Raw genomic sequence first — 72,089 nt, forward strand, 5'->3', positions numbered from 1 at the left:
GCCAGTCCCGCGTTCAGTATTTTACAATAAAATGGATTGCATTACGGCTGCAACTTGAAGTGAAAATAGTGCTATGGATTGAATCAGATTCATTAGTTAGTGGAATTTATTTGTGTGTTGTCACGTGTTTTTAATGTTTCATAAAGTAATGGACTGAAACCTTCAGACACTGCAGTAGTGGCGAAATGCTTTTTTGTTAAGCATACGTCAAGTAATGTATTAAAGTTTTTTGTTTAAATATGTTCTTGTATCAGTCTTACATACGCTTAAGTAGCTCCCTGGATTGAATGGGAAACAGTTATGCAAGCATCAGTGGTCAATATTAAGGCCTATGTCGTTTCTGAAAGTATTTGTATGGAGTGTAGCCATGTATGGAAGTGAAACATGAACAATAAATAGTTTGGACAAGAAGAGAATAGAAGCTTTCGAAATGTGGTGCTACAGAAGATTGTTGCAGATTAGGTGGGTAGATCACGTAACTAATGAGGAGGTATTGAATAGGATTGGGGAGAAGAGAAGTTTGTGGCCCAACTTGACTAGGAGAAGGGATCGGTTGGTAGGACATGTCCTGAGGCATCAAGGGAACACAAATTTAGCATTGGAGGGCAGCGTGGAGGGTAAAAATCGTAGAGGGAGACCAAGAGATGAATACACTAAGCAGATTCAGAAGGATGTAGGTTGCAGTAGGTACTGGGAGATGAAGAAGCATGCACAGGATAGAGTGGCATGGAGAGCTGCATCAAACCAGTCTCAGGACTGAAGACCACAACAACAACAACATGTGATTTCATTAGCCAACCTCAGTACAAATAAGACCTTTGAACTATTAAAAGCCAAATTCAAGACGTGAAGGAAACCTGTAGATCTTCAAGGGAAGGGTATACGCAGGGGTAACCAACCCTTTCGGCAGTCGGGCCAAATTTTTGAGAAGGGATTTCCCTGTAGGCCGCAGTACCAATTTTTGTTTCGTGAACCAAAACAAGCAAGAAATGTTAATTTATTTTTTAAAAAAATAAAGCAAGTCTGAGGAAAGACCGTTTATTATACTATCTAATTAACTACAATATTAGTGGCATGTATAGCTTTGTTTGACGTAACTAAGTGATTCAACTGAAGTTATTGCTACACGCAAAGAGTTTTTCAGATGAACATCAGTAATTCGTGTTCTCATTTGTGATTTGATGTAAGTCATCCGAGTAAAAAGCGGTTACACAGGTGTTTCCAAATAATGAAGTCATTTTTATAGAATGTTTGTAAAACGCTGAATATTTCATCTTGTCCAAATATGTTTTCTTTTTAAGTAGTTTATCCGATCTTGTTGTAATTGTCCTTTGTACTTGTTAAACATAACTGCTTGTTTAGTCTCGTAATGCACTTCCTTGTTATATTCTTTTGGAACCGAGACAAATTCATACCATATCAGACATATGGGTTTTGTCTTACAGTCCACAAAAACATAGTTTACAGCCCAGTTGTCTTGAAAAGTTGTCAACTCCTCTACAGCTTTCCTCTTTTAGGTCTTATTTGTTTACTAGTTGACGCCAGACCAAGTTAGTCTTGAACTGAAACAGTCATTTTTTTACCGTAAGTCGGAAACTGACAAAGAGGCCACACGGTAATCGGAGTTTCGTAATATTTTATGTATATGGTATATGAAGTTAGAATCATATATCAGTTACCTAAAGTAGTTCGATGCACAAAATCGACATTAAAGTTCCCCGAAGTTGTTTAACACCATAAAGCAAACTGACTGTTTTGATGGGTATGTGGCTCTGTGGTAGGACACCCAACTGCACGTTGGTGGCCTTCGATTTCCAGTTGTGGTAACTTTTTAAACAAAGGTTCATGTTTCACGGGCAATCCGTGAAGTGTAGGGTACATGAAGACGGAAAAAAATTAATTTGAAATGTTTTTCTTTTTTTAAACAAACTTATATACATACACAGGATCGGTGATTAAGGATTTATATCACACAACTGGATTTTTGTGTGTTGTATGTAATTAGAAATAAGAAGACGCTCATTTTTCGTAAAAATAAAAATTAAATAGTGCTAATTAGCATAATTTACATGACGTTGGTGCTCGGACTGACCGGAAAAAAACTAAAAACGTTATGACCGAAACCAGACTCGAACCAGCAGTCCAGCAGTTACCAGTCTCGAGCACTGTTTTTTTTTTCAATCTTTATGGTTTTCACGATTCACGGAAATGCTTTTAGAGCATGCAACTATGTTTAAAAATGTATATCATCTATGCACCTGTGTTTAAAAATACAACCCGCCTGGGAATCGAACCCTGGTCCTTCACAGGGAAGGCTAGTAGCATTGTCGAGTTACCTGTTACCATTTGACTATTATGCGCACTTGGGAAAATTCGTAGTCTGTTCTCTCGAGGATTTTTGAGAGTAGTATTCAACTGCTTTATGGAACTGATATGTACCATGAATATAAAAAATTACATAAGCTTCACCTAACCTAGCAGCCTTACTTTAAAATTTCGATCCCCATTTTTACTTCTTTTGTTATGATTGCTTCTTAAAACTATTCTACTTTTCAAGTCTATATCATTATTAGTTTTTGTAAATAAGAGAGAATGACAAGTGGATGAAGTTGCACTGCCGGCCGTGTGGCCGAGCGGTTCCAGGCGCTTAAGTCTGGAACCGCGCGACCGCTACGGTCGCATGTTCGAATCCTGCCTCGGGCATGGATGTGTGTGATGTCCTTAGGTTAGTTAGGCTTAAGTAGTTCTAAGTTCTAGGGGACTGCTGACCTCCGATGTTAAGTCCCATAGTGCTCAGAGCCATTTGAATTTTTTGAAGTTGCACTAGTTGGGTCCCTTTTCTGCCTTTGTAATACGGAATCCTTAAGCGTCGTCAGTAAAAACATATTATTGTAATTAAATATTTATTTATTTTGTACTACCAAAATTAAAAGAAAGTACTGATGCAGAAACCATTGCTAATGTTGACTGGCGTACCTGCTCACCATAACTGAATACATAAAATAAATGCAAGCCTACGAAAATTAAAGAGAATTATCACAGATTAATTGTAAGAAGATTAAAGCTGCTTTGATTACTTGTGGTTACGAGAGGTCTATGGTGAACCAATGTGCACCACGAGGGTCCGTAACTTTATGGCCGATTGTGTTGTGAGTTTGCAGTAAAATTAAACGTGGAATGTATTGGTTGACTCTGGCACTTGCCTCACCCGCGCGGCGCAACAGACGTATCCGGTTGCGCAATCCATATTACTTCTGATTGTTAGTTGCGTATCTCCGAGGCGAACTATACGTCGCGCGGGCCTTTCAAAATAAATCCAACATAGTTTTTTTTTTTTTTTTAACAGGAATGTACCTGAGAATCTAACGGTAGTTGAATCAGTGAACTGAGACATTCTTATTGTAATTGGATATGATACGAAAGACGCTTGATGGAATGCTCTTTTTGGGGTTTTACGTGAAATAAATGTTAAATTTTTGTTTCATATGAAACAGCTCCTTGGGCCAAAACATAGCTACGCCCGTGGTATAGAGGGAGATATGACTATCGCATAAAACTGCCTATTAGCTTCTGTTCGGGTTCTTTCTGACGTTTGTTTGATGTTTTTTTTCTGGCGTTTCGCCAACTTGAGTGGCTGGAATTGTCAAAGCTTCACCCTCCATTGCTGGTGGTGGACTGGAGTCGAGCTCGCGGACGTAGATTGTATGTACCTGGTGTGCCAACGCCGTGCGTGTCTCCTCTTGCACATCTAGTGCACCACTAGCAATGCAGGGTGAACATTTGAGAATGCCAGCCACTCGTGTTGGCGAAACGTCAAAAAAATCGTCATACAAACGTCGGCCGAAGTACCTGAGACAGAAGCCAACAAGCAGTTTGTCAACAAGTGACCACGAAACCCTTAACAATTTTGTACTGCGTAAAAATTTGCACTGGACTGGCAGCTTAATCTTAAATAAATTAATTTTTCACAGGCTGTGATGGTATCCCGTAAAAATGTATTCCTTTAACAATTCTGTGTGCAGTTTGCCACAACAAATGAAGAAAAACTCTTGTTTTGATTACGGTATATTTATAATTTTTACTTATATACCGTCTGACAGCAACTAAGTAAAACACAATTTTAGAGCCATACGCGTTTTACCTTTATTTTCTGCAAGGCATCATCAGTGGCCTGGAATATGTACATAAGTTTGCTATTTAATTTACATTTTTGTCACTGTACCTGTAGGTTATAAACAGTTCTGGTGGTTGGTATTTCCTATTAAGTAATAATGTTTTGGACTGTACTTACAAGTTGCGTGGACAATTTCTTACATATTACGCTCCTATTGCATTTTACTGTATGATTAAATGATGATGGCGTCCTCTTGGGTAAAATATTCCGGAGGTAAAATAGTCCCCCATTCGGATCCACGGGCGGGGACTACTCAAGAGGATAGCGTTATCAGGAGAAAGGAAAATGGCGTTCTACGGATCGGAGCGTGGAATGTCCGATCCCTTAATCGGGCAGTTAGGTTAGAAAATTTAAAAAGGGAAATGGATAGGTTAAAGTTAGATATAGTGGGAATTAGTGAAGTTCGGTGGCAGGAGGAACAAGACTTCTGGTTAGGTGACTACAGGGCTATAAACACAAAATCAAATAGGGGTAATGCAAGAGTAGGTTTAATAATGAATAGGAAAATAGGAATGCGGGTAAGCTACTACAAACAGCATAGTGAACGCATTATTGTGGACAAGATAGATACGAAGCCCACACCTACTACAGTAGTACAACTTTATATGCCAACTAGGTCTGCAGATGACGAAGAAAGTGAAGAAATGTATGACGAAATAAAAGAAATTATTCAGATAGTGAAGGGAGAGGAAAATTTAATAGTCATGGGTGACTGGAATTCGAGTGTAGGAAAAGGGAGAGAAGGAAACGTAGTAGGTGAATATGGATTGGGGCTAAGAAATGAAAGAGGAAGCCGCCTGGTAGAATTTTGCACAGAGCACAACTTAATCATAGCTAACACTTGGTTCAAGAATCATGAAAGAAGGTTGTATACATGGAAGAACCCTGGAGATACTAAAAGGTATCAGATAGATTATATAATGGTAAGACAGAGATTTAGGAACCAGGTTTTAAATTGTAAGACATTTCCAGGGGCAGATGTGGACTCTGACCACAATCTATTGCTTATGACCTGTAGATTAAAACTGAAGAAACTGCAAAAAGGTGGGAATTTAAGGAGATGGGACCTGGATAAACTGAAAGAACCAGAGGTTGTACAGAGTTTCAGGGACAGCATAAGGGAACAATTGACAGGAATGGGGGAAAGAAATACAGTAGAAGAAGAATGGGTAGCTTTGAGGGATGAAGTAGTGAAGGCAGCAGAGGATCAAGTAGGTAAAAAGACGAGGGCTAGTAGAAATCCTTGGGTAACAGAAGAAATATCGAATTTAATTGATGAAAGGAGAAAATATAAAAATGCAGTAAATGAAGCAGGCAAAAAGGAATACAAACGTCTCAAAAATGAGATCGACAGGAAGTGCAAAATGGCTAAGCAGGGATGGCTGGAGGACAAATGTAAGGATGTAGAGGCTTACTAGGGGTAAGATAGATACTGCCTACAAGAAAATTAAAGAGACCTTTGGAGATAAGAGAACCACTTGTATGAACATCAAGAGCTCAGATGGAAACCCAGTTCTAAGCAAAGAAGGGAAAGCAGAAAGGTGGAAGGAGTATATAGAGGGTCTATACAAGGGCGATCTACTTGAGAACAATACTATGGAAATGGAAGAGGATGTAGATGAAGATGAAATGGGAGATACGATACTGCGTGAAGAGTGTGACAGAGCACTGAAAGACCTGAGTCGAAACAAGGCCTCCGGAGTATACAACATTCCCTTGGAACTACTGACGGCCTTGGGAGAGCCAGTCCTGACAAAACTCTACCATCTGGTGAGCAAGATGTATGAAACAGGCGAAATACCCTCAGACTTCAAGAAGAATATAATAATTCCAATCCCAAAGAAAGCAGGTGTTGACAGATGTGAAAATTACCGAACAATTAGTTTAATAAGCCACAGCTGCAAAATACTAACACGAATTCTTTACAGACGAATGGAAAAACTAGTAGAAGCCGACCTCGGGGAAGATCAGTTTGGATTCCGTAGAAATACTGGAACACGTGAGGCAATACTGACCTTACGTCTTATCTTAGAAGCTAGATTAAGGAAAGGCAAACCTACTTTTCTAGCATTTGTAGACTTGGAGAAAGCTTTTGAGAATGTTGACTGGAACGAATGAATGAATGAAGTCCCATGCTTCTTTACAGAGCTTAGGGGAACGATGCGGGAGACCCGCACCGCCTTACTAGGCAAGGTCCTAATGGAGGTGGTTTGCCGTTGCCTTCCTCCGACCGTAATGGGGATGAATGATGATGATGAAGACGACACAACAACACCCAGTCATTTCGAGGCAGGAAAAATCCCTGACCCCGCCGGGAATCGAACCCGGGACCCCGTGCTCGGGACGCGAGAACGCTACCGCGAGACCACGAGGGGCGGACGTTGACTGGAATACTCTCTTTCAAATTCTAAAGGTGGCAGGGGTAAAATACAGGGAGCGAATGGCTATTTACAATTTGTACAGAAACCAGATGGCAGTAATAAAGAGTCGAGGGACATGAAAGGGAAGCAGTGGTTGGGAAGGGAGTGAGACAGGGTTGTAGCCTCTCCCCGATGTTATTCAATCTGTATATTGAGCAAGCAGTAAAGGAAGCAAAAGAAAAATTCGGAGTAGGTATTAAAATCCATGGCGAAGAAATAAAAACTTTGAGGTTCGCCGATGACATTGTAATTCTGTCAGAGACAGCAAAGGACTTGGAAGAGCAGTTGAATGGAATGGACAGTGTCTTGAAAGGAGGATATAAGATGAACATCAACAAAAGCAAAACGAGGATAATGGAATGTAGTCGAATTAAGTCGCGTGATGCTGAGGGAATTAGATTAGGAAATGAGACACTTAAAGTAGTAAAGGAGTTTTGCTATTTGGGGAGCAAAATAACTGATGATGGTCGAAGTAGAGAGGATATAAAATGTAGACTGGCAATGGCAAGGAAAGCGTTTCTGAAGAAGAGAAATTTGTTAACATCGAGTATAGATTTAAGTGTCAGGAAGTCGTTTCTGAAAGTATTTGTATGGAGTGTAGCCATGTATGGAAGAGAAACATGGACGGTAAATAGTTTGGACAAGAAGAGAATAGAAGCTTTCGAAATGTGGTGCTACAGAAGAATGCTGAAGATTAGATGGGTAGATCACATAACTAATGAGGAAGTATTGAACAGGATTGGGGAGAAGAGAAGTTTGTGGCACAACTTGACCAGAAGAAGGGATCGGTTGGTAGGACATGTTCTGAGGCATCAAGGGATCACCAATTTAGTATTGGAGGCAGCGTGGAGGGTAAAAATCGTAAGGGGAGACCAAGAGATGAATACACTAAGCAGATTCAGAAGGATGTAGGTTGCAGTAGGTACTGGGAGATGAAGAAGCTTGCACAGGATAGAGTGGCGTGGAGAGCTGCATCAAACCAGTCTCAGGACTGAAGACCACAACAACAACATTGCATTTTTGGTGTTGTTCTTCTTCTTATGAATGCCAATTTGCGGTTTTTTTTCCCCATTCCACAGCACTATGAACTGAACGCTTGTTTCAGTGCAATGTTTTGGTTTCTGTTGCCGACTGTCAAATGTTTATGCCAAAGATCGAATGTTATTCCCAAACTTTCGAGCGTAATTATTAAAGTATCTGTGATCTGTTCGTGTACGCATTTGTGTGTGTGGTTTTTTTGGTGTGAAATAACTGTGTGTGTGTGTATTTTGGTGTGATGCCTTGCTGAAAATAAAGGCGAAACGGGTATGGCACTTAAATTGTGTTTTATTCTGTTGCTGTCAGACGGTCCATAATTAAAAATTATCAATATACCGTAATATTACACGCAACCGAGGAAGACAGGACTACCAAAGTTAAAGATGCAATACACCTCTTGCTTTGACTTCGTAAAATACATATAAAATGCAGTTCCTCTTCCTCGAGCTCTTTGTATAGAATGTGAAATTCCTCTTCTGTGCCACATAACGACGTTTTTCAGACCCACATTCTTTTTTGCGTTGTTTTGCACTTGTATCTTGCTTTTCCAATATGCGAGCCATCTTTGCAAACTGCAAACCGTGTGAGTAAAAAAAAGGGCCTTTACGTACAAATGTGGACTCCAGCGTCCACGTATATATAAGCCACCGCGTTGTGTATGTGCACTTCACGAGCAGAGGGCAGTGAGCGACAGGCGCTGTGTGTGGGTTGTTGACTAGCTCTGGCGTCGGCTGGGTAGCTCGGCTCGCGACACCTGAGCGCCTGCTGACCTCGCAGTTCGGGGGTGTTATGCGCGGTTGGGGCCGCCCCGTTCCCAGCCTGTGCTGGCTGGCCCCAGCGCGCCACTGTCCACAGCGGGTGGCTGTTTGTGTCTGTCCAGGGTACGCGGCGGCCCGTCCTGCGCCGACAGTTGCCCACCGCCGGCCATGAGGGGTGCGACGCGGTTCGAGACGTTTCCTGTCATCAAAGTCGAGCCGGGGCTCGCTCAGACAGAGGTAAGCAAGCACATCTCTGGCAACGCTAGCCTAGGCCGTGGAACTGGCCCGCGGAGCTGCTTTATGGTCCACTCAGGCTGGACGTCAAAGGAAACCTCGTGCAGACCCGCCAAGTACAGAAGTGTGAAGGTGAAGTGGTGAAACCTCCCGTCTGGCAAAATTGCGCAACTAATATCAGTATTAAGACCAGCAACGGTAGCAGAATTTATTAATACCAGAAACCAACTTTATCATATTTGAAGAAATAAACTTCAGAACCAATATCGCATGTAAATGTTTATTTTGAATTGATGACCGGTTTCAGTAGTATTTTGCTGTCATCTTTGGATCTCATCTTTTTCAAAGATCCGAAGAAGGCAGCAAAGTCGTGTGGAAACCGGTCAGCAATTCAAAATAAATATTTACGTGCAATCTTGGCTGTGAAATAGTTCTTCGAGTATAACAATCTGCAGGTCGTCCTCTGATCAGAATGCCTGTAATACATAGCAGAATCTATTATGGATGTTTAGGTGCTTGATCGTTATCGTTATGAACATGAATTGAAACACCAGTCACAATTTATTATTATTACCAATACGCGTTCCGGAGGGCTAGATCCCCGTCATTAGGCAGATTGTCAGTTAACAGGACATGGACACGGAGGGTTGCAATTAAACTTTCTGTACTTCAGCCAGTGTAGAAGGAAAACTATTTACCGGAAGGGTTCCCAACTTTAGAGGCGTGATGTTCGGACTGTGCGGTACAGGATTTGCGTAGTTCGTAGTGTTCGTGTTATGACTTGCCGTTAGGCGCCGGTACGATTATGGCGACACAGGGTTGAAACACGAGCGTCATCGTGCACTGCAGCCGACATGGGTCTGGACAAGGTGAGCAGTGCTTTACTCGTAAAGCTGTTTTATCACAAAAACAGCAACAGTGCTGCTGCTCTTGTTGACTGATGACGCTTTGAAGGATTACGGAGAGGCCCCTTTTCTGCACCGGGGTCGAAGACGATGACTCGGAAGTTCGAATTAACAGGCGAGTTAGGAATTCGGTCTTGGGAGAGCAGTTGTGCCACAAATTGTTGACGTTAACTATTGCCATGGTTGAAAATGCTGGAGGCAGTGTGCGACCTTCAAGCACTGCACGAGTTGTCACGACAGCATTCCATGGCCCACTCTTGTTTTACGTAGCAATAAAGCACTCTGGTGCGGTTCCAGGCTGCCGGGAATGGAGATTTTATTCACACTGAGTAATGTGTGTAACCTGGAACGTAAACATGGTACGCTATTAACAAATGTTACCCTCTTATTTGGGCATTAAAATCTTTTTCTTTCCATTCGTTATTTCCCTTCCGAATCCGCTTACAAATGTTACGACGAAGTTTCATTATCCCATGGCCACCCGTTAGTCATCGGGGCCCGCCAAAGCAGCGAAAATTTAAGTATAAACACCTTGTGTAAATAGCATGTACGACTTTTGGGAAAACTTGTGGCACTGTGTTTCAGTGGCCATAGGTTTCATCAGCGGTCGTATTTACATCTCATACTGTTCAGTGGACAGTATGTGTAGTAAATAAGACCGGAAAATGAGCATATGGCCACTGCAAGATCGTGTCACAGGTTACCGAACAGTCGTACATACATGGTTATGATTACATACTATATTGGCATAAACCCACGTGATGGTGGAGGTATAGTCCTTCGAAACACGTAGCAGAAATAATGAAAAACTTGTGACTGGTTATAGTAAAACGGTGTTTTAATTCCATTGATGGATTTACTTGACATGAGCCGAATGATAATTCCATCAGTACAAGAATAGGAAAAATATTGTACAAACTTTTCAAAAAACGTGCATTTATTAACTGTATTAAAAAAGCAATGAGCAGTATTTAGAAGACAGTGCATGTCGCCTTGTGCTTCAGCCATAGCGTCGGTTTTTTCTTCCATATTGCCAAATAGCGACAAAAACTGACTCACTCTCTCCCTCCTTCCCTCCCTCCCTCCCTCCCTCCCACAATGGAACTGATTGTTTTAATGTCGAAACTATTTACGTTTTAAAACATCTTTATTTAAGCTCATATTTATGTACAATGCAGGTTTACCCTTTGTACGGGCATCGTGAAAACTAAAGCTGTCAGATACACTGTGTGATCAGAAGTATCCGGCCACCCCCTAAAAACATACATTTTACGTATAAGGTGCATTGTGCTGTCACCTACTGCCAGATACTCCATATCAGCGACCTCAGTAGTCATTAGACATTGTGAGAGAGCAGAATGGGGCGCTCCGTGGAACTCACAGATTTCGAACATGGTCAGGTGATAGGGTGTAACTCGTCATACGTCTGTACGCGAGATTTCCACACTCATAAACATCCCAAAATCCACTGTTTCCGATGTGTTAGTGAAGTGGAAACGTGAAGGGACAGGTACAGCGCAAAAGCGTACAGGTCGACCTCGTCTGTTGCCTGACAGAGACCGCTGACAGTTGAAGAGCGCCGTAATGTGTAATAGCCAGACAAAAAAATGGTTCAAATGGCTCTGAGCACTATGGGACTTACCATCTGTGGTCATCAGTCCCCTAGAACGTAGAACTACTTTAACCTAACTAAGGACATCACACACATCCATGCCCGAGGCACGATTCGAACCTGCGAAGGTGGCGGTCACGCGGTTTCAGACTGATGCGCCTAGAACCGCAAGGTCCACACTGGCCGGCAATAGGCAGACATCTATCCAGACCATCACACAGTAATTCCAAACTGGTTCAGGATCCACTGCAAGTACTATGACAGTTAGGCGGGAGGTGAGGAAACTTTGATTTCATTGTCGAGCCACACATCACGCCGGTAAATACCAAACGACGCCGCGCTTGGTGTAAGGAGCGTAAACATTGGACGATTGAACAGTGGAAAAACGTTGTGAGGAGTGCCGAATCAAGCTAGACAATGTGGCGATCCGATGGCAGGGTGTGGGTCTGACGAATGCCCGGTGAACGTCGTCTGCCAGCGTGTGTAGTGCCAACAGTAAATTTCTGAGGCGGTGGTGTTTTTCATGCAGAGGGCTTGCACCCCTTGTTTTGCGTGGCGCTATCACAGCACAGGCCTACACTGACGTTTGAAGCACCCTCTTGCTTTCCGTTATTTAAGGGCAATTCGAGAATGGCGATTGCATCTTTCAACACTATGGAGCATCCCTGTAATTGAGTGGCCTGCACAGGATCCTGACCTGAATCCTATATTCTATAGAACACCTTTGTGTTGTTTTGGAACGTCGACTTAGTCGTGTGAAGTTAGCACCCCCTTTACGAGAAATCTGCAATTTTTTCATAGTTATTGATAGATGTGCCATAGTTCTAGAGTTCTTTATAGAAAATTTGCATAGTTCTGCAGAATTTAACGAAGAAAACAACAATACTCGAAAAACTTTTCGTATCGAAAACATTCTTTGCCAATTTCCACAAAATGTAAATAAGTACAAGAGTTCTGAGCACTGTTTTGAACAGAGCTCCAAGAGTTCTATCGAAAATCGAAGTAACATTTTTTTGTGCAGCTGATAGTTTACTAGATAATTGCAATGTAAGGAGAAAATCTTTTCAGTTACTGTGAAGTTGGCACCCTTTTTTTTCGGAAATGTGTATTTTTTCAGAGTTCTTGATAGATATGCCATACTTCTAGAGTTCTTCGTACAAAATTTCAATAGTTCTGCAGAATTTAGCGAAGAAAACAACAATACTCGAAAAAAATTTCGTATCGAAGACATTCTTTGTCAATTTCCGCAAAAATTAAACTCGTGCAACAGTTCTGAGGACAGTTCTGAACAGAACCCCAAAAGCTCTATCGAAAATCCCAATAACATTTTTCTATGGCGATAATATTTTATGAGATAAATTGATTTAATGTGGTACACACTTTATCTACAGAAAATACAAATATATTCATACAACAGCTCTGATGACAGTTCTGGACACCACATGAAGAGTTCTATCGAACATCCTAGTAGCAATTTTTTGTGCAGGTAATAGTTTAAGAGGTAACTGCAACTTAATTAAGAACTCCATAAGAGCTCCTACTGTGGCACCCTTTTTTCAGAAATATATATTTTTTTCAGAGTTCTTGATAGATAAGCCATAGTTCTAGAGTTCTTTGTAACAAATTTGTATAGTTCTGCAGAATTTAACGAAGAAAACAAGAATACGCGAAAAAATTTTCGTATCTAAAACATTCTTTGGCATTTTTCGCAAATAGTAAATTCGTATAACAGTTCTGAACAGAACACCAAGGGCTCTATCGAAAATCCTAGTAACATCTTTTTGTGGCGATTATAGTTTATATGGTAACTGCTTTGATGTTAGACCCACTGTCTCCACAGAAATAAATTCATACAACAGTTTTGATGGACAGTTCTAGATAACACCCCAAGACTTCTATCGATAACCATAATATTTTTGTAGTTATAATAGAGAAGGAAACATAGTAGGTGAATATGGATTGGGGGGAAGAAATGAAAGAGGAAGCCGCCTTGTAGAATTTTGCACAGAACATAACTTAATCATAGCTAACACTTGGTTCAAGAATCATAAAAGAAGGTTGTATACCTGGAAGAATCCTGGAGATACCAAAAGGTATCAGATAGATTATATAATGGTAAGACAGAGATTTAGGAACCAGGTTTTAAATTGTAAGACATTTCCAGGGGCAGATGTGGATTCTGACCACAATCTATTGGTTATGAACTGCAGATTGAAACTGAAGAAACTGCAAAAAGGTGGGAATTTAAGGAGATGGGACCTGGATAAACTGAAAGAACCAGAGGTTGTAGAGAGTTTCAGGGAGAGCATAAGGGAACAATTGACAGGAATGGGGGAAAGAAATACAGTAGAAGAAGAATGGGTAGCTCTGAGGAATGAAGTAGTGAAGGCAGCAGAGGATCAAGTAGGTAAAAAGACGAGGGCTAATAGAAATCCTTGGGTAACAGAAGAAATATTGAATTTAATTGATGAAAGGAGAAAATATAAAAATGCAGTAAATGAAGCAGGCAAAAAGGAATACAAACGTCTCAAAAATGAGATCGACAGGAAGTGCAAAATGGCTAAGCAGGGATGGCTAGAGGACAAATGTAAGGATGTAGAGGCTTGTCTCACTAGGGGTAAGATAGATACTGCCTACAGGAAAATTAAAGAGACCTTTGGAGAGAAGAGAACCACTTGTATGAATATCAAGAGCTCAGATGGCAACCCAGTTCTAAGCAAAGAAGGGAAGGCAGAAAGGTGGGAGGAGTATATAGAGGGTTTATACAAGGGCGATGTACTTGAGGACAATATTATGGAAATGGAAGAGGATGTAGATGAAGATGAAATGGGAGATAAGATACTGCGTGAAGAGTTTGACAGAGCACTGAAAGACCTGAGTCGAAACAAGGCCCCGGGAGTAGACAACATTCCATTAGAACTACTGATGGCCTTGGGAGAGCCAGTCATGACAAAACTCTACCATCCGGTGAGCAAGATGTATGAGACAGGCGAAATACCCACAGACTTCAAGAAGAATATAATAATTCCAATCCCAAAGAAAGCAGGTGTTGACAGATGTGAAAATTACCGAACTATCAGTTTAATTAGTCACAGCTGCAAAATACTAACGCGAATTCTTTACAGACGAATGGAAAAACTGGTAGAAACGGACCTCGGGGAAGATCAGTTTGGATTCCGTAGAAATGTTGGAACACGTGAGGCAATACTAACCTTACGACTTATCTTAGAAGAAAGGTTAAGAAAAGGCAAACCTACGTTTCTAGCATTTGTAGACTTAGAGAAAGCTTTTGACAACGTTAACTGGAATACTCTCTTTCAAATTCTGAAGGTGGCAGGGGTAAAATACAGGGAGCGAAAGGCTATTTACAATTTGTACAGAAACCAGATGGCAGTTATAAGAGTCGAGGGGCATGAAAGGGAAGCAGTGGTTGGGAAAGGAGTGAGACAGGGTTGTAGCCTCTCCCCGATGTTATTCAATCTGTATATTGAGCAAGCAGTAAAGGAAACAAAAGAAAAATTCGGAGTAGGTATTAAAATTCATGGAGAAGAAGTAAAAACTTTGAGGTTCGCCGATGACATTGTAATTCTGTCAGAGACAGCAAAGGACTTGGAAGATCAGTTGAACGGAATGGGCAGTGTCTTGAAAGGAGGATATAAGATGAACATCAACAAAAGCAAAACGAGGATAATGGAATGTAGTCAAATTAAATCGGGTGATGCTGAGGGGATTAGATTAGGAAATGAGACACTTAAAGTAGTAAAGGAGTTTTGCTATTTAGGGAGCAAAATAACTGATGATGGTCGAAGTAGAGAGGATATAAAATGTAGACTGGCAATGGCAAAGAAATCGTTTCTGAAGAAGAGAAATTTGTTAACATCGAGTATAAATTTAAGTGTCAGGAAGTCATTTCTGAAAGTATTTGTATGGAGTGTAGCCATGTATGGAAGTGAAACATGGACGATAACCAGTTTGGACAAGAAGAGAATAGAAGCTTTCGAAATGTGGTGCTACAGAAGAATGCTGAAGATAAGGTGGGTAGATCACGTAACTAATGAGGAGGTATTGAATAGGATTGGGGAGAAGAGAAGTTTGTGGCACAACTTGACTAGAAGAAGGGATCTGTTGGTAGGACATGTTTTGAGGCATCAAGGGATCACAAATTTAGCATTGGAGGGCAGCGTGGAGGGTAAAAATCGTAGAGGGAGACCAAGAGATGAATACACTAAGCAGATTCAGAAGGATATAGGTTGCAGTGGGTACTGGGAGATGAAGAAGGTTGCACAGGATAGAGTAGCATGGAGAGCTGCATCAAACCAGTCTCAGGACTGAAGACCACAACAACAACATAATAGATTGTAAGATAACTGATTAATTGTGGGGCTCACTTACTCTACAAACAAATTATGTCCAGTCGTACGTTCTGATGACAGCTCTGGATAGCATTGTAAGAGTTCTATCGAAAATACTAGTAACATATTCTGTGCAGGTAATTGTTTACGTAGTAACTGAATTTAATAAGGAATGCTTATGAGCATTTCCCGTGAAGTTTGCACCCTTTTTACGATAAATATACATTTTTTCATAGTTCTTGATATTTATGCAATAGTTCTAGAATTCCCTGCTCGAAACACGAATATTTCTGCAGAATTTCGGGAAGAAAACAACAACTCGGCAAAATTTTGGTATAGTAAAAAATTATTTGTCAGTTTGGAAAAATAAATTTGTATAACAGTTCTGTTGGCAGTTCTGGATAGCACCCGAAGAGTTGTATTGAAAATGATAAGAAAATTTTTGTGGCGATAATAGTTTATACGATAATTTTTTTAATCTGATACTCACTTTCTGTACGAAAACGAAATTCATAGAATAGTTCTGATGACAGTTCTGAATAGCACCCACAGAGTTCTACCAAAAACCATAATAACATTTTTTGTGACGATGACATTATATGAGATAATTAATGTGGGACTCACTATTGTCATGTAAAAGTAATAAATTCGTACATAAGGCCTGATGGTATTTCTTAATAGGACCCTAAGAGTTCTACCGAAAACTGTAATAACATTTTTTGTGGGGATAACAGTTAATGAGATATCATTTACGAGAGACCCACTTGGTCTACATTATAATAAACTGGCACAACTCTTTTGCTGACAGTTCTGGATAGCATCGAAAGAGTTCTTCTAAAAACCCTCATAACAATTTTATGGTGCCAATAGATTATGAAATAGATTGTGTGTTCACTCTGCAGTGGGTGTGCGCCGATGTGAAATTTACTGGCAGATAAAAACAGTGTGCCGGACCGGGTCCCTAACCCCAGGCTGTGACGAAGAAATATCGTCACAATATCCTATCTTCCAGGAGTGCTACTTCTACAATTTTCGTAGGACAACTTCTGCGAAATTGGGGACGCAGGAGAGGCGGTACTGCTGAAAGCACAGCTATGAGTACGGATCGTAAATTCTCACTTTTATTTTGGAATTTTGTGAGACATAAACAATGTTATAATCTGCAGTGCAGTACACAAGAAGCTCTTTTATCCGGACTAGGTGGGGCCGGAAGCAATCCGGATAACCGAAAATCTCGATATATATTCTCATAAATATAAAAAGTTTAAATGTTCAGCACTGTACAAATGCCGATACACCTTCTGAAGACTGACTGTAGTAACTGTAGGTGGAAGCGTGGGATGTGCACGCTTAGATGATTCAAAGAGAGAAGGCTCGTCAGTGCAGAACAAACAGACGGCTGAGAGGAGCAGATACATTCACACACGCCACTAACCAGATGGTGGCACACCTGTCGAGAAGCGCACCAGAGGTACAATGAGCTGTGACGGAGTGCTGTTGGCATGGTTACTATTCAACTTACTTGATGGGCACCAATACACCTTTATATTAATGTACAATACTTGAGAAACAATGTCATTCACACACTCTGAGCTCCTTAATCACTCAGTACTAGACTAAATTACCGGCCTAGTGATAAACAATCTATGTACCTCACCGACTACATATCTTCGTGTTATAAGAAAAAAAGAGAAAAATACCAAGGGACACAAAATATGAATCTGGATAAACCGGAAATCCGGATTAGTGAGGACCAAATAAACGAGGTTCTTGTTCACAAATTTCGAACTCCTTATTAACGTTAATACTGTATCCCCTCAACATAATAGCATTTCTATCAGTCATGTACTGAATTAGGATTTAAACATACTACTTAGTTCATTTGTACAATATATTCATTTAAATATACTTACATTTCTATACATTGTAAAGACTTTAGACTCCCACCGTAGTGTAACTCATCAAACTACCACGCTTCCTTTCTAACTAGAACAAATGTTTGCAACAATATTAATGATTGCAATTTCAAATTTATCCGTTACAGACAGCACATGTTTTTACGTGTCCTAGCGTCTGGTGTTGTTACCACTTAACTTTCATCCATGAGGGTCTTGGGCATATTTTTAGCTGTTATTGGGTCCTGGATGTCATGAGAGCTCAAAACAATTACAGTTTTACGTAATAAAATTCTTCTGGTTCTTACTGATTCTAAAAATATACTCTTCATGTACAGTAGACTACCTCGTCATTCTCCTGCTTAAATGTAATTTCGTTTAATTTGGGCGCCGCAGTTTCCGTAGAACCTCGTTTATGTAATATCTTTGAAGTACCTGTCGACTGTCGTATGTGCAGGAAAAATGTTTACATGGCATAAAATAAAATCAGAATGCGTTTCAGCATTTGCAATATGTTTTAATGATGGAGTAAAAATGGTTCAAATGGCTCTGAACACTATCGGACTTAACTTCTGAGGTCATAAGTCCCCCAGAATTTAGAACTACTTAAACCTAACCAACCTAAGGACATCACACTCATTCATGCCCGAGGCAGGATTCGAATCTGCGACCGGAGCGGTCGCGCGGTTCCAGACTGTGGCGCCTAGAACCGCTCACAAGGGAACATCCCCATCGCACCCCCCTCAGATTTAGTTATAAGTTGGCACAGTGGATAGGCATTGAAAAACTGAACACAGATCAATCGAGAAAACAGGAAGAAGTTGTGTGGAACTATGAAAAAATAGCTACCTGTTATCTTCTCGTGCCACGAAGATGTCTTCTTTCCAGGTGATTACTATCGTTGTCCTTTTTTGGCTTCTTCAGAGCAATCCCTTGGAAAGTGGCTCCGCATTCTGTACATCTTCCTTTGATCTTCAAGAAGTACTTTGAAAATGAACTTCCACACCTTTCGCGTATTTGAAAGAAAAGGCACATGGAATTTTGTGATGTTCATAAATTTTATCAGCCATCAAATCGGTCCATTTCCCTATTTCCAGTCTTGAAGGCTTTCCAACTTTCCTCTTGTTGGTTTTATGGTAGACCACCTTTCAGCTGACAGTAGTTAGTCAAATTGCTTTATCATGTCCTTGTTGCACGAAGAACCAAAAACATTACACGACTCATCTTTGCTGTCGTCGCCTCTTTCTTCAACGAAACATTCCAGCCTGAAGGTGTTTCTAACAAAAGTAAGCAGATCATGACGATCTTCTTTAATTGTTGTTTAAATATGTTTTGAAGACATTTTCGAGCCGATGTCGGTCATGGCATCGGACCGTTTTTTGGAAGACCGGATGAGACGGAGTGAATTGAATGCCTCTATCATCGATTACTTTAAATTCCTCCATGCTGAGAAGACGTTTCAATTCTGGTAGATTTTACATTTTTATGGGTATTATGGTCAATAAACATCACTTACGCAACAGCACCGACTGCACAACAGGCACCGACTGCAGAAGAGCTTTGACTTAACGAGCATAATGATTATTCGCATGAGAGTGAGTAGTACTGTTACGTTTAGTCATTAGGGGCAGATCAATGAGCGAAATGCAGCGCTGGCTGGCGCCTTCACACGACGCGGCACGCACCACCCAAAAAGTGCAGCTGTTGTTGTCATTAGCTTTGATGCTACCATTATCGTAACTGCTATGCTGACGTTACTTGCCGATTGTTTAGAAGACGCAGTTCACGTATTCATTGTTTCCAGATGTAGTGCCACGACTTTTGCATTGTTGCTGTGCTTTGCTTATTATTTTTTGGTCTTGAGAGGTCTCAGGGACGTATCGCAGTTTTTATTATCCTTCCATCGGGCGCAGCTGTTCAGATTGATACATGTCGAGATTTTCTGTAAATTACTTTTCAACAATTTGCAGTACTGGCGCCTTCTCGTTAATAGCTTCCCTTCTCCGTATGTTTTTCATTGTTGTGTGATTGTGTAAATTACTTGCCAACAATTGGCAGCACTGGCGCCTTCTCGTTGTAGCTTCCTTTCTGTGTATGCCTCTCATTGTTGTATTATTCAATATCGACGCTAATGCTGTCTTAATGAGATATGAGCCGATTGCTCGTTATTATCTACTGTGCCCATTCGTATTTCATTTCAGCAGTTAATTTATTTGTTTATCAACGTAGTAAGTAGTACAAAGCTAATCCAGAAAGTAAAATGCTCTTAAATTCTGTTTGATCTGTTTAATCGTCAGTGTCCGCTGCCTGAACGTCAAATATCAAATTAATACACTGCACCTAGTTGCGTTATTTTATAGGAATTTTATTATTTTAAGTGGGATGTACTAGATCATTTTGAAGAAATCCAAAGCATATTGTTCGAAGAGGATAATATTATTCGAAATTTACTTGGACCAATAGGCTGTAATTGCCTCATAGATAACGATATTTGCCTATTGTAGTTTTGTATTCCAATCAGCATTTTGAGAGCGTCAAAGCTTCATTTCAGCGTGAGAGAGGGGTAAAATCAATAGATGTTATTGAATTGAAAGCCTTCATCAGTCTCTTGTTTTTAATTGTTGTTAACAAAAGTAGCAGATAAAGCCTGGAAGATCTGTGTGGAACTGATGGGGATGGCATTGAAAAATTTCACCTCGAAAATGAACATAAAACGTGTCAAATTTATTGTGGAGTGCCTTATATTTTACAGTCGCGCTGTTCGTGATGAAAGGAGACAATTAGACAAGCTAATAGCAATTCGAGAAATATTTACTGTGTTTGTACGCAAATAGCAGAAATCTTATACCCTCGGTGAAAATGTTACAGTAGACAAGAAGCTGGAAGGATTCTGTGGAAGGTGCAGTTTTTGCCAATATGTACGTATCAAAACAAACAAGTATGGATTTAAAATTTATGCTTTTGCTGATTCTTAAGTATTTTACCTGTACAATTTGGAAATATACGCTGTGTTGCAACCAGAAGGATTTACTAACAGAGCAATAAACATTTTGATGTTGTTCTGTGACTGTGTAAACCTATACAGCAGTCAAGTCGAAATGTGAAAGCGGACAACTGGTTTGCTAGTACTGGAATGATAATAGAGCTATGAAGGAAGAATTTTTATTTTGTTGGCACGATGAAGAAAAACAAGCGTGAGATTTCTCTGGAGTTTCCTATCAGTAAAAGAAGGGCTGCCCACAGTTCCTGTTTTGGCTTCCACAAGACTGAACTCTAATTTCCTCCGTACCTACAAAGGGGAAGTGTGGGATTCTGGCATCACGTTTGCATGAAGATAATTCGATAAATGCTGACACTAGAAAACTGAAGCCATCCATCGTAAATTTTACAATAGCATTAAATGTGGTTTCATTTTCACATCGGATAGGCTGAATGCTTTGTACAACGCTGCAAGAAATGTGCGCCATTGGTCAATGGTTATATTTTTGTTATGATCAATACGGTTGGAATATATGTACAAGTGATATATTGTGGCAACAGTAAGAATTGTATCAGAAGGAAAGGGTTCCTGAATCAGCTATGTTATATGCTGTTTTCTTCGCTATATTCTGCAGAACTATTGAAATTTTGTACAAAGAACTCTAGAACTATGGCTTATCTATCAAGAACTCTGAAAAAAATATATATTTCTGAAAAAAGGGTGCCAGCTTCACAGTAGGAGCTCTTATGGAGTTCTTAATTAAGTTGCAATTACCTCTTAAACTATTACCTGCACAAAAAAATGCGACTAGGATTTTCGAGAGAACTCTTCACGTGGTGTCCAGAACTATCATCAGAAGTGTTGTACGAATATATTTATATTTTCTGTAGAGAGAGTGTGTCCCACATGAAATCAATTTATCTCATAAAATATTATTGCCATAGAAAAATGTTATTGGGATTTTCGATAGAGCTCTTGGGGTTCTGTTCAGAACTGTCCTCAGAACTGTTGTACGAGTTTAATTTTTTGCGAAAATTGACAAAGAATATTTTCGATACGAAAATTTTTTTGAGTATTGTTGTTTTCTTCGCTAAATTCTGCAGAACTATTGAAATTTTGTACAAAGAACTCTAGAACTATTTCATATCTATCAAAAACTCTGAAAAAATATACATTTCTGAAAAAAGGGTACCAACTTCACAGTAATTGAAAAGATTTTCTCCTTAAATTGCAATTATCTCGTAAACTATTAGCTGCAAAAGAAAATGTTACTGGGATTTTCGATAGAACTCTTGGAGTTCTGTCCTCAGAACTCTTGTACTTATTTACATTATGCGGAAACTGACAAAGAATGTTTTCGATATGAAAATTTTTTCCAGTATTGTTTTCTTCGTTACATTCTGCAAAACTATTGAAATTTTGTGCAAAGAACTCTAGAACTATGGCACATCTAACCAGAACTGTGAAAAAAATGTACATTTCTCTAAAAAGGGGTGCTAACTTCACACGACTCGAAGTGGCCGTGCGTTTAAAGGCGCTGCAGTCTGGAACCGCAAGACCGCTACGGTCGCAGGTTCGAATCCTGCCTCGGGCATGGATGTTTGTGATGTCCTTCGGTTAGTTAGGTTTAACTAGTTCTAAGTTCTGGGGGACTAATGACCTCATCAGTTGAGTCCCATAGTGCTCAGAGCCATTTGAACCATTTTTTCACACGACTCGTCGACTTCGTGCCAGGCCTCACCGACCGACATCGATACCTCTCCTCAGTGCAGCATTCCGTGAAGAATGGGCTGCTATTCCCCAAGAAACCTTCCAGAACCTTAGTGAACGCATGCTTGCGAAAGCATGAACCTGTCATCAAGGCTAAGGATGGGCCAACACCATGTTGAATTTCAGCATTACCGATGGAGGGCACCACGAACTTGTCATTTTCGGCCAGGTGTCTGGGTACTTTTGATCACATAATGTGTGTCTTTCATAAAGCACCCAAAGCAGTGAGCAATATCCTGCGAAAGCAAATCAGGTAATAAAAATACAGATAAAAAGATCCAACATCCAATACCTTTATCGCGAGCATGCGCGGCGAGAATATAGTAGGTTCCATTCCGTGTAACGCGTGCATGCGCATTGTGAGTTGGTTAACTTCCGCTGCTTGGAGATGACGCCACAGTCAAATCTTTCTTGCTGAGAATCTTTGAAGTAACGTTCTGTTCAGTTTCGTTGACGATCTACATTGAAGCCGGCACATGACATTCGTTACGGAGTGTTTGGACGTTTGATTCCGTACCACCATTGTGAATCGATCTTTGTGCTCATCATTTCCGGGTAACGGCAAGATCTCATTTTCTGACATGCCTCAAGATAGCTGTTATCAGAAAACAGCGCACTTATTCCTTTGGGGTGTAGAAAATAGTTACTGAACTAATAACATCGTTTGTGGAACTATTTAACTGGTACTATTTTAATTTAATTTTGTTGGATTTTTGCCGAAAGCAGTATAGCTCTGACAGGTGCACATTAAGGTTAATGACGACAGTCAAATTTTAAGTGTGTATCTATTTTCACGTAAATATAATTAAATTGCAGTATTTGACACTTCAGAGATTCGTACCCTCTTCTTTTGGTAACGTGTTATTAAACAGTTAATTTCGTGTTTGATTTCATTCATTAGTGTTTTAAAATTTGGTGGCAAGGGAAACTTCATTTTTGCGAAATTTTCCCACATTTCATTTTGCTGTGGAGGATATTTAGAATATTCCAAAATTGTGTGTTTAAGATCCGCTTTTGTGATGCTGTTTTTTTGCAAGGCGCTGTACTACGTCACCTGAGTGCCCATTTAGCCACATTACATGAACGGTTTTTTTTTTTTTTTGCTCGCTTTCGTTAGCAATACCACTACATTGTTAATAACACTATGTTATAAATACAGCTGTTATCATTTCATGCTCCAATTGATCCAAAGCACTTCTATAGTCGGTTAGAATTAATGTTTCGTTCTCTTTTTTAATTGTTCCAAACTTTATTGCTTCTTTAACTGTGATTGTCTATAAATAAACATAATTAAATTGTGGTAAGGAAGATTTTTTCGCTAAGTGCAACCTAGGTCAGTAGTATGTGCAACCAACTTTGTTGTGTTTCGTATCGAGAAAATCTGAACATACGCTTTTCGGGTCATTTATTACATCACTGTTAGCACGAAAACTGTTGAACCAGGTAAAAGTGCACTTACCGGTGTCGGTGTCGGTGTCTTGCTGGCCGTGTGCTGCATCCCGAAGAATGGCGAGTTGGACTTAGGTAGCCAGTGAGATTCTCTTTGGTAAAGTTCTATGTTTAGTAAATTATGTTAGGCGGTATTTTGTTCTTCTTCCGAATAATTCATTTGGAGAGTACGATGAATCAACTTTGGCTACTCTTCATTGTATAGGATTTCCGTAGTTTCCAAATTTCCTTCATCCTTTAAGAGTCTTGTTCCCTTTCTTCTAGAGTCCACTTTCGCCTAGTTGTTTTTTCTCTCCTGAAATTCTGCCTTTTGAACTGCCTTTCTGAAATGTGTTCTGTTTTCTATTGTCTATTGTAGTTCCAGCGTTTTCCATGCCCTTTTCAGTCTCTGTGAACCATGGAGGCTTGGATTTGTAGCTATTGAGTGATGTGAATATGCGCTTGGTTAGTCTGTTGTATCCAGTCTGAATATATGTCCAAAAAACTGCAGCCTTCTCTTTCGCATTACATCAGTTAGTTTTTCAGTTTTTAAGTATAGCTCTCTGTTTGGTCTTAACCTGTATTCAGCATTGTCGTTTCTTTTAGCTCCCAGTGTTTGCTCAAAATTCTTCTTTCGACCTTCTGTGGTTTCTCAAGATCTCCATTTCTTGTTAGTTTAACTTTTTCAGGTCTGATCGCTGTTAGTGTCTTAATTTCGTGTTCCAGGACAAGGATTTTTTGTTATAAACGTTTTTGGTCGTATGAAACACTCCTTCTATTTTGTGCACTCTAGTTTCTATAGCTGTCTTTTCTTTTGCATTGTATGTAATTTTCTCTGCTAGGTATTTAAACGACTCTGTTTTGTGTCTTGTATTTTTGTCAGCTGCAATATTTTGAGGAGCATCACAGATGTTTGTCACGAACTTTGTCGTTTCAAAGAATATTTTTAGTTCTACTTTGGCTGCTTGTTTTTGCAGTTATTATTTGTTCTAGGGCATTATCTAGCAAATCTGTAATTAATGCCATGTCATCTGTGAAGGCTAAACAGTCGACAGTGATCTTGCGTGGATTTCTTCCTACTTGAATCCCTTTAGCACTGATGACCTTCCACCATTCTCGAACTACCTTCTCTAACACAAAATTGAAAAGCAGAGGTGACAAACCATCTCCCTGTCGAACACCTGAGTTTATTTCAAACGATTTTGACAGCACTCCCCTAAATTTTACTTTCGATTTTGTATTTGTCAAAATTGCTTAAATTATTTCAGTTGTTTTAGTGTGGAGTCCCAATTCTTTTAAGATATCAAACAGCGTACTTCTGTCAGTTGAATCATAGGCTTTTTAAAATCCACAAAAGTAATTACACAATTAAAGTTCCTGATTTTCCCATTTCTATTATGTTCTTTAAGTTTAATATTTGTTCTGCACATGACCTTCCCTTCCTAAATCCAGCCTAATACTCTCCTAACTGTTTGTCAAGTATTTCTTCTGCTCTTTTTAAAATCGCCTTAGACAAGATCTTATAAGTCACTGGTAAGAGGGAGATTCCCCTATAATTGCTAGGGTCTGTTTTCTTCCCTTTTTTATGTAGTGCATGTATTAGTGCAAAAGTCCATTCTGGTGGTAAGCTGGGTGTTGTCCAGATTTCTTTGAGTGTTTCTGATAGACATTGTATCATGTTGTCACTAGAGTACTTCCATTGTTCAGCAACTATATTATTCTCTCCAGGTGCTTTATTATTTTTAAGGTCGTATGATTTTTTAATTTCTTCTGTGGTTGGCGGCTTTGCGTCTGGTGGTGTTGGGTTTACAATATCGAAATTAAATTTTTCTTTCGGTGGATCACAGTTATGTAGTTCTTCGAAGTATTCGGCAAGTATTCTACAGTTGTCTATGCTATTGTATGCAGTTTTCTGCATTTTTGGGTGCGTGAAATATAGACTAGGTGGAGTGTACTTCTTTAAGTTATTTTTGAAAGTTTTGTAAAAGTACCTAGCATTGTTCCGTTTGAGACTGGAGTCTGTTGATGCTAGTTGGTCTTTCATGTATTGTACTGTGATATTTTTAAGGATTTTTGATGCTTGCTTTCTGGCTTGTTTAGGGAGCTCCTATTTTTATCATTTTTATTTGCATTCCATATGTTCCAAGCTCGTTGTCTTGTTAGGATTAGTTCGTCACACTCATCATTGCACCAGGCATGTTTCCATTTTTTGGTAGGGAGAGTGGTTTCTTCTGCTGTCTGTACTATGTCTTTTTGAAGTTGTTCCCATGTTTTAGGTGTTCTCTTTTCCAAAAGTGTCCTGAAATTATCTTCCTTAGTTAATTTCTGAGTGTCAAACTTTTTAGGTTAATATTGGCTCTTTCTTTTATATATTGGCCTAATTTTGAATTTAACGATAGATAGTGATCTGAATCTGAATCTAAACCTGCACTCTTAATAACTTTTACATTGAGTGTCTCTGATGTAGACTGTCTGCTTATAGCAGTTGTTTCTCCCCACATACTGGATTCGAGGATACCCATGTAGTTTGTTTTGTAGGGAGTTTTTTGAAAAATGTAGACTTTAGAACTATGTCATGTTCTCTGCATAAACTAATACGTCTTTCTCCATTTGCATTGGTTCTTTTACGTGCAGGGTATTTGCCTACTATGGATCGGTGATGACGTTCTTTGCCGATTTGAGCATTAAAATTTCCCAGCAATACTTTTGTGTTTTTAGATGAAATCTGGTCTAAGGTGTTTGACAGTTCCCGCCAAAAAATTCTTTTTGTGTTCTGTTTTTCTCATTTGTTGGTGCATGTGTGTTTACAATGGTATACAGTTGGTTTACTGATTTGCAGGTTAATGTTGAAAGTATTTCATTGATATATTTAAATTCTATTATCTAGTTAATATATTTTTGGTTTACAATGTTTCCTGTTCCAAATTGGGGTACATTCTTCATAACTCTTTTTCCCAGTTTCCCTTTGAAGATTCTGAATCCCTCTGAATCAAATGAATGTTCATCAGTATGCCTTGTTTCTTGGAGTGCTGTTATCATTATATTTTTCTGTTTTATAAAATTTACTAACGTTTTAAGTTTTCCTGTCTTTAGAAACGAGTTTACGTTGAAAGTTGCCAAATAGTTTATATTTTTGTGTTTAATTTTAATTGTTGCTTGCTTAAGGCAGGTTTCAGGATGCTCTAACTCATCCTTCGCACATTGCTGTAGGCCCCCATGATACGAATGCCTGTTTTTAATTTCCTTAGAAACTGGAGATTGGTTACTCCCTTTGGCAAAATCTCTTACAAGGTGCGTATCCATTGATGATTGTTTGTTGGGTTAGGGAACAAGTCCACTAAGGATTGTGCTCGATGTTGTTAGCTCCGAGGAACGGTTTTCAGCTGCGCCACTGGTGGACATACGCTGACCACGTAGCCGCTTGTTTCAAGACAGACGCCAAGTGGATTTTTTTTTTCTTCGGTTGCCTCTTCTGCCAGTTCCGCCCTACAGAGAGCTATTTTCTCCGCCTTTACTACCGTTGAGGTCTTCACTGTAGTCCTAGCGAGGAGCCCTTACAAGGCACTATCACCAACGCCAGGTAAACCTTGGTTTTTTAACGACGTTGTTACTCCTCCCCCTCCTCCTTCCTCACGTCTTGTCTGGTGAGACCCGGGGCTTGGGACCGGCGCAGCGGAGTTCGTATTTTGTTCTGTTAGGTTAGCATTAAACCACGTCGTCGGAATTTCCGTCGAAACCACAAATAAGGCATACACTGAAGAGCCAAAGAAACTGGTCTGGACATGCGTATTCAAATACAGAGATGTGTAAGCAGCAGAATACGGCGCTGCGGTTGGCAATGCCTATTTAGGGCAACAAGGAGCTGGCGCGTTTGTTAAATCGGTTACTGCTGCTACAATGGCAGGTTATCAAGATTTAAGTGGGTTTGAACGTGGTGTTAGTCTGGGCACGAGCGACGGGACACAGCATCTCCGAGGCAGCGATGAAGTGGGTATTTTCCGGTATGACCATTTCACAAGTGTACAATGAATATCATAAATCCGGTAAAACATGAAATCTCCGATGTTGCAGTGGCCGGAAAAATATCCTGCAAGAACGGGACCAACGACGACTGAAGGGAGTCGTTCAACGTCACACGAGTGCAACCCTTCCACAAATTGCTGCAGATTTCAATGCTGGGCTATCAACAAGTGTCAGCGTGCGATTCAACGGAACATTATCGATAAGGGGTTTCGGAGCCGAAGGCCCACTCGTGTATCCTTGTTGAATGCACGACACAAAGTTTTCCGCCTCGACAGGGCCGTTTAACACCAACATTGGACTGTTGATGAATGGAAACTTGTTGCCTGGTCGGAGGAGTCTTGTTTCAAATTGCATCGACCGAATGGACGTGTACGGGTATGGAGACAACCTCATGAATCCATGGACCCTGCATGTCAGTAGGGTACTATTCACTGATGGAGGCTCTGTGATGGTGTGTGATGTGTGCAGTAGGAGTGATATGGGACCCCTGATACGTCGATATACGACGTAAGCATCCTATGTGATCCCCTGTATCCAATCATGTCCATTTAGCATTGCGATGGACTTGGGCAATTCAAGCAGGACAATGCGACACACCACACGCCCAGAATTACTACAGAGTGGCTCCAGGCACTGTCTTCTGAGTTTAAACACTTCCGCTGGCCACCAAACTCCTCAGATACGAACATTATTGAGCATATCTGGGATGCCTTGCAACGTGCTGTTCAGAAGAGATCTCCACCCCCTCGTACTCTTACGGATTTTTGGACAGCCATGGAGGCTTCATGGTGTCAGTTCCCTCCAGCACTACTTCAGACATTATTCGAGTCCATGCCACGTCGCGTTGCGGCACTTCTGCGTGTTCGCGGGGGCCCCTACACGATACTAGGCATATGTACCAGTTTCTTTGGCTCTTCAGTGTACAAGCAGGTTGTTGCAGTGAGGGATGTATATTTCCGGTTTCGCAACAAATCAAGTCTATTGTGCCAATCGTATTTTAATGCTAAGATTCGGTTACTCCTCCAACTAACAAGCAGATAATCAAATGACAACCTAACCTAGGCCACGGGCTACGCTACAGGTCGGTCTGTCAGCACACCTAGTTTCCTCCAGCCGCCAAAGAATCTTGATAATCAGTAAGCAAGGTGATAATCAGTAAGCAATCTTGAAATTCATCACAGCCAAATCACTAAGTTAATCTGACGCTCTTGATATCGGAAACGAATGTAATCGATGCGTATCTTCTACCGAAAGAAGTTATTAGATTGGGCGATTCTCATAAACTAACGTATACTATCATGCGATTGGCTACGCAAACGTCAACAATTTGGTAGCGTGGGCAAATAATGGAAGACTCGCCGACACTCCAGCTTTTACTAAATTTTGACAGGTAAAAGATGTCAGGTTGAAAGACAGTCGTTTCATATTCCTTACTAAACACTGGTAATATTCGGTCCTTCCATGTCGAAGAAAACTTGAATCTGAGACATCGTAGGCCTTTCGCTAACAATGATGTTTTTGTTTGCTTTCTTCTGGGTATCCTCTTCCTACCAAACGCTTAGCGATAACTCTGACAGGATGATTAATTATGGATCTTTGGAGCAGAAACTTCTTAGCTTGTAGTTCTCTACGAAAGTTGGGAGCATTCTTTGGTTTCTGTTAGAAGGCTTTTGGTGACGACCTCATTGCACCTGGGCACTCCACTAATAGCCCTAACTTGAAATACATTTAGTTTTTGTAGTACATTTTGAGGGCATTTCCAAATAGAACGGTTCGGCCCCCACCACACATCACATAACAGAATGTTGGACATTCAAAGTTTTTTTTCTGTTTTCGTAACAATATTATTAACGTGTTCTGTCCAGAATAGTACGCTGTCCGGAAAGATGACACCCGCCAATGGCTGAAGTGCCCAAAAGCAGCTGGTTGTAGGACTTCATGATCATCCTCAGTCCCGGAGACTGAATCAGTGAAGCCCTCCCAGCCAGAGAAACCCAAGGATAAGCGAGAGAAATCTAGAAAGAAGACCCCCAAGACCAAGGGAATTGTGGTGCCACCCACACCACCGCCGCCTACAAGCTCTGCATCTGAGGATGAGGTGAAGATTGTGGCGTCTGCTGAGGACCTAGATCTCGCCAGACCCTCAGACACAATGGATATAGCCTGTTCAGGAAATAAGTCGCTGGCAGCAGGTGACCCTGAGGCGTAGGCTGCCTCATTGAGTGTTTCATGCCTTCCCAGTCTCACAATCACGTCTTCCTCCAGTGGAATTGAGGTGGTTTTTTCCACCACCTGACTGAGCTACGGCAACTGTTAAGCTTTACATCAATTTTGTGCATTGCCCTCCAGGATACTTGGTTCCCAGCAGTGCGGACCCCTGCCCTTCATGGCTACAGGGGATGTTACAAGAACCATAGCGAATATAGTGTCTGCTGGACTTTGCTTGTGTGTCCTGAACTCGGTTTGTAGTGAACCTGTGCCTCTTCAAACTCCTCTTGAAGCTGTGGCTGCCAGGATACAGACGATGCAGGAAAGAACTGTCTGCAATGTATATCTCCCTCCAGATGGTGCTGTACGTCTGAACGTGTTGGCTGCACTGATTGATCAACTCCCTAAACCTTTCCTACTTTTGGGAGATTTTAATGCGCATAACCCATTATGGAGTGGCACCGTGCTTACTGGCTGAGGCAGAGATGTCGAAAATACACTGTCCCAACTCGACCTCTATCTCTTAAATACTGGGGCCGCCACACATTTCAGTGTGGCTCATGGCAGTTACTCGGCCATTGATTTATCAATTTGCAGCCCAGGACTTCTCCCATCATATCCACTGGAGAGGATATGACGACCTGTGTGCTAGTGACCACTTCCTCATCTTCCTGTCACTTCCCCAGCGTCATGCCCATGGACACCTACCCAGATGGGCTTTAAACAAGGCAGAGTGGGTAGCCTTCACCTCCGCTGTCACCGTTGAATCTCCCCCACATGGTGCCGTCGATGTTGTGATTGAGCAGAGAGCACTTTGCTGAGCACTGTGCTCGAGCCTTTGCGTCGGGGAACTACCCCCCAGCCTTTCGCACCCTCAAACGCCGGATGGAAAGTCCTCTCGTTCACTACACGCCAGTCAACTGTATAACGCCCCATTTACAGAGTGGGAGCTCCTCAGCGCCCTTGCGCGTTGCCCCGACACAGCTCCTGGGCCGGATCAGATCCACACTCACATGATTAAACATCTCTCGTCTGACTACAAGCGATATCTCCTCGTCATCTCAACCGAATCTGGTTCGATGGCGTCTTTCCATCGCAATAGTGTGAGAGCACCATCATTCCGGTGCCAAAACCCGACAAGAATTCGCTTGATGTGGATAGCTATCGACCGATCAGCCTCACCAACGTTCTCTGTAAGCTGGCTGGTTGGGTCCTAGAGTCATGGCCTGCTGGCTCCATGTCAGGGCAGCTTCCGCCAGGGTCGCTCTACCACTGATAATCTTCCGTCTCTCGAGCCTGCCATCTGAACAGCCTTTACCAGACGCCAACACCTGGTTGCCGTCTTTTTTGACTTACGTGAAGCATACGACACGACCTGGCGACATCATATACTTGCTACATTGTTTGAGTGGGGTCTCCGGGGCCCGCTCCTGGTTTTTATCCAGAACTTCCTGTCGCTCTGTACTTTCCATGCCAAGTTGGTGACTCCCATAGTTCCATCCACATCCAGGAGAATGGAGTCCCGCAGGGCTCTGTATTGAGTGTATCTCTATTTTTAGTGGCCATTAACGGCCTAGCAGCAGATGTAGGGCCGTCGGTCTCCCCTTCTCTGTATGCGGATGACTTCTGCATTTCGTATTGCTCCTCCAGTACTGGTGTTGCTAAGCGGCGCTTACAGAGAGCCATTCACAAGGCGCACTCATGGGCTCTAGCCCGCGTCTTCCAGTTTTCAGCCGTGAATTCGTGTGTCATGCATTTCTGTCGGCGTCGTACCATTTATCCGGAACCTGAACTTTACCTTAATTACGATCGCCTCACGGTAGTGGAGACGTATCGATTCTTAGGACTGGTTTTCGACGCCCGATTGACTTGGCTACCTCACCTTCATCAGCATAAGCAGGAGTGCTGGCAGCACCTCAATGCTCTCCGCTGCCTCAGCAACACCAAGTGGGGTGCAGATCGATCTACGCTGCTGCAGCTCTACAGAGCCCTTGTTTAATCCCGCCATGACAATGGGAGTCTTGTTTACGGTTTGGCGGCCCTCAGCGTTGTGTTCGCTCGACCCAGTGCACCACTGTGGCGTTCGCTTAGCAACGGGAGCTTTTAGAACCAGTCCGGTGACCAGTGTCCTGGTGGAGGCAGGAGTTCCTCCATTGCGGATCCAACGTGCACAACTGCTCGCTAGTTATATTGCACTCATTCGTAGATCTCCTGAGCATCCGAATTACCGTCTCATTTTCCCACCCGTGGTAGTTCATCTCCCGCATCAGTGGCCCAGGTCAGGTCTCACAATTGCGGGTCCCATGCGATCCCTTCTTTCTGAACTGGAGTCCTTTCCTTTACCACCTCTCCTCGAGGTCCATTCACATACACCTCCGTGGTGTACACCTCAGCTGAAGCTTCGTGTGGACCTTTTGCATGGCTGTAACGACTCCATTAACCCCACTGCTCTCTGCTGTCACTTCATCTCGATTCTTGACGTGTTCCGGGGCTCTGAAGTTGTTTACATCGACGGCTTGATGGCTGATAGTAATGTTGGCTTCGCCTATGTCCACAGAGGCAATATTGAACAGCATTTCTTGCCCACTGGTTGCAGTGTATTCACTGTAGAGCTTCTGGCCATATCTCGTGCACTTCAGTATATCCGCCCCTGTTCTAGTGAGTCGTTTCTTCTGTTCTGACTCCCTGAGCAGCATACAGGCTATCGACCAGTGCTACCCTCGCCATCCTCTGGTAGCGAACATCCAGGAGTCCATCTCTGCCCTGAAACAGTGCAGTCGTTCAGTGATGTTTGTGTGGACCCCAAGACACGTCGGGATCCCGGGCAATGATCTTACTGACAGGCTGACCAAACAGGATACGCGGAAACCGCTCCTGGAGATGGACATCTCTGAAATTGTCTGCGTTCTGTCTTATGCCGCAAGGTTTTTTTGGCTTTGGGCGATGGAGTGGCATAACAGTATGCACAACAAACTGCGTGTTATTAAGGAGACTGCGAATGTGTGGAAGTTGTCCCTGCGGGCTTCTCGTAGGGAATCAGTTGTCCTTTGTCGGCTCTGTATTGACTATACGTGGCTCACACATGGTTACCTCCTCCGTCGCGAGGGTCCACCTCAGTGTCGCTGTGGCTTCCAAATGACAGTCGTCCACCTCTTGCTGGACTGCCCACTTTTAGCCGCTCTGCGGCGGACTTTTAACTTTCCCACCACCCTACCTTCGGTGTTGGGCGATAATGCCTCAACAGCAGCTTCAGTTTTACGTTTTACTCGTGAGGGTGGCTTTTATCATTTGATCTGAGTTTTAGCGCATGTCCTTTGTCCCTCTGTGTCCTCCACCCTAGGGCTTTTAGGGTGGAGATTTTAATGTGTCGCAGAGTGGCTGGCTTCTCCTCTTTTATTCTCATGGTCAGCCAGCCATGGTAATCTTTCTTGTTTTGAATCCCTTCTCCCTGTCTCTTGTGTCCCTCTGTCGTTTTCTTGTCCTATTTTGTCCCTTGTTGTGTTTATTGTCCTTCTGTCGTTCTTCTGGTTCTTCCTTTCTCCTGTTATTGTGCCGTACGTCTTCTTTGTTTTCTTCTTTCCCTTGGGTAATTGTACTACTGGGAGCAAGGGACTGATGACGCCGCAGTTCGGTCCCTTTCCCCTCCCCACTTTTTAAACCAACCAACCACATTGATGAAAATAATGCCAGAAATGTGGGAAACTATTTATGAAGCACTCATGGTGGAATATCAGAAGGCAAGTAACTGTTTAATACATACTGTAGCTATGAAGAAATATTTTTGTTTCTACGAACATTGTAGATTTTGTCCGTTATATCCTCGGGGGTGCATCGTATCTGTACTTCACGGCCTTGTCCGTTATAAAAGAATCATGACGGCGGGTCCTCATGTAGGCAAGTTTGTTTCATCAATGCCGCGGAAGTTTCGCTGGGAAGCCCTTACACATCCTTCATACAGTCCAGATCTCTCCCCAAGCGGCTTCAGTATTTTTTGTGCGTCGAAGAAAGACCTTCGTGCCTGTCGATTTGCTTTGGACGTTGACGTGCATGCCTCTGGATACTATTATGATTCTGTAGGGAACCGCAAACATTCTTCCATGAAGACATTGACTTTCTTGTCTCATGATGTGATAAATGTATTAGCACTTATGGCGATTACTCTTGGAATAATAAATAGTTTGCTTATTTTTTTCCATCTGTCACGTTTTCATTTGACTACCGCTTGTATATTACGATTTTAATGTCACATATTTTCGTTTTAATAGGGTGATAGCTCTGCATGTGGGTCTAGCTGACTTATTTGTAGATGGTTAAAATGCATTTTCAAGCGTCACAAATCTTAGAAGGATCAATGGATGTCAGGCAGTTCATCTATTCACTAGAACACTCCGATCTTTTTTTATTTTTACAACCATCCTACACCAAATACCGCATTAACTTTTTCCCATCAGCCTTGCCACGGCTCTACTACAGATATAATCGGAAGACATCAAACGTGCTCAAAGTTCCGAGCAACGCCCTCGCTAACCTCAGGGCACAGTGTTTTTGTTATGTAAGCAGACAGTTACCACGGTGTGTATGTAAGTTTCTGTGCCGAATTTTACCCGGCCCACAAGACATATCAAACGCTTTCTTTTTATATTACTGTATATTTATAGTGTTTGTCTGCTGTCCAATGCCCATTAGCGAGGAAGCGGTGCTTCCACAGTTAATGAGAAACGGCAAGAGGCGTTAGCGACGTTTTTACGCTCATATGCTGCCGTTCGCGTCCTGTGATTCACAAAGGTTCTTTGATTCCTTAACGGGAAAACAGCGCCTTACTACTCTGCGCAAGAGCCGAGTTATTTACAGCCGCCAGCCGTAGCAACCGCTCTTCAAGGTCAAATATATGGACACGCAGTTCTGTCGACGTCTTCAGAGTTATGAGTTGTATACGCAGAACATATTTCTGCATTCTAACGTAGCGTACTTTATTTTTATCGTTGTCGATTGGGGAGACTTGTTAATGCCTCGTAGAATATAGTAAAAGAGCCGTCCTACCTCTTCGTACATCCATACTTTGCCGTAAGTACGAACAAAGGCGATGCACGGTAAGCCAGATACAATTATCGTGTTACAAACCCAGTGACAGTAAATAAGTAATATTTTTGTTGTCTTTTATAAAGGCAAGATACCACTCAAATCCTTGAGCGCCATCACGCACTCCTCCTTGCATTCTGCGTCCTTGTATCCTCACGTAAATCCTTTACAATTTCAATACTTTCCTACCCTTCCTCACCCACGGCGAACATTCTCCAATATCTGCAAACCCGGCTCCAACAACCCCTTTGTTCCCTGTCTGATGTACAAATCTGAGAAACTTCCGCGTCTGTACTTGCGCATACCGCCAACGCTACCTCCCCACAGAGTCCATGCCCTCCTACGCAACTTTAGGCGACTTCTTCTCTCAATCAACGAAATCCTTCGCATTAGCGCTGATTATTTCCATTCCTTTCCTCTTTGCACCATTGCCTGACAAAGTAAAGTTTGCTCGTTTCTGTTTCCTGCCACCAACCTACTTACCTACAATCATCTCTGTATTACAACGTATTTCGTTAATAACCACATCCTACGATGCTCAGAACGTCCTACCTCCCTTATCCTCACTCCGTATCCTTGTGTAGGTCCTGTTCTTTTCAATACGAGATCAAGATATTACTCCCTTCTGCACCATCTTCATATTCGAACGTCATACCAATGGGGAAAAAGGAAATACTGAATTTGTCGACATGTAGATTGAGTTCCACAGCCCATAAATTTTTAGGAACGTCATAGCCACCATTGTAGGCTATTGACTGAACATAACGTTATCACAAATACTTCAAAATACCCAGTAGACCCACGACTCTTTAAAGAATCAAACAGCCATGTATAGAACAGCTTCATTCGTCCGATTACTGTGTAAATGAGTAAATATGTTAAATATTTGACTTAAAAGCATGTAAATGAGAGAGTTCAGAAAGATCTGAAGTTACGCATAAAATATGTTGAAAGTCGCTAAGTGCTCTCGTTATTAAACAGTAGATTAAAGACTGGGTACTTTCCACCGCATTTCAAGGAAAAGCCAGTTTTTCACACATCTCAATGTCTATGACGTCATATCTCCTTAAGAAGGAGAATTTCGTCTAGGTATTTGAGGAGTACAAGACTCTATCGATTTGGTCATACATTGTGCAAAATTTTTAAATGGTAACTTGTGAGCACATGAGTTTAGTTTCTCGGAAGGAAATTTACAAGCCAGCTCTGTCAAACTCTCCTTCGAGGGTTTCTTTTTGTTTGACTACAGTAATCTCATCATTTGCTAATATGGCCAATTCTCCTAAAAAGGCTGGGCATACGATTTTGATATCATTTGTCTATTGTTCTAGGTGAATAGGTTTCCAGTAGTTCTGAATTTTTCTTTTCTCCATTCCTCGATGTCTTTGATTGAAGACAGGCTATCCTAATGTCAGTTACCGGTCTTGATCAGGAAGGGATGAGATATTTCGCCAGTGAATCCCACTTTAGAACTTGTGTTGATACGTGTATGTTTAATTATGTTCAGAATTTTCAGAACAAGTCCTTGTTCTTCGAGGAAGTAGAAGAGAGATTGACTACCGAATTTTTGAAATCATCGCAAGAGAAAATTATCGGGCTAAATATGACTGCTTTATATTTTACTGTGATTTTAGGTTGAAAATTTGTTCTGATCGTTGTCGATCAAGGAAAAAGGTGGTTTGGTATTTATCTGTTTTGTGCTCAAGTTGTTCCAGTGTGCTTTAGAGGAGACAGACTGAGAAAATTTTACAGTGCTTTGAAAGAGAGAGATTCCTCGATAGTTGTTTATGGTGAACCTGACAGGAACATAGGGCAATAGATACATTGGAGCTTCTGTCTTGGCTTGACAGAGTATTATACGACGAAATGCTCTGCACATGTGTACAGAAGGGATAAAATGTTCTGTGGCGTAGAAAATACGCTTCCCCATAAGAGTTGTAGACATCTTTTCTTCTCATCTTTTGTTATCTTTTCCACTAACTCAGCCGCACTACTCGCATCCCCATTAGTTGCGGACAGAATTAGAGCGACAGTGAAAGGGTTGCGAGACCTGCTTTTTGCCATGTCTGCTGCGTGAGAGGGAGAAGACTCAGGCAGGGCGCACACTGGAGCGACGCGGCAAGTGCCGTGGCGCACGACGTGCACGAGGCACACATCTGGTGTGCAACTCCAGATGGAACACACTTACCGAACCATTTCACCAGCACCATCGCTACTCACCCCGATCCTCGCCGGATGTCCTGAAACTTGAGCCGTGATTGGCTGCTCCATGGTCACTCCAGCAATGCTTTGTTTGAGTTCGCTGTGTGTAACTCTGCCGATTGACTAGTACCGGCCAGCAGCGAGGTTGCAACGTAAATACAATGACTCCAGGCTCCGAGCAGTGAGGTGCGATGTGCCGGTAGCGAGCATCCAGTTACCACCAGAGCGGCAGCAGCATAGACATACTCTTCAACATTTTTCGTTATCAGAAGAGGTGTCGTATAGTTAGCAAGCTTCTTACCTAATTACACTACTGGCCATTAAAATTGCTACACCAAGAAGAAATGCAGATGATAAACGGGTATTCATTGGACAAATATATTATACTAGAACTGACATGTGATTACATTTTCACGCAATTTGGGTGCATAGATCCTGAAAAACCAGTACCCAGAACAACCATCTCTGGCCGTAATAACGGCCTTGATACGCCTGGGCATTGAGACAAACAGAGCTTGGAAGGCGTGTACAGGTACAGCTGCCCATGCAGCTTCAACATGATAGCACAGTTCATCAAGAGTAGTGACTGTCGTATTGTGACGAGCCAGTTGCTCGGCCACCATTGACCAGACGTTTTCAGTTGGTGAGAGATCTGTAGAATGAGCTGGGCAGGGCAGCAATCGAACATTTTCTGTATCCAGAAAGGCCCGTACAGGACCTGCAACATGTGGTCGTTCATTATCCTGTTCAAATGTAGGGTTTCGCAGGTGTCGAATGAAGAGTAGAGCCACGGGTCGTAACACATCTGAAATGTAACTTCCACTGTTCAAAGTGCCGTTAGTGCGAACAAGAGGTGACCGAGACGTATAACCAATGGCACCCCATATCATGCCAGGTGATACGCCAGTATGGCGATGACAAATACACGCTTCCAATCTGCGTTCACCGCGATGTCACCAAACATGGATGCGACCATCGTGATGCTGTAAACAGAACCTGGCTTCATCCGAAAAATGACGTTTTGCCATTCGTGCACCAGGTTCGTCGTTGAGTACACCATCGCAGGCGGTCCTGCCTGTGATGCAGCGTCAAGGGTAACCGCAGCCATGGTCTCCGAGCTGATAGTCCATGTTGCTGCAAACGTCGTTGAACTGTTCGTGCAGATGGTCGTTTTCTTGCAAACGTTCCCATCTGTTGACTCAGGGATCGAGACATGGCTGCACGATCCGTTACAGCCATGCGGATAAGATGCCTGTCACCTCGACTGCTAGTGATACGAGGCCGTTGGGATCCAGCACGGCGTTCCGTATTATCCTCCTGAACCCACCGATTCCATATTCTGCTAACACTCATTGGATCTCGACCAACGCGAGCAGCAATGTCGCGATACGATAAACCGCAATCGCGATAGGCTACAATCCGACCTTTATCAAAGTCGGAAACGTGATGGTACGCATTTCTCCTCCTTACACGAGGCATCACAACAGCGTTTCACCCAGTAACGCCGGTCAACTGCTGTTTGTGTATGAGAATCTGAAAAGCTAATCGTTTACATATCACAGCCATCTTCTTCTGTCGGTTAAATTTCGCGCCTGCAGCACGCCATCTTGGTGGTGCAGCAATTTTAATGGCCGGTAGTGTATAATGTAGAGACGAAAGGCAGCTCACCTTTCTCCCACTTCGTCAAGTCTCTGCTACTCGTGTAAGAGACAACAAGTGATGTCCCTCGTTCTACGTACAGATTCTGGACTTCTGTTACATCACGCAGTATTACTCTGTGAAATACTCACCTATTCAGACCGCAGGCCTCTTGACTATGTTACTAGTTCGGCATAGACAGCTTCTCCACAAAGACTCTTTTCCGTGATGTCATGACTGTCACTAGAGAACTGTCACTTTATCGCTCTGCGTCCTCCGCGATCGTGGCCTGCAGGATGACTACTCACCGAGGACTCCTGACCCTCTTAATTGTGAATTGTTGAGTAGTCATGCAGAAGTAGATTAACTCCACACACTAGACTCACTTCTCACTGGCGTAATTCCTGAGCTAAGACAAAGCTTCTGGATTTTCTAATAATTCCGTGTGATTGCTTTTTCAAAACCAAGGTATCTCTCTTCAGTTCCAGCCTAATTACGACTGAGAAATGCGTACTTACTGGTCGTTGACAGTCATCTGATAGCTTTAGTTTGCTTGAGTAGATAGTGTCTGCTTAAATGATACCCTTCTTTGCCCACTGATGACGTTTTTTGCGTCGACATCCAGCATTGCACTTACCTTAGTTTGTCCAGCTGTGATACATTGGTCCAAATTACACTACTGTTATGATTGTAGATCCCTGCACTTGAAGACGTCATGGTGATCTAAAGCAGCCCTCGCACACTCAATATTATTGACGCAATATCGTTGTGGTAATACATTGTACAGAAGTGTGAGACCAACAACGGGGCAATAATATTCCGAAATATTTTTATCCGGAAAGGGTTAATGAGAAATCTGCCTTCGTAATGAACACGTCATTGCTCGACGATGTGGCTTTTGCATGTATTCTGATCGTGTTCCTTTGCCTTGATAAATACAACCAGAAATAATGTTTAACGGGCGGAATAAGCTTGGAAAGCTTCCACTGAACATTTTAGTACACCACTATAAATTCATAAACCGCAACAGATAATTACAAATCAAACAGGTGAACTGTGTAATTTATCGTGTACATCTGCGATGTCCTGAAACAACTGTTGCAAACGAAATAACACAATTATTCAGTGATTACTGATTTAAAGCTTACATGATCTTACGTCTGTGCTGTGACAAGTGTAGCAAGAAAAATGAACTTGCTGACCTGGTATTTGTCACGTCTAAGAACTGGTACCACCTGACATTTCCTGATCAATTACGAAATTCATTTTTCAAAGTACTGCATGGTGGTTTGACATTCATCTTCCAGTCTACTTCCTGATCATTTGTAATTTAATTTGGTGTTCTCGGTACTCTTGACGCTGTGGATCTCGGAATAATGAATTCCCGAACGATTTCAGAAATGGAAAGTCCCATGCGTCTAGCTCCAACAACCATTGCGCATTCAAAGTCTATTAATGATCGTCATGTGGCCGTAATCACTTCGAAAACATTTTCACGTGAATCACCTGAGTACAAATGACAGCTCCACCAATGCACTGCCCTTTATACCTCGTGTGCGCGATACTACCGCCACCTGATTGTGCGCATATTCCTATCGCATGACTTTGCCACGTCAGTGTAGTGCACAAATCGTCAATACCGATCTCAGACGGTGAGAATTATTGCACAATAAAAATTGAGTGTGTGAGGGTCCCTTAAAGATCGTATTGATGCTAGTAAAGCGGTAAACCCCTGCCAGGATACTAGAGCAAAGGTGCTGGCCGATAAGCGGCTCACAGCTGGTGAGTGGGCAGGCAGCTAGATAGACTCGTTGCATGAATTGTCCTTACCTAGGGGCAGAGTACGGGCCCGGGTGTGCTGCTGTCTCCTCCCCTCAGGGGCGGGGCGTCGGGACGCCTGGCGACGGCGGGGTCGGCGGCGTCGGCTAGGCGTCCTCCGTAGCGGTAGCTGCAGGTGGCAGCTGGCGCTGGCAGCTGGCCACGCGCTCCCACTGATACTCGCCCTCTGCCTCTTGTCTTCGCCTCGCACCTGCGGACAGCGTCACCTCACTTCGTAGCCACAAGCACACTGCCTCCGTAACCGTGTCGGAGATAAAACATATACACCCGTAGGACTACTCTGCATTACACACCTAAGGGGACTTTTAAGTGAATAACTGTCAAAAAATCGATTTTTTAATTTTTATCGTAAAAAATTCTCTGTAGTTTTCTGCTCGAGAAAAAGTTTACTATGTTACTTTAAATCCGTCTTGATTGCAAATTTTTTTATTATTCATATGACCGGTTTCGGTTCATTCAGAACCATCTTCAGATCTGAAAAAATAATTATACTAATTTACTATTTCACGAAAGCAAATCTTTTTCATCCTATCTAATCAACATCAAATGTACCAGAACGTACCTGATATTTAAGTTACAGGAGTAACCCGTCCAATTCAGCAACTTTCACATGCTACGTCACATAAAATTGGTTGACAGAGCGCACGTCATTTATATTAATTATAACACTATTACCGACAGGTGGCGTCTGGTACATTTGTTACATTCTATTTGCACATACTGTATTCAGTAGATCTTTTTTATATTAAAAATATTTAATTAAAATATGTAGATGTCAAAGCTAAAATCTGTACTTGTCAGGATTAAAAAACAGTAAAATTATCATTTTTATACGATCTAAAAGGCATAGGGCGATTTATATATCTATGGTGCTGGTGTGAACTAGTTTTCTTCTACGGTCTGCTTCCGTGGTTCCCGCCACTTTGGTGTTGTGCCGCGGTCCGCTCAGTCGTTATTTGTTCGGAACCCTATTTTAACGTCGGATTTACGAAAGCATCTTTCAATTTTGTCTGCAGTTCTTCCATTGTAAGTGAGAGCTACATATTTTTTCTTGTTGTTCCTCTTAACTGCTACTTGTCTTCCTTCTGTTTGTTCCATTTGCCTCTTCTTTATCTTCCTATAAATATTCATCACCTGCTTACACGTATATCCGTTCGCTACGGCCACTTGTTTTAAAATACTTAACTCCTTTTCTACTTCGTGTTGGCTTAGTGGCAATCTTAGTAGCCTGTATACCATCGAAGTAAAATATGCCCATTTGTATCGCGGTGGGTGACAAGAGCGCTCGTTGATAACGACTGAGCGGACCGCGGCACAACACCAAACTGGCGGGAACCACGGAAGCAGACCGTAGAAGAAAACAAGTTCACACCAGCACCATAGATATATAAATCGCCCTATGCCTTTTAGATCGTATAAAAATGATAATTTTACTGTTTTTTAATCCTGACAAGTACAGATTTTAGCTTTGACATCTACATATTTTAATTAAATATTTTTAATATAAAAAAGATCTACTGAATACAGTATGTGCAAATAGAATGTAACAAATGTACCAGTTGCCACCTGTCGGTAATAGTGTTATAATTAATATAAATGACGTGCACTCTGTCAACCAATTTTATGTGACGTAGCATGTGAAAGTTGCTGAATTGGACGGGTTACTCCTGTAACTTAAATATCAGGTACGTTCTGGTACATTTGATGTTGATTAGATAGGATGAAAAAGATTTGCTTTCGTGAAATAGTAAATTAGTATAATTATTTTTTCAGATCTGAAGATGGTTCTGAATGAACCGAAACCGGTCATATGAATAATAAAAAAATTTGCAATCAGGACGGATTTAAAGTAACATTATTAAATCACTGATTGCTGTTATCCCATAAGACATTATGTCTGTTTTTGCGAAAAAAGTTCACTTCCAGAAACGTGGACCACAGAAAGTACCAAAATTAGAGGATTTTAAAAGTCGCTGCACGCACCACGACGTCCCCATGGCACACAGTCAGCTCTGTTAAAAATAAAGTTTTGCTCTCATTTGTTTCGTTTTTGACTTTTTAGCCCCGTAAGTTGGCTAACCTGCGAAAGCTTTACGGTTGTTTAGATTTTGTTTGTACAGAGTTTAATCATTGTTTGCTGTTGTCTTGGCGCGAATATTTTGTTTATAGCGAAGTAATTGTGTGCGTGAGTTTCTTATTGTATTACTGTGGACAGGCCATAAGACAAAAGAAAAATGACCTTGGGGTAATGAAAAAGGCAGTATGGGCTACCTTCTTTGACAAACCCATGTCATGCACTCAGCCCACCTGGCGGTGATTCAAGGTGTGGCTACCAGAGAGCTGTTACTCAGGGTGAGACCTACACCCGTAAACATTCTTTGCCACTTGCTATAATGGAAGTTATAAAGCCTATATACAGGGATCTTAGTGACACAAGATTATTAGGGAAATGTTTACATGGCAGGATTCAAAATTCAATCGAAAGTTTCAACAATTGTGTATGGTATGGGTGCCAAAAACTGTTCTAGTAGGACTAATTACTTCGATAATAGGTGTGCTAGATGCTGTTCTGTGTTTCAATGACGGTGCAGTGTCGAGGCTGAATGTTATGGAACTGATGGGAGTGCCTGGTGGTTTAAATATGCACAGAGCTCTAACAGCCATTTGTCCAAAGAGACTCTTCAAAGCTGAAAAATCATTGTTGGAAGACACCAAAGAAGCAAGAATAAGAAGAACTGTAGAAAACAGAAGGGAGGAAGACGAACACAAGAAACAAGATGAATATGGACCTGGGATGCATTAGCGCCGTGCAAGTTTAGTAGAAAAAGCAAATTTCAACTTTAACTTAAATTATTTCATGTTCTGGTACACTTTGGCTAAAATCTATTAAAGATAATAGAGTTGAAATTTTGTATACTGTCTTAAAACATGCTAGAGTACTCTTGTGACTTAACTCTGAAAATAAAATGGTTTTTTGAAGAAAAACCCTGAATTCATTTCCAAAATTTTTGTTCTACTTTGTTTGTATTTTGAGTGATGTGTAGTTATGATGTAAAAAATAATTAGCATTAATTTCACTTGCAACAAAGAAATGCAATTAAAAAAATGTGTGAGAGCTAAAGCCATGGTTAATGCATAAAAATGTTCCTAAAATATGTCTCAAAAGATGGTAGGCATTATATGGGCTTACAAATCTTATTCTTTCAGTTACACTGATTAGAAAACTGACTCTTTTTTTTCCAAGGTTTCCCCTGGTATTCACGGACCAGTCTCCGTAATCGTTTGGCACAGGTTCAGGAAACCCACTTAATGCTCTCCTATCCACTCCCGAGCAGCACAAGGGAAAAATGAATACTAAATCTTTCCCAACTCCGTTATCGTATTTGTGACAGTCCTCTCCTGTTTCGCGATAACACAAAACGAGCTATCCGTCTTCGAACTTTGCCGTTGTCCTTCCTCAATCCTACCTGTTATGGATTTCGTAGCGTGTATAGGACGGGCAATCTTAGCGTATAGACAATTCCTGCAGTGCTTATATTCCACCTTCAAAGTTTTTACCAATTAAATGCAGTCTTTGGTTTGCCTAACACACAAAATTTTCCACCTGATGGTTGCAGTTTAAGTTATTCGTAATTGTAATCCATACGTAAGAGCTGAATCAACAATCTTTAAATTTCTGTGATCTGTCGCGTAATCGAATTTTAACAACTTCCTTTTTAGTAGGGGAGAGAGTTGTATGTGGAGGATAGTGTACTAGGAACACATGATGTTTCCTGATCGGTGTTTCGGTCTTGACTGATTTGAGAATCACTTGAAGAAATGTACACCAGAAAGTGCAAACCAGTTTCAGCCATTTGCCACCATTTTTCTTGTTCTGAGACATGAAGTTGTGTTGTTCTCTGCAGTTGCAAATATTACGAGTTCTCTACATAATGAAGTGCGGCGTATAACATAGTAAATCCGTTTCGAGTATATAGTTAATTCTTCAGTTAGTGTTTTATGGTGAGTAAAACTATGCAGGCTATATTTTTAAAGCTAGTTTACAGTACGTGTGGACTGTGTAAGCCATACTTCGTTGGTTGTGTACCATCTTGTACCTTCAAACAGATGGAAATTGTCTACCATGGAACACTCGATATGTGTGGTGTCACCGCCAGACACCACACTTGCTAGGTGGTAGCCTTTAAATCGGCCGCGGTCCGTTAGTATACGTCGGACCCGCGTGTCGCCACTATCAGCGATAGCAGACCGAGCGCCGCCACACGGCAGGTCTAGAGAGACTTCCTAGCACTCGCCCAGTTCTACAACCGACTTTGCTAGCGACGGTTCACTGACAAAATACGCTCTCATTTGCCGAGACGATAGTTAGCATAGCCTTCAGCTACGTCATTTGCTACGACCTAGCAAGGCGCCATTACCAGTTACTATTGATACTGTGAATCATGTACAGTCAAGAGCGACGTTCACCATTAATGGGTTAAAGTTAAGTATTCCACCAGCTACGTCCGTTCCAGACGTCACGCCAGCCTGCGTGAGCTAAAACGCGTGCCTTTCGGCCTCCTCTAGTAACACGGTGTTGGCTCTCCTGCCAACCACAATATCTGTAATGAACAGAGTTTATTTAATGTCTAAATAATGTTCCCTGTATTGAAAAAGTAAATTTGCTAGTTGGCAGTAGCATCTAGTTCAAAATGTTGTTAACTTCTTTTTCGTAATACTTCTTGTTAATTCAATTTCACTTCTTGATTATTGATGTGGAGTAGTGTAGTAATGTAACGGACTGTACCATATCGTCTCGATTGAAACACTGTTAAATTGTACTGGAATATTTGTTCTTAAGTAGACGCCCATATTGTATCTCAGAACAGTGTTTTACATTTCTAGAAACCTTATATTCTCCCTTACTCTTGTGGGGACCTCACACTTTTTATTATTTAGGGTCAATAAACACTTCTCACTCCATGAAGATATCTTTTCTAAATCATTTGCAGTGGCTCTTCATTTTCTGAAGATTTTAGTAGGTGGTAAACGGCAGCATCATCTGGAAACAATCAAAAGGGGCTGCTCAGGTCGTCTTTAAATAGTTTACATAGACTAAGAACAGGAGACGACCTACAATGCTTCTGTTGGGAGCGCCAGGTATCACTTTTGTTTCAGAACGTGGCTTCCTGTCAGTTAGTATGAACTGTGGTATTTCTGACAGGAAATCTCGAATCCAGTCACACCATGTGAGACTATACTCCATAGCTACTTCTGAGGAACTCTGCCAGCTGTCAGCATTGTAACCAGACAGGCACGAAATAACACAGATTTTTATGGCTGGAAGGCAGCTCACACGTTACCACACACAGACAGGACTGACCACAGAAATTTCACATTGACTAGTTTCACCGTCCTGAATTTAAAACTCTTCCCAGACGCTAGTAGATTGGCATCAGCGTGGCTACAAGATTGAATGTTTCACTCGGCAGCGGAGTGTGCCTTGTTTTAAAACTTCCTGATAGGTTTCAACCAATGTTTCGATTCGGGAATAGATCTTGGAATGCAGTACCAAATGAGCTCTCCAGGCACTGCTTTTCAAGCTGGCCTCTGCTACTTTTTTCCGCTAGTACCTCTCGTCTAAGAAGAAGAAACCCCAGAAAAGACCTCTCATACCTTGCTGGAGCGAGAGATTCATTCAGAGTGGGGACTCTTGACCCTCTATTAGGCACATATCTCTTGGATATGTCTGACTTTTATATAATTCCTGACCTAACACAAGAACTTCTGGACTTTTCATAATTTCACGTGATCGCTTTTTCAAAACAAAGATATCTTTTCTTAACTCTGGCCCCATAACAGCTGTGAGTTTGATCACATATCGCCTAGTCAGCTAATGACCTTTTTTTTCCCCAGCGGATGGCCATTTTTACATCGACTTCCACGTTAGACCTATCGTAGTTTATGCAGCCATGACACGATGTTCGAAAGTACCCTGTGACACATTAATATATCAATATATTGTGAGCGTGTGAGAGACCACGAACGGTAAAGTAATATTGCTCAGAATTTATGTCCGGAAGACATTAGATGGAACACCGCCTTCAAAGAAAGTTGTCAATGCTCGGCGATGTGGAGTTAACATATGTTGTGATAGAGTTGCTTTGCCTTACTAAACACGCGCAGAAATAACGCAGACAAACAAGTCTGAAAATCTTCCAGTGAACATTTCAGTCAACCAGCAGCATGAATTCGTAAACTACAACTACTAATTAGAATTTAAACAACTGAACTGTATGATTTGTCGTGTACATGTGCGGTTCCTATGTATTTCTGTACTGTTACAACTGCTGCAAACGAAACAATACAGTTATTCAGCGATTACTGATTGAAATCTAACGTGATCGTATGGCCTTGCTGTGACAACTGTTGCAGAGAAATAAATATGTTGCTCACTGGAGAACTGACCCGATCTTATTTTTCGCCTCTGCTCCATATAAAACATATCTGCTTAGTGTCATGGCATCATGATTTTCAGATTCCGTTCCTCTTGTGGACGATGACATATGTGGCGTTTCCTAATCAGGAATTTCATTTCTCAAATTTCGCACTGACGTTATACATCTTCCCGCCCAATTCGAGATCTTTATCGTGTACTTTTTCCAGTTATTTGAGGTAATTTGTTCAAAGTGAATGGAATTTTGTCTTGATCTCGGCAGGAACTGCTGTGTTTTACGCAGTATCACCCTTACACGGTACAAATATTGCACAGTCACCGAGGGAGAGCCAACACCCTTAAAACTCTGCAGGCTTGTTCGGCATATTGCGCCAACGGTGAACACTGATCTCATACAGTCAATATTATTCCGCAATCCACACTATCGCACAATAAATATTGAGCGTGTGAAGGCTGCTTTACTTTCAAAGATCGTAGTCATGCTACAAAGGCATTGGAGTGCTGCCAACCTCCTAGCTCATAAATGCCTTCCGGCCGAGCTGGTGGGTGGGCGGGCAGGCAGATAGGAGCGCCGCCAGAAGCGTCCTTACCTAGCGGCGGGTGTGTGCTGTCTCCCCACCGCAGGGGCGCGGCGTCGGGACGCCTGGCGACGGCGACGGCGGGATCGGCGGCGTCGGCTAGGCGTCGTTCCCAGAGGCAACTGGCGCCGGCAACTGGCCGCGTGCTCCCACTGCTCACTTGCCCTCTACTTCTGCCTCTGCCTCCTCCTCGCACCTGCGAACAGTGTTACGTCACTTCGTAGCGACAAGCACCCCGCCTCCGAAACCGTAGCAGAGATAAAACGTATACGTCTGTATGACTAATCGCACTTAAGTGTGTGGCATAAGGTTTGTAGAACCACTTTTAACTGCTTCTCGACTTTCATCCTCGAATAACATGTAGGAAAAATGAACACATGACTCTCCATGATGCTACTCCTGGCGGGTGTAAAATGAATGTGCGCAACGGAAAATAATAAACACTAAAACGATGATTTGGCCCTGTCTGACTACCCCCTCAAGCAGATCATAGGACCTCTTCATTCTCTTTTTATATATGAATTACAATCTAAACATAAATGTATGATGAAGGTTACTAATACCACTAAATGATAGCCGGCCGGAGTGGCCGAGCGGTTCTAGGCGCTACAGTCTGGAACCGCGCGACCGCTACGGTCGTAGGTTCAAATCCTGCCTCGGACATGGATGTGTGTGATGTCCTTAGGATAGTTAAGTTTAAGTAGTTCTAGGGGACTGATGACCTCAGAAGTTAAGTCCCATAGTGCACAGAGCCATTTGAACCAACTAAATGATAAACTTTGTTGTTCAGTATATATTTATTATAGATTAAAATCAACTCTTTAAGTACAATTTTCTGTATTTCCTAACTAAAATTATTAATCAATTGCCCAACTCTGCCCCTTATTATGACTGCGCGATGTAATATCAATAACGCGAAATGACTGAAGTCATCTATGTACCAAACACTAGAAGACACTACTTTCAAAGATGATCTACTGTGTTGTGGAACCTCAGTGGAAATAAACTAACGTACTGACAGCTGTTTAGCTTTATAGCCCTAAGAAACCGATGCAGTTTGCGATATCACCGTATGTACTGCGTCCGCTGCATCGAAGTGATGATTCTCGTACTCACCTGCAACGATGGAAGAACTCAAGCCACAAATAAACTCTTTCAAGCACTAGGACGGTAGAAGGCGGTCCTCTGACTAATATACTTTCTTCTCCTCTCTGTGTTCTACAGACGAGAAACGCTAACTCCTAGCCACAAGGACGGAGTTTAGATAACGTCTCAACGTAAGTATAGGCAAAAGAAGTGCTCTCAATTACTGAACGCTGCGTACTCAACGACGACTTCCAACCCGGAGGTGAAGTCCAGAATCGTATATGTTTGCAACAGTACAGTGCCTAACTGTTCTAACTGTAAACTCTCCTGAGAGCAAAGACAGCAGTTCCGTCTCAATCAACAAAGCTGATACCGAGCGACCGTCACACACGGGCGCTCACAATGGAAGACCTCGTCTCTCTACCGCTGGCTTCCCAGTAAGGCTCGGCTCCCCACCCTCGTAATTCCGAAAACGAATCATATCCCTGAAACCACGGAATATTCTCCGTCTCTACAGATTCTTCCATACACCGACCAACCATATTTTGGTCTTTTGTCGTCCAGCGCGGAAATTTTGTGAGGAAATACCTATACTCGTTTGAATAGGATTGGGGAGAAGTTTGTGGCACAACTTGACTAGAAGAAGGGATCGGTTGGTAGGACATGTTCTGAGGCATCAGGGGATCGCCAATTTAGTATTGGAGGGTAGCGCTGAGGGTAAAAATCGTAGAGGGAGACCAAGAGATGAATGCACTAAGCAAACTCAGAAGGATGTAGGTTGCAGTAGGTACTGGGAGATGAAGAAGCTTGCACAGGATAGAGTAGCATGGAGAGGTGCATCAAACCAGTCTCAGGACTGAAGACCACAACAACAAACAAACTATACTCGTACAGTGGTACGCTTCTGAGTAAAAATGCTTGGAAATAACCCAGCTTGCGTGGTTTCCGAGGTGACATTTCTTCGTTCCTCTCAGCTGCGTCAAAGCTTTCCAGAGTTCGGAAGTATTATCCGGTTATCCTTCCGGCCCTACTACAATAGCGGCCCGCCGCCCCTGTATCGTGTCTTCGCGCTCGGATTGTCCGTCTAGGCACTTCCTATGTGGAGATGGACCACCACACCTGTGTGGGCTTTCCACCCAGGGCTTGAGTTCCGCCTGCTGTTTCATTTCCACTGTCGTTCCAACCTCTACTAGTATAGGCAATCATTCATTACGCCATTCTGATAATATAGTCCGTCACCTTTCATGCAATAGGCATTAACAATTATTTACAATGCGTATGTGACAATGCCAGTCTCCTTTCAATATTCAGATATACGATGCACAACCTATCAAATGATACGTAATTGAGGTTATAGTTCACGGCAAAGTATGTGGATGAGTGCTTGTAAGGTGTGAAATTATAGCCACCTTATAACTCTTACCATGTGAGCCCTGGTACCTCTTATTTTGCTATGTAGGTGATTTCTCTCAACGTAAGGGGGAGTAAAAAAGTTTTCCCATTCTGAGAAATTTGTGGTCTGAAATGTCTTGAAAAGATATTGCACAGCGAAAAGTGCCTATGTTTCAATGATAGGCACTCCAGCTCACTTATCATATCCGTGATAACACATAACGAGCTGCCCTTCTTTGAAGTTTTTTTGTTGCACTTTGTCATAACACGCAGCTGTACTCGAGTATAGGGCGAACAAGCTACTGTAGACAATTTGTGACAAATTTATAGCACTTTCTAAGTTTTCTTCCAGAGAAATGCCTAATCCACAAAATTTGCGATCTGATGGTTCCAACTTAAGTCGTCTGTAACTGTAATCAGTAAGTAAGAGCTGAATCGACAACTTTTAAATTCGTGTGATCTCTCGTGTAACCAAGTTTTTACAAATATTTTTAGCAGATTAGCTAGTCATGCATGGAGGAAGTTCCTTGGACATAGTTTCAGTCTAGTGGCTGATTTTAGAATCGTGAAGGAATGTGCACTAGAAAGCACCATAAGCACTGTAACCCATTCTCTACCGTTTTTGTTCTTGTGACACATGAAGTTTTGTGTTTTGCCGCAGTTCTAAATACGTATTTGAGTGCTGTGTAACATATTGAAAATATTCTTCGGTAAGAAAGTTTTATGATGTGTAAAAAATCCCACTGTCGAAGAGGACAGCTGAGGTTATCTCCTATGAAGTTCACGTATACTGAGATCAGGCAAGCACATACAGCACCTCCTTTGGGAGCGCCAGGTATCACTTTTGATTCAGTAGACGACTTCCTGTCAATTAATATGAACTGTGATCTTTCTGACAGAAAATTTCAAATCCAGTCTCCCATATGAGACGATAATCCATAGGTATGCAATCTGGTTAGAAGGTACATCTGAGGAACTCTCGTAACTGTGAACATTGTAACCAGACACGGCAGGACTGTGATTTTTATGTATGGAGGGCAACTATACTAGACACTTGCCTCCACTTGACCTCTGAAATGGTTTACCCAGCCGTGTACAGAGGGATCTACAGATTAATTGTGAACTACAGTGCAACTTGGTGTTCTTCACATATATAACTCGGAAAAAGTCTCGCCACATGTCTCCCATTGGAAACGAGCGGGTATTGAATTCACAGTTTTTAACATTTTAGTCTTTCAGTTATCCACTTAAGCACCTTGCAACACACCCTAATGTTAGGCAGTATTGGCACACCATGTGGCAACTGTATGATAGTGTGATGGAAACAAAAAACCTACCTCCAGTATCATATATGCCTGTCAAACGAAAGCAGGGCGAGAATTTACTGTAGTAAGATTATGTTCAATCAGGAATAATTCCACATACTGCACATCACGTAGCTAACCAAACTGAAATGATTTATAACATTGGATGATGCAGTTGCGAGAGACAAGACCCACTGACATCACTCATTCTACGTACACATTGTGATCTGCGTAAGATCACCCATTATTACATTGTGAATTACTTATCTGTTCAGACCGAGGCCCCTTGACAACATGTTACCAATATCTCGTAGGCTGCTTCTCTACAAAGTCACTATTCTGTGACTTGATAATTGTGACCAAAGGACTATCACTTTATTGCTCTTCGTCATTTTCCCCAATGGTCGCCTCCAGAAGGACTACTTACTATGGACTCATGACCCTCTGCCAGGCCCTTAAGTGTGAACTGCAGAATAGTCATGCAGATGTAGATGAACTCAAGATTGCAGATCCACTTCTCTCTCATATGTCTGGCTTTATGTTATCCCTGAGTTAACACAAGACTTCGTTTTTTTTTCATTATTCCTCGTGATTCCTGTTTCAAAACAAGGACATCTCTTCTCAGTTCCAGCCTCGTAATGACATGACATGGATATTTATGTTGACAAGCAGTCCCTTGATGATTTTATTTTGCCTGAGCAGATTGCTTCTTGTCAGCCGATCACCATTTTTTGCCCACCTGAATAAAATTTTATACATCAACTGCCCACAATACACCTGCCTTAGTTTACGTAGCCATGGGACATCGTTCGAAATTACCTATCCTTACGACTGGAGATCCTAGCACTTGAAAATTTGCTGGAGATCTTAAGCTGACATCACATGCTCAGTATTATTGACACAATGATATTGTATCACTATATTGTGCGGAAAAGCGAAACTATATTTGTGTCTGGAAAGCGTCAGCTAGAACTCCGCCTTCATAGAGAACTTGTCGGTGCTCAACAACTCATATGTGCTCTGATTGAGTTGCTTTGCTAAACACAAGCAAAAAAATGCAGATAAAGAAGTATGAAAATCTTTCGGTGAACATTTCAATCTGGGCACATTCATGGTAGCATAAGTTAATAAACTACAACTACTAATCACAGTTTAAACAACTGAACTGACTAATTCATGGTGTACATGTGCTGTTTTCTATATATATATATATATATATATATATATATATATATATATATATATATATATATATAAAAAAAATAACAACTGTTCCAAATCAGAAATCTTACGTGATCTAACGTACTGTGACAACTACAGCAAGAAAAATCTTATTTGTTGCTACTGAGAATTGCTGCAAGTAAAACATTGCTACTTTCTATCATGGCGCCACAATTTTCAGTTTCTTCTGTTGTTGTGGCCAACGAGGTATCTGGCGTGTACTGATCAATCAGGAAGTTCATTTCTCAGTGTACCGTGCGTCTTCCAGCCCAATTCCTTATTTTTGTCATTTACTTTTTTCAGTTCTGTGCAGAAATTTGTTCGGAGCGAATTGAGTTTCTGGCGATCGCGGCAAGAAGTGCCGTGTTTTTCGCGACATGACGCCGGTGCATATGAGCGAGTGCCACTATTTTGAAAGCTCTGCAGTCTTTCACTGTTTCGTGCCAAACTGTCAACACGAAAGGCAATATAAATGCGCAATCCTCAATATTACAGGATGAATATTGCGCATGTGAGGGCCCCCCTTTTCTTTCAAAGATCTTAGTGATGTACAAAAGCAGTACAACCGCTGGCAGGATAAGACAAGCAACCTCCCGGCTGATAAGTATCTCCGTGGCTGGTTGGCTGGCTGTGGCTGGCTGGTGGGTGGGTAGGCAGGAAGAGGCGCGTCGCCTGGAATGTCCTTACCTAGGGGCAGAGCAGGGACCCGGTTGTGCTGTTGTCTCCTCCCCTCAGGGGCGGGGCGACGGCGACGGCGGGGTCGGGGGCGTCGTCTAGGCGCTCACGCTAGCAGTAGCTGCAGGTGGCAGCTGGCACCGGCAGCTGCCGCGCGCTCACACTGCTCACTCGCGCTCCTCCTTCGCCTCGCACCTGCGGATAGCATTGCGTCACTTCATAGCGCCAAGCACCCCGTTCCCGTAATCGTGGCAGCGATAAAACATTAACACCTATATGACCACTGTGATTTCTCTTATTTTATTACGATGGTAATTTCTCCCTACGTAAGTTGGAGTCAAATGTTTTCACAATCTGTGTTGTTTGAAATTTCCGGAAGAGATCTCATTCAACGAAAAATACCTATGTTTCAGTGGTAGCCACCCTAACTCATAATATATGTGACATTCTTTTCCCTATTGTGCTCAAAAAATGTTCAAATGTGTGTGAGTTCCTAAGGGATCAAACTGCTAAGGTCATCGGTCCCTAGACTTACACACTACTTAAACTTGTGCAATCCGTGACGTGGCGCCTCAAACTGCACGGCCACTCCGCGCGGCCCCTATTTTGCGATAAGACAACGAGCTTCCCTCGTTTGAACATTTTCGTCGTTCTTCGTCAATCTTATGTAGTATGGATTCCACAGTGCACAGAAGTGGACGGACAAGCATACTGTAAACAGTTGCTGTGATGAATTTATTGCAGCGTCTAAGTAGTCTGCCAGTAAAAAGCCTAATCCACAAAAATTGCTACCTGATAGTTCGAATTTTAAGTTGTTCGTAATTGTAATCTATAAGTGGGAGTTGAATCGAAAACCTTTAAATTTGTGTGAAATATCGTGTAACCGAATTTTAAGGTTTTTTGTGTTGCGAGTTCTGCACATACTTACGAGCTGTATGACATATTAAGGCTATTTCGAGTATATTGTTAATTCTTCAGTTACAGAGTTTTATGATGCGTAAAATTATGTATATTTTTAAAACGAATTACGCTATGTGCAAACGGTTATTAACCGGAAGGATGTCTTCCGCCATCTAACACTTCATATTTGGAAATAAACAGAATATTTTTCCTGAAGTAGCTGTTCATGTTGTATCATGGAACAGCTTTTTTTGTTGTCATCTGTAGGAAAACTTTACTCTCCCCTGTTCAGCTGGAAAGCGTAACACTTTTTATTGCTTAGGTTCAATTAACACTTTTTGCTTCGTTAATATATCTTTTATAATTCTTATGCAGTTGGTTTTCAAGTTGTGAAGACTTTGCTAGACGGTAAACGAAAGTATCGTCTGCAAACGAAGAGGACTGCTTAGTTTGTCTCCTAAATAGTTTACGTAGACTAATAGCAGGAGGGGGCCTATAACGCCAGATATCATTTTTGTTTCAGTTGATGACTTCTTGTCAGGACGAACTGTGATCTTTCTGGCAGGAAATCTCGATTCCAGTTGCCCAAATGAGACGATACTCCATAGGCATGCAATTTGATTAGAAGCTACTTCTCTGCTAACTGTGAACACTGTAATCAGACGGAAATGACAGAATACTGATTATTATGGATAGAGGGCAACCGTTGCTTGTTACTGAACATTGACAGACTTCTTTTTGTTGGGTCATGATTCTTCGGATATGTTTGATGCGACCCACCACCAATTCCTCTCCTGTATCAACCTCTGCATCTCAAAACTTGCAACATACGTCCTCAGTTATTTGCTGGATCTACTTCAATTCTTGTCTTCCTCTACAGTTCTAGGCGCTTCAGTCTGGAACCGCGCGACCGCTACGGTCGCAGGTTCGAATCCTGCCTCGGGCATGGATGTGTGTGATGTCTTTAGGTTAGTTAGGTTTAAGTAGTTCTGGGTTCTAGGGGACTGATGACCTCAGATGTTGAGTCACATAGTGCTCAGCCATTTGAACCATTTGAACCTCTACAGTTTTTGACCTCTACGGCTCCCTCTAGCTCCATGGAAGTAATTCCCTGGGGTCGTAACAGATGCCCAACCATCCTGTCCCTTCCTCTTGTCAGTGTTTTCCACATATTCCTTTCGTTTCCGATTCTGCACAGAATCTCCTAATTCCTTACCTTATCAGTCCACCAGGTTTTCAACATTCGTCTGTAGCACCACATCTCAAATCCTTCGATTCTCTTCTGTTCCGGTTTTCCCACGGTCCATGTTTCACTACCATACAATGCTGTGTTCAATACGTACATTCTCAGAAATTTCTTCCTCAAATTAAGACCTATGTTTGATAATAGCAGATTTCTCTTGGTCAGGGATGCCCTTTTGGCCAGTGCTAGTCTGCTCTTGATGTCCTCCTTGCTCCGTCCGTCATTTGTTATTTTGCTGCCAAGGTAGCAATATCGTATACAGCATCAGTGAGGGTACCGGAACGAATCTTTCACTTGGCAGAGCAGTGTGGCTTGTCTTGAAACTTCTTGACAGATTAAAACTGTGTGCCTGGCCATGACTCTAACTTGAAACCTTTGATGGCCAGTGCTCTTACTGACGAAGTTTTCCAAGCAGGGCTCTTCAATTCGCCCTCAGCTGCTTTTTTTCCGCTATGGCCTGTCCTGTAATTGGAGCAACCTTCTGAGAAGACCTCTCACATACCTGCTTGGAGTGAAAGATTCGCTCAGGAAACAATCCTCTTGGCTGTGGCTAAGGGCAGAAGTAAAGCTATGAGAGCAGATCATGAATCGTGTCTGAGTGGCTCAGTCAGTAAAAGAATTTCCCAGAAAAGGCAAAGTCCAAGTTCGATCCATAGTCTGACAATTTTAATAGGCCAGGAAGTTTCAAAGCAGTATAGCCACTCACCATATGCTGCGCACTGTCATTTACAAACAGCAGACTGACACAGTAAAGCATTCATAATTTTAAATAACATTGTTGGGAACAGCGATCTATCGGTAAAGTAAAATTAGTAAACAACAGTCTTAATCGCACAGGCCATCTTCAGTTAACGCACCATCTTGCTGACAATGATGACGCTTGGAACTACTGTGCTGACTCTTGCCATAGTTTTGCGGATGGGGTCAGTACAGCTGCTCCAAGCGTCGTCATTGTCAGCTGGATGGTGCATTGTCTGAACATGGCCCACTAGTAGAGGCCAAAACCGGTCATATTTTTAATAACTGACTCTGCAATCAAGACCATTTTTTACTAATATTAGCGAACTGACAAACTGGAACACCTTACGCATCTGTGTGAGAAGCATAAAAGGGCCGAGGACGATAGGAATCTCCATTGCAGAGCACATGGGGTAGCATGAATGGGGACACTCCCCCCGCCCCCTCTCCCCACCCCTCACCCCTAGGATGCCACTCTACCACCCCTCCTAGAATATGGAGTACAAATTTTTTGTCGTTACAGAATTCTCTACCATGCTTCAAAGTTTACCATCTCATTTACGTCAAAAACGAACAGTTTAGAGTTTTACCGCCCCCCCCCCCCCTTGCCCATTGAATAAATTTATGCAAAAAAGAGGAGCAAGTACTGGCAGAATTTCCTGCAGATAGTACTGGAACAGCCTTACGGAACACTCATCAAAACATCAGTGTCCACCTGTTTTCTGATTCTTCATATAAACCTGAATGACCTGCACCGTTTTCCAGTCGCTTGGAATATTTCGTTACTCCAGCAAGTTTAAATAAACAGTTACTAGAAGAGGAGAAAGTTGTCACATTCCGCAGGACCCGCGCTGCATCTTTGAGTGTTTTGTATAACTGGCTTGTCAGACGTTTTTATGCACATGAAAACGATGTTGCATCATCTTGCTAGTGTAGCGGCAGGTATGTGCGAATCTGACGTGCAGTCTGTCTGGAAGTACGGCAGTGTCGCGTGTTGAGAAACAATAAGCAGGGTGCGACGAACTTGATATTCTTTCGCCAACAAAGGAACCATGTAGCAGTGATTATCAAAGCACGAAGTATTGTTTCCACTTGAAGTCTTTTAAACTATAAAACAGTAATACCTATTTGTCCTCTTGTTTCATTATAAGATCATGCTTTCTTGAAAGTAGACGTTGATTTGAACGCTACAGTGCTATACTTGTCATGTTCCTGGTGTCTTCGCCCGACCTTTGAAATGATTTACCAAGGCAGAGTGGGACTTAGAATGTAATTGTCAACACAGATTAATTGCGAACCACAGTGCAACATAGCGTATTTCACGTATACAAATCAGAAAAAGTGGCAGAAAACATCTTACATTGGAACTGAGCGAGGTTTTAACTCCCAATCTTTAACATTTTAGTCATTCAGTTACCCACTTAGACATCTCGCGACACATCTTAATGCCAGACAGTAATGATATACCATATGGAAACGGAGCGATACTGTGATGAAAATAAAACGGCTACCTTTAGTACAGCATATGTCTGTCTAACGAAAGCTGGGCATGAATTTAGTGAAGAAAGATTTTGTTCAATCAGGAGTAACTTCCGCGTATTGCTCAGCATGTGGCCAGGCGAGCAGTAATGGTACATAATAATGAATGATGTATATCAAACTTAAAGACTTAAAAACATTTTTGCAATGTCAACGGATTGAGGGAGAACTCTTAAGTGGCTGGAGGTCAGGTTAATGGAGCAGAGTAGATAGCCAGGCAGAACAGACCTGTTACAATATTAGGAATTTTCTCATGTGTAGTGACTAACAGCCTGAATGAGATTTAGTTCTTGAAACATGTTACCTTTTACAAAAAGGGTTCTTGAAGTTGGATTGCTTGTTACTTAATTGTACGGTAGAGAGAAAAGGCAACTCATCTTTGTTCTACTTCTATCAAATATCTGCTACTTATCTTAGAGACAAGGATCATTTATGTCCCTCGTTCTACGTACAAATTCAGACCTCTGTTAGATCACCCAGCACTGCTGTGTGAAATACTTATCCATTCAGATCGCAGGCCCCTTGACGATATACTTCATCACTCTCCATCATTATCTGAGATTGCCACTTCCAGACTGACTATTCACTGTAGATTCTGTCAAGCACTTAAGTGTGAATTTCAGAGTAGCCATGTAGATGTAGATTAACTCTGCACTATTGACCCACTTCTCTTTGATATTTCTGGTTTTCATACAATCCCTGAGATAACAAACGAGTTTTGGTTTTTTTTATAGTTCTGCGTGTGTATTGCTTTTTCAAAACAGACACCTCTTGTCAATTCGGGCCTCATGACGACTGTGAAGTTCATACTTACGTTGCTCAACAAGCCCCTGATAGCTTTGCTTTACTTGAGCAGCTGGCGCCTCCTCAACCGATGACTGTTTTTTGCCTAGCTGATGACCATTTTTGCGTCGACTTCCCACATTACAGGTGTCTTAGTTTATGCAGCCAAGACACATTGTTCGATTTACACTTCTTTTATGACTGGAGATGCCTGCAGATCAAAACGTGCTGGGAATCTTATAGGCCTCATACGCGATCCCTACAGATGAAACGTGATGGGAATCTTAAATAGGTTCAAATGGCTCTGAGCACTATGGGACTCAACTGCTGTGGTCATAAGTCCCCTAGAACTTAGAACTACTTAAACCTAACTAACCTAAGGACAGCACACAACACCCAGCCATCACGAGGCAGAGAAAATCCCTGACCCCGCCGGGAATCGAACCCGGGAACCCGGGCGTGGGAAGCGAGAACGCTACCGCACGACCACGAGATGCGGGCTCTTAAATAGGTCTCAGTTTTACTGACGCAATAATATTGTGCCAATATTCTGCGTGGGTATGCGAAGCCATTAACGGTAGAATAATATTGCACAGTATTTATGTCCAGAGGGGGTCAGATAGGATTCTACCTTCACAGAGAACTTGTCGGTGATCGTCAATGTAGAACTCACAAATGTTGTGATAAGAGTTGCTTTGCCTTGGTAAACACACACACAGATATAATGCAGACAAGTCTGAAAATGTTTCTGTGAACATTTCAGCCATCGGAGGCGCATTGACGACAGTATAAATTCGTAAACTACACCAACTAATTACAATTTAAACAACTGAACTGTGTGATTTATCATGTACATGTGCGGTTTATGTGTGTTTTTGCACTGTTACGACTGGTGCAAATGAAAAACAATTATTTAGTGATTACTGATTGAAAGCTGTCGAGATCTTATGGTCATGCTGTGACAGCTCCTACAACAGAAATAAATGTACTGCCCACTGGAGAACAGACCTGATCTTATTTTTCGCTTCTGATAAGTGCTCCAAGTAAAACATGTTTCGTGTCATGGCATAATGATCTTCAGATTCCTTTCCTAATGTGGACGATGAGGTATCTGGCGTTTTCTGATCAGGAATTTCATTTCTCAAATTTCGCACTGTCGTCATACATCTTTCCATCGAATTGTCGTTAACTTTTCCAGTTCTACGTGATAATTTGTTCGAAGCGAATTGAATTTCGCTCGATCTCTGTAGGATTTGCCGTGTTTCGCGCGGTATCACCTTTCAAATGGTTCAAATGGCTCTGAGCACTATGGGACTCAACTGCTGAGGTCATTAGTCCCCTAGAACTTAGAACTAGTTAAACCTAATAACCTAAGGACATCACAAACATCCATGCCCGAGGCAGGATTCGAACCTGCGACCGTAGCGGTCTTGCGGTTCCAGACTGCAGCGCCTTTAACCGCACGGCCACTTCGGCCGGCTGGTATCACCTTTACGCAGTGCAATATATAGCACAGTGCTCTGACGTTAGCGCCAGTAGTTTTAAAGCTCTTCAGTCTTCATCAGGATATTGCGCAAACTGTCAATAAAATGGCGGACAACAATATTGTTGCACAGTCCTCAGTATCGCGCAGTATACACTACTGGCCATTAAAATTGCTACACCAAGAAAAAATGCAGATGATAAACGGGTATTCATTGGACAAATATATTATACTGGAACTGACATGTGATTACATTTTCACTCAATTTGGGTGAATAGATCCTGAGAAATAAGTACCCAGAACAACCACCTCTGGCCGTAATAACGGCCTTGATACGCGTGGGCATTGAGTCAAACAAAGCTTGGATGGCGTGTACAGGTACAGCTGCCCGTGCAGCTTCAACACGATACCACATTTCATCAAGAGTAGTGACTGGCGTATTGTGGTGAGCCAGTTGCTCGGCCACCATAGACCAGACGTTTTTAGTTGGTGAGAGATCTGGAGAATGTGCTGGCCAGGACAGCAGTCGAACATTTTCTGTATCCAGAAAGGCCCGTACAGGACCTGCAACATGCGGTCGTGCATTATCCTGCTGAAATGTAGGGTTTCGCAGGGATGAAAAGAAGGGTAGAGCCACGGGTTGTAACACATCTGAAATGTAACGTCCACTGTTCGAAGTGCCGTCAATGCGAACAAGAGGTGACCGAGACGTATAACCAATGGCGCCCCATACCATCACGCCAGGTGATAGGCCAGTATGGCGATGATGAATACACTCGTCAAATGTGCGTTCACCGCGACGTAGCCAAACACGGATGCGACCATCATGACGCTGTAAACAGAACCTGGATTCATCCGCCATTCGTGCACCCAGGTTCGTCGTTGAGTACACCATCCCAGGCGCTCCTGTCTGCGATGCAGCGTCATGGATAACTGCAGCCATGGTCTCCGAGCTGATAGTCCATGCTGCTGCTAACGTCGTAGAACTGTTCGTGCAGATGGCTGTTGTCTTGCAAACGTCCCCATCTGTTTACTCAGGGATCGAGACGTGGCTGCACGATCCTTTACAGCCATGAGGATAAGATGCCTGTCATCTCGACTGCTAGTGATACGAAGCCGTTAGGATCCAGCACGGCGTTCCGTATTACCCTCCTGAACCCACCGATTCCATATTCTGCTAACAGTCATTGGATCTCGACCAACGCGAGCAGCAATGTCGCGATACGATAAACCGCAATCGCGATAGGCTACAATCCGACATTTATCGAAGTCTTAAACGTGATGGTACGCATTTCTCCTCCTTACACGGGGCATCACAACAGCGTTTCACCAGGCAACACCAGTGAACTGCTGTTTGTGTATGAGAAATCGGTTGGAAACTTTCCTCATGTCAGCACGTTGTAGGTGTCGCCAACGGCGCCAACCTTCTGTGAATGCTCTGAAAAGCTAATCATTTGCATGTCACAGCATCTTCATGTCGGGTAAATTTCGCGTCTGTAGCACGGCATCTTCGTGGTGTAGCAGTTTTAATGGCCAGTAGTGTATACTGAGCGTGTGGGGACCGCTTTATGTCCAAAGATCGTAGTGATGCTGCAGAAGCAGGACAGTTACTGGCAGGCTGTGAGAAGCAAGATTCTGGTTGATAAGTGCCTTTCGGACCGGCTGCAGAGTGGATAGGCAGGGAGACAGGTGCGTCGCCTTGACTGTCCTTACCTAGCGGCGAGTGTGCTGCTGTCTCCTCGCCGCAGGGGCGGGGCGTCGGGACGCCTGGCGACGGCGACGGCGGGGTCAGCGGCGTCGGCTAGGCGTCCTCCTCAGCGGTAGCTGCGGGTGCAGTTGGCTTTGGCCGTTGGCCGCGCACTCCCACTACTCACTCGCCTTCTGCCTTCCCCTCGCACCTGGGGACCCCTCTTACGTCACTTCACAGCCGTAAGCACCGTAGCAGAGATAAAACATATACATCTATATGACTAATTGCATTTAAGTGTTTGGCATCGGGTTTGTATCGGCCACGTCAGCCAATAATGGAGATTGCTGGCGGAATATGCAGTGCATTAGGCATCTCGCATGACACGGGTGAGGACGTCAGACTAACTACTAGCCGTATCCTAGCGAAAGTAAGCGACTGAAATCCAGTATTAGCCGGGAGGAACGACTTGGCTTTCGCTTATTACGTGAGAGTGACGACTTCGTCTCCTCACCAGCAGGTAATGGAAATGCCACTGTGTTGCTGAACACCGAAGACTGTCACCTAAAGTTGCTGCATATATTAGAAATGATGCTTATCATAAACATACCGTCATCAGGTAAATATAAGAAAATTAATAAAGGATTCCAGTATGCCATAAGAAGTGACAAAGAAATTAACGCCACATGTCGCCGACCTCCAGGCTTTATAGTTTGCCGAAGATAAACAAGGGAATGTTCCTCTGAGTCCTATACGTTGAACAGCCAAAGAAACTGGTACACCTGCCTAATATTGTGTAAGGACCCCACGGGCACGCAGAAGTGCTGCAACGCGACGTGGCCTGGACTCGACTAATGTCTGAAGTAGTGCTGGAGGGAACCGACACAATGATCCCGCAGGGCTGTCCATAAATCCGTAAGAGTACGAGGCAGTGGAGATATTTCCTGAACAGCACGTTGCATGGCTTCCCAGAGATGCTCAGTAATGAGTTTGATGCTCAGTAATGAGTTTGATGCTCACGTCCCGCAGCATTGCAGAGCTTGAACAGTCCCCTGCTGACATGAAGGATCAATGGATTCATGAGGTTGTCTCCATACCCGAACACATCCATCCACTCGATAAACTTTGAAACGACACGCTCTCGACCAGGCAACAAGTTTCCACTCATCAACAGTCCAATGTCGTTGTTGACTGGCCCAGGTGAGCCGTAAGCTTCGTGTCGTGCAGTCAGCAAGCGTACACGAGTGGGCCTTCGGCTCCGAAAGACCGTATCAATGATGTTTTGTTGAATGGTTCGCGTGCTGCCACTTGTTGATGGCCCATCATTGAAATCTGCAGTAATTTGCGGAAGGGTTGCATTTCTGTCACATTGAACAATTCTCTTCAGTCATCGTTGGTCCCGCTCTTGCAGGATCTTTTTCCGGCCAGAGCGATGTCGGAGATTTGATGTTTTACAGGATTCCTGATATTCATAATACACTTGTAAAATGGTCTTACGGGAAAATCCCCACTTCGTCGCTACCTCGGAGATGGTATGTCCCATCGCTCGTGCGCCGACTATAACACCAAACTCAACTATATCTTGATAACCTGCCATTGTACCAGCAGTAACCGATCTAACTGCATCAGACATCTGTTGTCTTACATAGGCATTGGCGACCGCAGCGCCGTATTTTGCCTGTTTACATAGCTCTGTATTTGAATACGCATACCTATACCATTTTCTTAGGCGCTTCAGTGTAGTTAGCGCAGTCAGTTTACCCACCTACACATGGGAAAAAGATATGACAGGATTATTAGCACCCAAACTGGGACGCTGTCAACATCCTGTTGTCGACCCAGTCATTTGTTGAGACCCCTCAAGAAAATAAATGTATGACAAAGTAACCTAATGGTTAGTCTGGACGCTGTCTCACTTTTTGCAAGAGTGGCAATATGAGACACACTGGATCTTTTGGCCCAACAGTTTCCACCTGAGATCGTCAAGCTGGTCTGCCACGCCTTTGTGAGATGACAGTTGGGACAGTCATGGGATCCCCACTGTCTCCAGCATCGCAAACTTCAAGCACTTTGAGGAGCAAGCTCCGAACTCTTTGAGGTTGTGTCCATCTTGCTTCCTATGATGCGTTGACGACACCTTCTCGATGAGGCCGCCTGGCGAAAATGCACTGCAGCAGTTCGTCGACCACATGAACGGTGTCTGTTCCAATATTAAATTTACTGTCGAGTTGGAGAGGGATGGCAAGCTTCCGTTCTTGGCTGTTTTAGTTGAGCGGAAGGCAGGAGTCTGAATTTTAGCATTTGAAGCTCGGGTTCAGAGAAAATGGTTCCAGCAAGTGAGAAACTGCTAAAGCTTTCAAGTGCCCCCAGCTAAAGACGCCTCATGAATCGGCGGAAGAGACCAAGCCAGCTGCATTCTTTCCATACTGTGGAGCAACCACTAGCAAGATCTGGCGGGTGCTGAAGAGACGTGGACTGGGATCAGTGTTCTTGTCTGCCTCCAAGATATGAGATACGTTATGCCCTGTTAAAGATAACATAGGTAAATCATATCAATTCCTGATGACATTCATGGAGACACTTTTCGAAAGCTTGAATGTTTGATTCGAAATGACGTGGCTTGTAAACAGAGGAGATTTTATTGATCTCTAGACATTGTGCTGAATGTTCTGCTGGGCGCGCGTTTGGTCTAATGTGAGTAGTGTTTTGTTAGTTGCACTTCTGGCCGACTGTGAGCACTCGCAGCACCCACCTTGCAGACAGCCTCTTCATACTCAGTACTCCGTGCAGGATTTTTGCACTCACTCAGTTGAGCTGCCCACATTCTCGGCAATCTGACGAATTTTTGTTCGGCAGCCTTTCATTACCATGTAATGGATTTCATCAGTGGTTCCCTTTGTGCTGATCTGAGAAATGGACGTCCAGAGCGTGCTTAGTTTTCAGTACTTATCCGACCATATTTAAATTTATGAATCCAAAAATAAATTGTCTTCAGTGATGAATCGAAAAATTAATGGTCCTCTGTGATGGTGCGGAGTCTGCGTGAAATTTATCCATGTCTGTTTTGATTAAAGCAGCTGTTCAAACATTCAAATGAAGATGTTTAATAACAGCATGAAAATCCGTTCTCTCGATTTTCAATCGCAGTCGAGACACTGTGCAATTCAGACGGCTGTCAATGATGAACTTTTTATATTGCTGAAATTCTTTATACGATCATTGGAATAATCAAGCTTACGAACCATGAATGCGCAACAAAAATGGTCCATTCTTTATAGAAATTTACCAGACTTATCACACTACTGCCGTACGTCTGTGCTGTGACAATTGCAGCAAGAAAAATGAGCCTGTTTGTTCACTGGACAGCTGAACTGATCTTATTTGTCACTTCTGAGAACTGCTGCAAGTAAAGGATTCCTGCTTATTGTCATTGCAACATGATCTTTACTTTATTCTGCTGATCTGGACAGTGATGTATCTTGCGTTTTTTGATCAATCAGCAGTTAGATTCTCAAAATACTGCAGGGTAAACCTACACTGAGGAGCCAAAGAAACCAAAGAAACTGGTACACCTGCCTAATATCGTGTAGGGCCCCCGCGGCCACGCAGAAGTGCCGCAACACGGTAAGGTATGGACTCTACTAATGTCTGAAGTAGGGCTGGAAGGAATGGACACCATGAATCCCGCAGGGCTGTCCATAAATCCGTAAGAGTACGAGGGTGGAGATCTCTTCTGATCATCACTTTGCAAGGCATCCCAGATTTGCTCAATAATGTTCGTGTCTGGGGAGTGTGGTGGCCAGCGAAGTGTTTAAACACAGAAAAGTGTTTCTGGAGCCACTCTGTAGCAATTCTGGACGTGTGGGATGTCGCATTGTCTTGCTGGAATTGCCCAAATCCGTCGGAATGCACAATGGACACGAATGGATACAGGTGATCAAACAGAATGCTTACGTACGTGCACTTGACAAGTTCTATCTAGACGTATCAGGGGTCCCATACCACTCCAACTGCGCACACCCCACACCATTACAGAGCCTCCACCAGCATGAACAGTCCCTTGCTGATAAGCAGGGTCCATGGTTTCATGAGGTTGTCTCCATACCTGTACACGTCCATTTGCTCGATACAATTTGAAATTACACTCATCCGACCAGGAAACATGTTTCCAGTTGTCAACAGTGCAATGTCAGTGCTGACGGATCCATGCGACGTGTAAAGCTTTGTGTCGTGCAGTCATCAAGGGTGCACGAGTGGGCCTTCGGCTCTGAAATCCCATATCGATGCTATTTCACTGAATGGCTCACACGCTGACACTGATGGCCGAGCACTGAAACCTGCAGTAATTTGCGGAAGGCTTGCATTTCTGTCACGTTGAACGATTCTCTTCAGTGGTCGTTGGTCCCGTTGAAGATAGATCTTTTTCCGCCCGCAGCGATGTCGGAGATTTTATGTTTTAGCGGATTCCTGATATTCACGATACACTCGTGAAATGCTCGTGCGGGAAAAATACCCATTTCATCGTTACTTGGGAGATGCTGTGTCCCATCGCTAGTGCGCCGACTATAACGCAACGCTCAGACTCACTAATTTCTTGGTAACCTGCCATTGTAGCAACAGTAACCGACCTAAAAACTGTGCCAGACACTTGTTGTCTTATATAGGCGTTGCCGGCCGCAGCGCCGTATTCAGCCTGTTTACATATCTCTGTATGTGAATACCCATGCCTATACCAGTTTCTTTGGCCCATTTCCTGACCTTTGTCGTGTAATTTCTTCAGTTCCTTGTGAAACTTTGTTCAGAGCGAATTGACCGTCCCTCGATCTCGGTAGGAACTGCCTTGTTTTGCACAATATCAGCCTTACTCCGTACGATATATTGAGGGTGCGCCAATATTTTTAAAGCTCTGCAGTCCCCTTCAATACACCGCGCAAACCGTCAATACCGATCCCTCACGGTCAAGGTTACGGTGCAATCCACAGTATTGGACAATTAATGCAGAGCGTGTGAGGACCGCTTTTTCTTTTGAAGTTCGTAATGATACTACAAAAGCAATACAGTCGCTGCCAGGATAGCAGAAGCAACCTCCTGGTTGAGAAGTTCCTCCCGGCGCGGCTGGTGTGGGGGCAGGTCTTACCTAGGGCGGCGGGCGGCTGTCTCCTCGCGGGGCGTCGGGACGCCTGGCGACGGCGACGGCGGGGTCGGCGGCGTCGGCTGGACGTCCTCCTCAGCGGTAGCTGCAGGTGGCAGCTGGCGCCGCAGCTGGCCGCGGGCTCCCACTGCTCACTCGCCCTCTCCTTGCGCCTCACACCTGCGGACGGCGCTACGTCACTTCATAGTCACAAGCACCCCGCCACGGAGACCCACGCGGAGATAAAGCATATACGCCTATGTGACAACTCTGTATTTCTCACTTAAATGTTTGGCATAGAGTTCATAGGACCACTTAAGACTCTTTCTCAACTTTCACCGTCTAGTAGCACGTGAGAAAAGAGCTCGTATGAATATTTCCGAGCGCCCTCTGATGATCTTATGTTATTACCATGATAATTTCACCCTACGTATGTGGAAGTCAAAAGAATGTTTTCGCATTCTGAGGGACAAGTTGTTTGAAATTTCGTGAAAAGATAAGATCACAGCGCAAAACGCATTTGCCGTGAGTTCATCCAATCTCACTTAACGTATCCATGACAGTCTAGCCCCTATTTCGTGATAATACAAAACGACCTAGCCTTCTTTGAACGTTATCGTTGTCCTTCGTCAATCCTATCTAGTATGTATTGCACAACGCTCAGCAGTACTTGAAGAGGAGGGGCAAGCATAATGTAATCAGTTTCTGTGATGGATTTATTGCACCTTCTAAGTGTTCTGAGGGTCTATACAAGGGCGATGTACTTGAGGACAATATTATGGAAATGGAAGAGGATGTAGATGAAGATGAATTGGGAGATATGATACTGCGTGAGGAGTCTGACAGCGCACTGAAAGATCTAAGTTGGAACAAGGCCGCAGGAGTAGACAACATTCCATTAGAACTACTGACAGCCTTGGGTGAGCCAGTCCTTATAAAACTCTACCATCTGCTGATCAAGATGTATGAGACAGGCGAAATACCCTCAGACTTCAAGAAGAATATAATAATTACAATCCCAAAGAAAGCAGGTGTTGACAGAGGTGGAAATTACCGAACTATCATTTTAATAAGCCACGGCTGCAAAATACTAACACGAATTCTTTACAGACGAATGGAAAAACTAGTAGAAGCCGACCTCGAGGAAGATCAGTTTGGATTCCGTAGAAATGTTGGAACACATGAGGCAATACTGACCCAACGACTTGTCTTAGAAAATAGATTAAGGAAAGGCAAACCTACGTTTCTAGCATTTGTAGACTTGGAGAAAGCCTTTGACAATGTCGACTGGAATACTCTCTCTCAAATTCTGAAGGTGGAAGGGGTAAAATACAGGGAGCGAAAGGCTATTTACAATTTGTACAGAAACCAGATGGTAATTATAAGAGACGAGGGACATGAAAGGGAAGCAGTGGTTGGGAAGGGATTGAGACAGGGCTGTAGCCTTTCCCCGATGTTATTCAACCTGTATATTGAGCAAGTAGTGAAGAAAACAAAATCCATGGAGAAGAAATAAAAACTTTGAGGTTCGCCGATGACATTGTAATTCTGTCAGAGACAGCAAAGGACTTGGAAGAGCAGTTGAACGGAATGGGCAGTGTCTTGAAAGGAGGATATGATGAACATCAACAAAAGCAAAACGAGGATAATGGAATGTAATCGAATTAAGTCGGGTGACGCTGAGGGAATTAGATTATGAAATGAGACGCTTAAAGTAGTAAAGTAGTTTTGCTATTTGGGGCGCAAAATAACTGATGATGGTCGAAGTAGAGAGGATATAAAATGTAGACTGGCAATGGCAAGGAAAGCGTTTCTGAAGAAGAGAAATTTGTTAACATCGAGTATAGATTTAAGTGTCAGGAAGTCGTTTCTGAAAGTATTTGAATGAAGTGTAGCCATGTATGGAAGTGAATCATGGACGACAAATAGTTTGGACAAGAAGAGAATAGAAGCTTTCGAAATGTGGAGCTACAGAAGAATGCTGAAGATGAGATGGGTAGATCACATAACTAATGAGGAGGTATTTAACAGAATTGGGGAGAAGAGGGTTTGTGCCACAAGTTGACTAGAAGAAGGGATCGGTTGGTATGACATGTTCTGAGGCATCAAGGGATCACCAATTTAATATTAGAGGGCAGCGTGGAGGGTAAAAATCGTAGAGAGTGACCAAGAGATGAATATACTAAACAGATTCAGAGGGATGTAGGTTGCAGTAGGTACTGGGAGATGAAGCATGCACAGGATAGAGTAGCATGGAGAGCTGCATCAAACCAGTCTCAGGACTGAAAACCACAACAACTAAGTGTTATGTCAATTAAATGCAATCTTTGGTTGGCGTAATCCATAAAATTTTCTATCAGATGTCTGCAATTTAAGTTGTTCGCAACTATAATCTGCAAGTAAGAGCTGAATCGACAACCATTAAATTTTTTGATCTATCTACCGAAATTAAGTTTTTTTGATATGGCTGTTACTTAGCAACCGTATACTAGTTTCTACATAGGATTATAGAGTCAACCTGTTGCAAATAACTGTTTGGCACTCTGACCGACGTATGTTTCGACACGTACTAAGGGTGTCTTCATCAGAATGAAATTTAGATAAACCCAAAAATTACATTGCCAACAAGCAATGGTCAGAATTTAGAGCAGCTATACTTACGTCAAAAATAAAATAAAACGTTCCAGTCTTTGCCACGTGTACCTTGCTTGGAACATCATCAGACTGTTCCTAGCAAGGCGCACGTGGAAAAGTTAATTTTTTAGTTATCAGTAGCTTCTAGATGAAAATGTTAAATTTTTTTTCTTAATACTTTTTTAATTTTTTTCACTTACTGATTATCGGTGTGTAGTAGAGTAATAATATAACAGACTGTTGCATAGAGCATTGGCAAGTTGCTCCCAGTTGCAACACTTCAAAAATTGGACAAAATATTTGTTCTAAGTACAGTCCATTTTGTACTGTGGAGCAGTATTTTTCACATTTCGAAATACCCTTCCCTTCTTAAGTGGCAGGCCTCATACTTTTCATTGTTTAGGGTCAGTTAACACTCTTTGCTCAATGGAGGTATCTTTTTTAAATCGTATGCAGCATCATCTGCAATCAAGGAGGGCTGCTGAGATTTTGTCCTAAATAATTTACATAGAGTGGGAACAGGAGAGGGCCTTTAACGCCTCATGGGGAATCTCAGATGTCACTTTGGTTTCACTAGACGAGTTCCAGTTAGTTACTAAAAACTGTGATCTTTCTGACGGGAAATCTCGAATGCAGTCTCCGAACTGAGACGATACTCCATAGGCACACAATGTGCTTAGAAGCTATTGAAGAAGCCTGTCAACTGTGAACATTGTAAGGACGGTGGGCAGCTGACGCATGTAGGATCGACCACAGAGATTTCACTCTCGCTATATTCATCGTTCCGGAATTTAAACTCTTCCCGGACATGAAAAGACTGGTCTTAGCTTGGCTACCAGAATAAAATGTTTCACTTCGCAGCGCACTGTGCCCTGTTTTGAAACTTCCGGACAGATTAAAACTGTGTGCTTGACCAGGTTTCGAACTCGGAACCTTTCACGGCCAATGCTCTTACCGAACTAGGTCTCCAGTCACGACTCTTTAGACCGCCCTCATGCGCTTTTTTTTCTGCTAGTACCGCTGTTCTGAGTAGAAGAAACTCCACGAAAGACGTCGCGCATATCATACTGTAGTGTGATGTCGATTCAGGAAACAGTCCTCTTGGCTGTGGCTAAGGACGGAAGTAAAGGTGCCCCCCCCCCCCCTTCCCATCGAGCACCCCCGCCCGTGGAAATTGTAGTAGAAAGTTTTTAGTCACTATAAAATTCTCAAACTTATCCAGATAAACAGCAAGTTTGTGTGATGTAATAAGTTTTTTGTGGCACCTATAAAATTTAGATCCAGTAGCATAATAAGCTTCGAAGCTTACCATCTCGTTTACAGTAAAAAACGGCATTTATCTTGCGCAGCCCCCCCCCCCCCCTCCTGCCTCTTTCATAAATTTCTGCGTACGCTCATGATAAAGAGAGCAGCAGGTATCAGCAGAATTTCCTGCAGATACCACTAAAATATGCCTTACAGAACATCTATCTCCAGAACAGCTTCCACATTTTCTCCGACCCTTGTTCCAGACCTGAATGACGTGCAGCTTTTTGGAATCGCTTGGTGCGCTTCATTACTCCAACGAAAGTCCACCCCGGTAGCTGAGTGGCCAGCGTGACAGACTGTCAATCCTAAGGGCCTGGGTTCGATTCCCGGCTGGGTCGGAGATTTTCTCCGCTCAGGGACTGGGTGTTGTGTTGTCCTAATCATCATCATTTCATCCCCATCGACGCGCAAGTCGCCGAAGTGGCGTCAAATCGAAAGACCTGCACCAGGCGAACGGTCTACCCGACGGGAGGCCCTAGCCACACGACATTTCCATTTTACTCCAACGAATTGCAATGAACTATTACTAGAAGAGGAGAAACTTCTTTTGGATAATGGTACTGGAACCCTATAGGCATTATGTTAAATCCAGTTTCTTATCCGTTGTTGGCCGATTTTTAGTTGTCTTTCTATTCCTCGATCACTTAATCGTGTCATGTCAGCGTCTATGGTATGAGTTGTTTCTTTATTCGCTGTATTCCGTAGATCCCGCCTCCCTGATCCATAGATTTGTCAGAAGTCTGTTCGTTGTATTAGCAATTACTGGTAGGTTTAAAACATTGGGCTTCCGTTGTGGAGGACGATGTATAAACTCCTCGCCCCGCCATGCATTTTAGGTTGTCCTTAGTGCCCGAAATTACTTTAGGCAAAGGCTTCCTTTGAAAAGGAAGCGGACAATTTACATCCTATGTCAAAAACTGCTCCCTTTAATGATTGCGTCTTCGAGAGCATGTTAATCCATAATGTTCCTTCTTTAACAACCGTCATCAAGCTCCTTGTGCCCTCACACGCCCCCTCGAGCCTCGGGAGCTGCGACTATCACATTCTCGGTGACTACCCCCCCTGACTCTGGCCCTGTTATTTTTAGAACCGCATTTTATACTTCATCGGTGGATGATATGTAGATAGCAACTTGCGCTTTGTTAGGGAGTAACCATTAAATACGCCTTACGCGTGTAAGTACTCGTTTACTTCATTGAAATTAAACGAAATAACTCATATCGCAAGACAGTTTTGAATGAGAAGGGAACAGAGTCGAGAAAAAACGTAACAGCTTGAAAAGTGAGATCGCAGGTCGCAGGTTCGAATCCTGCCTCGGGCATGGATGTGTGTGATGTCCTTGGGTTGGTTAGGTTTAAGTAGTTCTAAGTTCTAGGGGACTGATGACCTCAGATGTTAA

This window comes from Schistocerca americana, chromosome 6 (genome assembly GCF_021461395.2).
Source record: "Schistocerca americana isolate TAMUIC-IGC-003095 chromosome 6, iqSchAmer2.1, whole genome shotgun sequence".
NCBI classification, from domain to species: domain Eukaryota; kingdom Metazoa; phylum Arthropoda; class Insecta; order Orthoptera; family Acrididae; genus Schistocerca; species Schistocerca americana.